This window comes from Pinus tabuliformis, chromosome 9, assembly GCF_031772625.1.
Source record: "Pinus tabuliformis cultivar Carrire ecotype Pingquan chromosome 9, CPIR1, whole genome shotgun sequence".
NCBI classification, from domain to species: Eukaryota; Viridiplantae; Streptophyta; class Pinopsida; order Pinales; family Pinaceae; genus Pinus; species Pinus tabuliformis.
The window spans coordinates 1,294,001,047-1,294,073,135 of NC_142307.1; the positions used below are offsets into that span (position 1 = coordinate 1,294,001,047).

Consider the following 72,089-nt stretch of genomic DNA (forward strand, 5'->3'; position numbering starts at 1 on the left):
CGGACCAAAAAGAAATTGGACATTCTACCATTAGAAGCACATGATAACGTTACAGATTGTTATCATCATTCCAATATAATTTTTAGTACAAAAGATGGAGCTAAAAAAGACTAGAGATGTAGAAATTTATCACTGTAAGAGTAATAATGAAAACATGATTAACTCAAATATATAAACAAGATTGAAAAAAATATTATATGTTATGAAAATGAAAAAAAATATTTTAATGTCATATTATCAACATCTTGTACCGTTTGAGTGGACCTAATGGTTAAGTGCATGTGTTTTCTCCTAAAAGGTCACGAGTTTAAAATCAGAAGACTGTAAAATATGTATGCTTTCGTAGATTTAGCAGTCAAATCGCTGAGCGGATATGGATCCCACAAACAAAGAGGTCACACACCAATTTGGTGTCTAGCTTCCCATGACCTTAAAATTAGATTAAAAAATTCTAAAAATCAAATAAATAAAAAAACAGCCCTAATAAGAAACAAACATTATAATCTAAAACATTTTATGGACACGACATAGGTGGACGAGCAGAATCTTCTTCATAGCTAAATTCTTATGTACGGTGGTAGATGTCACAAATGATGCTGCTTAAATTCTTATGTACGGTGGTAGATGTCACATATGATGCTGCTTTCATCTATTGACAAAATTCGTTTTAGAAATGTAAGTTCAATCCCTTGGAGTGTGTGCCATATGTAAGAAATATGGACCAAAGATGGGACCCACCTATAACCAAAACACAATGATCATAGTCCAAGGAGTCCTCGAAGCATAAAAGGAGAGGTACACGAGAAATAATAAAAGCACAAGCTTTGAAATTATGACTAATTTCAATTTTCAAATACGAATTTCAGCAGCAAATAACAGTTGGGAAATGCAGACAAGCTCGCTTTCTGTCCTGTCATAGATTTCGTAAACATATCAAAAGACAGGAACAAGCATCATTAAAATAACCTAAGAAGAAAAACTGTGGGATATTTGATCGTGCCTCCTCATTTAACATCCCCCACTCATAGTTCCCGGTCGGAATGGCATCAACAAACAATTGGCTTTTTACAGGGAATTTCTGAACGTGCGTTTTTGTAGGACAAAATTTTGACGAGGTAGCATGGCTTTTAAACAGCAGCTATATGTAAACTTGGAGAGTTCAAGACATCATTTGACGCAAGAGGTACAGTGTAGCAAGCTGCATGTAGGCGTGTCTCTTGCTAAAATTGTTCAACAGAAAAATATAATATTTTGGGCACGCCCATTTATTGCATGCTTCCTTAAAAAGTCTTTCAAAACTTGTTACAGTATGAATTATAAAAGGGTTTTTAAACAATGCACAGCTTAGTCTCTCGAAATCCAAAATGCCTGTGTTCGATTTAGTAATAAAGCAAAAGGAAGCTGCTATTGTCAACACTTAATTTCATAAACTGCTGTTCTTACTAAAAATTTAATCCTTCTTCGTTTGTGCCTGTAAGTGACCCTAAGAAGAATAACAAGTCCAGTGAATTGTAATTTATATAACAATGCAGTATGAAAATATTTCAATTCAAGCAAATCTACCCAGCAAGTAGGAAAAAAATGGATTGTCTAAGCATGCCTCAAGTATAGAAATCCTCCCATCATAAGCATCCATTAACACTATTCAGTATGTTATCTGGGACCGAGCCTGTATGGATATTTAGAAGTACATGTGCTGAAACCCACCAAAGGGGACACACATCACCTGATTACAATAACATGGCCCTAAACCAGGTAAAAATGCAGACATAAACTATTTAACAACACTTGTTGGCACACTTCAAGTAGAATCATTAACTAAATTTACAGCATATAGGATACATCACTGTCTGGAGGAGTCAGCTGGTAATAAACGCTTAAGTGTTTGACATAATGTAAAGCACTAATTTGTTTAGTATCCCTATTATGAAAATTCTAGCTGGCAAAACGATGAGCAGTTAAATGACAAAGTTGACTATGACAAAAGTAGTACAATAAACTAGTTAAGCTACAATCATTCCAACCAATCCAATTGATTGTGATATTATGAGATTGTACCAGTGCTGTGACTTCTCAAAACAAAATGAACAGGATAATGGAAATCAATCCCCTTATTGCTACGTTTGTAACGATGACCTGCCCGTCAAATTTGATACCTAACTTGCTGAGCACATGCAAAATTTCCTAGACCCAGTTTGATGTGGCATAAAGCCATTTGGTCCTCATACTTATTCAAAACCTGGTTAAACATACCATACAAGACAAAAGAGGTTGCCACATCCAGGTATGTACGGTTCAATTCCAGAAGTGCACCAAAAGACTGTCATCTAACATTATTATTGATTCAGAATGACCTTACCCTCTGTGGAAATCCATCCTAACCATTATCACCTTGAGAACTGCATAACAGAATATCAAGAAGGCACTGACTTTCTCGCTGGGTTTCCCCAGCCAACATGAACTTCACAACCCTGAAATATTGTCCATAAGAACATATACTGAGATATTAAAAACAATACAATGAGGGATGATGGAATCGCTGCAAAACATTGCCATATAGTATAAGTAGCCCCACTATCTTGTAGTAGACCATAACTTAGTGCTAATGTATATTCCATCCATTCCTGTACTTCTGCCTGCAATTTCCTGTTAGCAAGGTGCTGCATAAACCAGGGATTTCAAAAACTTTTCTATAATCCAACCTTCCATATGAATAGCTAACAGGTGCAAGCAGGGCCAGGACCTCAGCGGCGCCGGGCTTGACCAAAACTTGATTCAGGCTGCTGCTGAAGATAAGGCTGGAAAAAGAAAATATAAGAATAAATTAGGGAAAGTAGAGACACATCTGTATAAACTGTATAAGACACAAAAATATATATACCAAAAAAAACTAAACTATTTAAATTTTACACTCATACACGAGCAAGGGGCTGCTGAAACTGTTCATGAAGATGGATATATGACATTGCAGGACCCGGACAAGCAAATTGTGAAGATTGCAAATACATAGCAGGTGAAGAATGTGCGCCCAAGTGACCAGGATGGAATGGTCTCACCATAGAATCTGGAGGACCATAACCCATTGTATTTGGTGGGGCCAATCCCCAAGTTCCATGGACATGAGGGGGGACTGGAGGAGGAGGTGGTTCCATATGAATCTGTGCCCTGTGTGGTGTCCCCAATTGGGGAAATTCAGTGTTATAATTAACAAGTGGAGTATACAACGCGTGCATACTGAATGGTCCCAAATTTAAACCAAAACCAGGATCAAATCTTTGGTTGTACCTGACAAAAAATAAGGGCATCAAATAACCAAATCAACAAGAAAGGCAAACATTTTCAAAGAAGATATGACAGTCAGAAAACTGAACAACGTCCTAGAAGTTGTAACAATTCCCTATTCACCTGTCATAACTTCGGTCATAATCAGGATCCTTACGATCCTTCTCACGATCTCGAAAAATGGCAACTCTGCTATTGTTAGAATTTACTCTACCAGGAGGAGACTCCATTTGTCCATTCAAATTGTTTATTCCACCAAGTCCAGAGGAACAATCCATTAATGCTTTTGCATCATTATTTTGGAGTGGGTCCGTTGTAAGTTTTCCATCAGGACTCGAAATTCTAATGGAATAGCATTGCTCATTATCGAATGAAGCCAACTCATCTTCGACAGATGTTTCTATGAAGTCTGCAGAGCTATTGCAGTTGAAGATCCGAGCACGTGCTTTAATATACTCTTCCTTCCTTTCCTCTACACTTTTAGCAAAATTGGACTCCGATGAATTGTTAAGACTCCCCCTACCACCTACTTGAGAACCTTTCTGTGACCTCTGCATAATTTCAAACCTAACAACATTAGTCTTCTCATCGCGAGGTAGATTTACAGGAATGTCAGCCAACCGAATCACTGGATACCCACTTTGAGATGTTTTCCGAGCAATGATGCGAGAACCAGATCCATCTGTTGTGTGGCAATCAATCACCACCATTGATTGCAGACCATAATGCTGAGCAACACGATGGGCAACAAGTCTGAGATAGGAAGTTGGCAACTGTTCAAAATCAAGCTGTTGTTGGCCAGGATTTTGAATAAATTTTTCAACCTGTTGCTCCATTCGTAAAACTGGAACAGACAGCATTTGTAATAAGCTTTAGACTTCACACAAAAAGAAGCTGATGAGACTGCATGTTCAAAAATGATCTTACTGATAATGTTAACAATTGAATAATAACTAATGAAACATTGATGTTTTTCCTAGCTGAGATGGTAAGCATATCCATAATGATGGAACACATACAAAGAGTTATCTAACAGACAGCTTACCTTAGCCATAAAAATACAGAAGGGTGCATTCCACAACATCAAGTTAGCATATTGCAAGATTTTGTTATGCATAGAGCATTCTGCAAGAATAGTGACATGCATAACATTCTTCACCAAAATAAATTTGAACAGGTGTTATCCCAATGAAATCTGGCCGACCAAAACTCTCCTATCATCTAACAATGACAATCCAGCTAAAGAAACATCACATGGAAATTCTATTTGGAGGCCTTTAAAGTTTAAACAGTCTCTGATTTCCTACCTTCCCCAAGCAAACAACCTTCTTCAGCAAATAACCAAAGTTCCAACAAGTGAATGTCTGTGCTTGAATACAGCCTCACTGAATCTCCTTTGCATCCTGAGAAAAGAGAGGGATCATCTCACTCACAACTACTTCACCACACCCTCATCTGCTCAATCACACTATTTTCCTAGTTGAGCCCCTACTTTTTAGATATCTTCTTTGGCTTCTCCAAAGCTACTTCTGCCTAAGAGGGTCTAGGTCTTTATGGTTCCTCTTTAGCTCAGCTGTAGAAGCTGATAACATTTGAGAAGTGATAGCAATGGCTTGATTGAACGTTTGGTTATAACCTGCCTATGAAAAGACACTCCTTTGAAACCTGACAAATCTCCAAAAGGTTAAGCAGCACACCTTTCTGATAACCATAAAAGCTATGTTCCACCGAGTTTCAGAAGGGGGGGCGCAGGTGCAGGGAGACGCACAGTGGGGAGACATGTGGGAGCACCCCCAAATTTTAGAAATTCAGGGGGGACAGGGAGACGTCGGGATCCCTAGGATAGGGGTCACTGTCTCTAAAATTATAAAAATACAAATACAAAAATAATAATCATAAAATCCCAACAATAACACTCATCCCATGCAAATTCATCATCGTGCAATCCAGTGCAAATGCTATAATCTTGCCAATGCTGAAATTTTGAAAACTGTTAAGTCTACTGAATTCTGAATGGGATGTGAAATTGTACTCTCCCTATGAAGTCTGATGAGGTTGGAACCACTCCCAAACATCATGACACATCCTCCAAGTCCTATCCCTTATTATTTCTATCTTTGTGGGTTGATAGACAAAAAAATTGCGGGTTGATAGGTGCTCAGAAGTCCCCCACACTGGGGAAACATTTCCCCATGTGTTTCCCCCAAAGGGGGATGTGGGGAAACATTTCCCCAGGCATCCCCCATCCTCAGATCTTGGAAAGCGTGGGGGTCATGCCCCCCACCATAGGGGACACGTCCCTGTCGAACACTGCATAAAAGAGCACTGTTTTGACTTGAGCCAGAGTGAAACATGTTAGTGTTTGTAGTGCATACACGTATTTCCATGAGGGTGTCTGCTTATGGAAATCGTCATTAAAAGTATCCTATGCTTTTTCAGAAGTTCACTTTATTAATTAATTAATAAAGTGAACATTCTTTTATTAAGGCAATTTTTAATTAATAAAGTGACTAAAGTGAATCAATAATTTAATTTAAAGAGTCATTGACCTCACAGTTAGATCTCGACAGTTGAAGATTAGGTTTTTGGCTCATGTCAAAGTTATAAAAGAAAGAGAGGACACAGGACAAAGACACACCGAACATTCATTTCACAAGTCGTGAAGTCATGTGAGTGAAAGGAGAAAATCAGAGATCTGATTTCCAGCCATTGGCAAGAATTTCGGCAGTATTTAGCAGGACAGGCAGCCAACTAGCAGCAAGGACAGGAGCAGCCAGACAGCCCAGAAGAGCAGTCTGTACTGCAATCCATATGGATTCCATACTGTTGTATGGATTCCGTGACATCATATGGATTTGAGGGCAGGCTGCCTAGATTTCCATTCAAACTGTAATTTCAGGTTTGTTGTTTGTTTGATTATTCTCAGTCATTTTTCCCTGTGAGGAAGCTCTTCTAAGTTCTGAAAATAATTTTGAATGATGAACTGATCTAAAAGGGCAGAAATATTTATGTACCGTGTGTGATTGCTTTTCTCGTTTTCCACTGCACGCAAAAGTCAATATTGCCAGTAAAGTAACTAGATCTGATCTGTTTGCTTAGATCGTTGGTTTTAGGATATTTTAACAGAAGGAGCTATATTCAAATGACAATGAATAACTGATCGGAAGTTATAATAGCCTGTCAAGATCAATCTTTAGGGATAATAGCTAAAGCCAGCACCGCATAATTTCAATTGGCTCCACAAATACTGGTTAAATACATTGCACTAGGCATTTATGCCATTGTCTCTGCTTTTGGAGGCCAGTGTCAGCCCCAAAATTGCATGTTTAATATGAGCATCCTCTGTCATGCGTTGCAACATCTGTCCCTGCCTGAACAGTAGCCTCCCCTCAGGCTAGTTTAATTTTCAAACATGAACTTAGTTAATATAGCATGTTGATGTGTGTCTCAGTCACACGTCACATATAGTATTTTGCAGCCTGTAGTTTGTAATCGGATGGATACATAGTATATTCACACGAATCATGCTTTAAAACACCAAATCACAATTCTAACTTACATTGGCAATGAGATGATCCAATTCGAACCTGGGTGAGTTTTAATCACATTGACCAAGTTTGACTTGGTTGAAATTGTTGCCCTTTCGTTTAATGACAGTTTTTGGGAAGATGCTGAAAAGATTAATGTTGAGACTTCAAAGTAACTTCATTTCATTTTTAGATTCTATTTAAATTTTAAACTTTATACAAAATCAATGTTTAACAATGACTTTGATCTTTCAGGATTGCTGCTGATGAACAACCCACTATGGGTTATATTTATGAGTTGATAGATCTCACCAAAGAGCCAATTGAAAGAAGATATATGAATGTCGAGGCAGAGTATATGCCTCTTTGAGATGTGCTATTGATGAATGTTCAGAAGACAATTGCATTCTCCTTTATATGCTACTGGGTAACCCAGCATAATTTTATGATATGACCAAATTTAGTTAGTATGGGAAAGTTGTTAGAGGATTTATGACATGCATTGAAAGGTGCATCCCCAATCAAGAAACCCAAAGTCACATCCTTGCCCAGCTACAAGATTATTGGACACCTTCAAAATTGTTTGCCTATACCAGTGCTATACGAGATCTTAAGAGATTTGTCATTGAAATCTAAGATTAGACATACAAGTGCTTGAGATTCTGTTGAGAATATTCATCCCAAGAAGCGCAACCGACTGACACAAAAGCACTTAAATAACCTTGCTTTTGTCCATTACAATATTTGGCTTCATAACAGACTACTCGGTAAAACATTGAAAAAAGCAAGACTTAGCTCAGTTTATTCAAGGCTTAATCATTTGAATTTGAAAGAGTAATTTGAAGTTCAAAACCCCAAATTTAATTCACATTTCATCATATCATAATGATGACAGGTTCAGATCATTCAGTTATTGCCCTGAACATGGACGACACAGAGCTAGTAGTAGATCAGGATCCTACATCTACTTGGCTTCAATCGGAGGAGGCTCCTCCTTTTAGCGTTCACAACTCGGAGAAACTTGAGGGTAAAGTAGCCGAAGACATGGGAGAATCTGCTTCTTAGCTTTTTTACTATTTAATATCAGACTTCAGTGTTACTATCTAGTTAGCTTTTATCAGCAGAAGCTTCCAGCTCTCAGTTCAGAGTCGTCTGGACACTTATTATGGATGAGATACCTATTTATCCATGAAATGTTGGACATCTATTGATATTGGGCATTGTATGAACATGGCTTTATTGAATATCAACGAAAAATACTTTTTTAATTCAATATATAAGTATATCTTTATTTTTTTGTAGCTGTAGATTTTTCCCTTTGGTACATATTTTTAAATAATTATAATCTATTTGCTTGTATCATTAAATCCTTATCAAGCTTCATGTAGCCCAGTTGAATCCCACCAGCTAAAAGAAGCATCTTCTATCTAGTTTTGAAATTGAAAGCTGTCTGAAAGGTCAAAACAGTAATCGTTAGCACTAGTCATAATTTTAGAAGCCTTATAAGCTGTCTTGAAAGTTAAAACTGTAATCTTAAGCACTGGTCATGATTTTAGAGCCTTGTACATATTTCCATACATAATTTAAGGTATTATTTTCCTATTCTCATTGGTGATAAATATCCTGTGACTAAAATGAAAAAAAATGCCCATAGACAAAAGACTTGTGTGCGACATGAATTTACCATAACTCAATAGTTTGAGATAAACAAAGTTTAAATTTTGTAGACTTACTATGCAAAACGCAAATGCTGAATGTGAAAATCCCCATTGGCAGCACAGGGTTACTCCTAGCTTGCTGTCATGACTCTACATAGAAACTACTATTGACAAAGCATATGTAATGGAATAAATAAATATCACAAGATCAAAATGATAAAAAGTGCAAACCTAAGTTGCCATGGATACACAAACTGGGAATCAGGTACAGCTACAGAATTTTTCAAAACAGTTGACACAAGTATGTCAGGGGCATAGTTTTAAGAACTATGCACCGGGTTTCGAACCAGCCACCTATCTAACCGTGTTCGAACCAGAACTGGATCAAACCGGATTGAACCAGATTCAATAAACTGGAATTGGAAAAAATACATAAAATAATTAATTTTAATGAAAAAAATAATTTTTAAGATTACAAACCATGATTCCAAACCATTAGAGACAAAATATGGAAAGTATTCTCATCTATATATATTATATAAGATTGCATATATCAAAATGGCACTGAATGCAATACATATCAATGATATCATTGACAAAATACATAACCAATGAGGCTCTAAATGGCCTCTAGAGTCCCAAAACAATGCTACAATGAGGCTCTAAATGGCCTCTTGAGTCCAAAAACAATGCTACAACTCAAGCTACTAGGCCACTAGCCTACTACAAATCACTGATCGACATGATCACTCATCAAACTCATCACCACTACTACACATGGGATCATCACTAGGAGCTACATAAACATCATCTAGCTCAGAGTTTGAGGACTCCTCAAACTCCTCTCCAACCTCAATAGCAGTACTAGTAGTAGCATGAGCAACATCACTAGGCCTAGCAGAACTAGAAGCACGAGTTCATCAAGCTGCACAACTATTGCTTCCCTCACGAGTCACCATGTGCCATGCTTGGTCTTGCTGGTTTACTTCCTTCAGCTCTTGGTTCAACTATCAGATTTGCATTTAGATCAACACCCGTCTCCTATGTCACAAGGTTCGCCGGACTTGAACCTTCAGGTTCGAAATTCGGTGAATCTCAAAAAAAAAAAAAAAAAAAATCGTTTAGGTTCATCGAACCTAAAGGCGAACCTCATTCGAATTCGAACCCCATGTGAACCGAATCGAATTCGAACCTCAACGTGAACCTAAAGGCGAATTTTATCGACTTTGAAAAAAAAATTGGGATTCGATCTGAGGGTTTGTGGGTTTTATTTAACTGTTTAGCAAAAAAAACCATGGGCGTACAATGGTTAGAACTTAGCCCGTGGGCCGTAGCCGTGAGGATCAATCTGAGTGTGACTCGAGTCTCATGCATCTTGCAAACTGGAAACTTGAGTCGTGACTGCGAGCTGCGTGAGTCACGCTGCCGCCTGCGTGCTGGGTCTTGCGTGCTGTGTGCTGCGTGAGTCGTGCTGCGTGCTGCGTCTTACATCCTGGAGTGAAGCACTGAGACATGAGCAAAAGAACAATGTGGGATGCAACTTACCCTAGTTCCACAGGCTGCAAACAAATGTCATACTCTGATATTCAAACCCTGCAAAAATCCTTGCAATTATTTATGCAACATAAATAACCAATTCGTCACCAAAGCCCAATTTTGCATTTTCCAGTGCTTCATCAATCCAATTTCTGTTGAGCCCAATTGGAAGTTTTTCATTTAATATTATTCTGACAGAATTGTCTTATTCGAAATGCATCTTGGGTGTGAAACTAATTCTTGACAGTGAGATTGAGGTGCTTCAAAGCATTGACTAAAGATCTTTAAATGGTGAAAATATTTTCCAGGGGTAGGAAGATTCATTAGCAATTTTGATGACCCCAAGAAATCTCCATATATAAATGGCAAACAACCTGAGAACCTGAGATTGTATAGTAGATTGTTTTCTAACATTTGCTAGATTGGTATGTCATTGGATGACTGAAGGATCCTCTTTCCCTCATTTTCCCTCCAAATCTCATCTTCCAAATTCTAAAATAATGACGGGAAAAGAGGGTCCACCTGTTCTTCACACAGTGGGAATATTACATCAAGAACAGAAAACAAAACATCCCTTGTAGCATTGAGAAGCAAAGTTTGTGTCCATCCCGATTTCTTATCAGAACATTTTGAAACCTCTTTATGAAATTTTTGATTCGTCTTTTCATCGGTGACTCTCCTATCTGAGTGAATGAGAGGGAGGCATAATATTACCTTCTCTCTGTTCATCAATTGTTACCATACAAGCACCTGCCATTTTTGCTTGTGCATCCCTATGTGACCACTCAGAGCTCTGGAAAGGCAGAATCAAACACTATATTGTTTACAAGATTGTGTCAATTCACATTTACCTACCTTGAAATTTGGTAAATGTTCTTTTTCATAAATTGTCTTCAAACACTATATTTCCATTTTTCATTTGCAAACTACTATTGTATATGTTTACATTTATCTAGATGTTAGAATGATTACATTATTCATGTATGTTTACTAATAAGAATTTGTATTCATGTGTTTATGGACTGATTTTGAAATTTTTATAATTTTGTTATATATATATATATATATATATATATATATATTGAAAAATATGTATAGTCGAACCTAATGTTGAACCTCATACGAACCTGATCAGAAAATTCGAATTCAAATCGAACCTAATCATTGTCGAACTCGAATTCGAACCCGAACCATGTGACGCAGCCCGTCTCCCCTAGACAACTCCAAACTAGCTCCAAGATGACAAAGAACCTCCAAACTTGTTGCTCCAAAACTCAATGTTGTTGCAAAATTGTCCCAGCTCTCATATGCACACAAACACTAGAAATCAAATGTGAGGGGCAAATAGGAGCTTAGACATCCTTTTATAAGCTTAGGGGAGCATATTTAGAAGGGAACCTACGATGGTTTGCTAAAAAAACACCTCCAAAAACCACCTGGGAGTCCCATCAACATGCCCAACCATGTGGCTTCCTAACCGGCCGTTTTTTTACAAAAATCAGCCGATCATGTACAAAACTGGCCAAACCAGCCGGTTTGGCATCAAAATCGGCCATTTGGTACACAATCGATCCTGACCAACATACCAATCAGATTTGTTGGTCCAATTTGATATCTCAGGGAACTAACCCGCTGGTTTGACATTTTTGGTTCGACCAAACCGGTTTTTAAAACTAGGGTCAGGGGTACATATATCAAATTTTGTATATAGAATAATAAATTGAAGGAAAGAGAGTGATCCAGATTGGATCATTATCTTATTTATCATCCATCTTGAAGCTTTTAGAGTGGAAAATAGCAGAGGAATCAGCTCAGAGGACCATTTTTACCAGTGGGACCCAGTTTGGCAAATTGGGGTCTAAAACATTTTAAGAGCAATTTGAAGCGTAAAACAACATTTCTTAAGGGTAAAACTTTGTTGGTTAACTGTTGCACCTTTTTGCACTATTCTACACATAGATACATTTCCAACAAAGCAAGAATTGCCTCAATCAGAGTCCATATGCAAAAGTTATGTCACTCAGAAGTTGACCTTCTAGTTTTGACCACCATAATTCAAGTGGATGCCACATCAACCCCCATTATTCATGGAAAAGGGGTGAGCCATGTGTTCATAATAAAGATAACTCTAGAAGAGTCAATAATGTAACTATTGTTAAGAGTTCAAGGTGTCAAACTTAACCACTAGTAGGCTATCAAGTTGTGTTATAACCAAGCCACTAGGAGGAAAAGGATCTCCATTCTATTCGAGTGCATTTGTTCCTTAGATGAGCAGAGTAAACGAGAGTAGACAATCAGAAAGCAAACAGAGAGGGCTTGGGCACTGTAGCAAACCATGGGCTACAAGTCTCACTTCTTTGTACTTGCCTACTAGCCTAGATCCATCTACTAGCCTACTAACCTAGAATCTACTAGGCTAGATCCATCTTAACTCTGAATCTATGAAGCATCAAGAGGGATCAAATCTCCCGAGGTGCAAAACTCTCCCTCTCGACTCTCGATAGATCCGAAGTTAAAAAGAATCTACATTGATTTAATTTCTATAAATAAATTGTAAAGTTAAAATGATATAATTTTCATATTTAAATATATGATATGGACAAAATTATTATAGTAATTTTAAAAAATTCCCCACCAAAACACAAAACAACAATTACAAATTTTGATTTTTCACCCAACGGCACCAAAGGACACATTTACCTGGAGTCTTTCCCCTTTAAATAGGCTATATTCCACATAAATACCATGGGTTCTCATAAACCTCGAGCTCAAAACTATCGATAACTTGACTGAGGCAAGTGTACCTGAACTAACCAACAAAAATTAATAAAAATTATAACTACAATTATTTTTTAATTTGACTGAGTCAACATAATTTATAATTATAATTTTATTTTATCGTACATGGGTTGTCAAAACCCGAAGTCTAAAAATCATTGGTAATTTGACCGAGACAAAATGTTTACATAACATTACAACATCTCTTCCATACTAGGATGGAGAGGTTTGTCAAAACCCGAAACCTAAAAATCATTGGTAATTTGACCGAGTCAAAATGTTTACATAACATTACAACATCTCTTCCATACTGGGTTAGAGAGCACCTCTCCGCACAAAGAAGAACCCAAAAAGGATCAACCCACTTCGAGAGTCGTGAAGCATTCACAATCCCTATTCAAAATGGAAGCGAAGGTCGACATCACATTGTATCAAAGTGAGACTGACACTCAAAAGTTAAATCATTGGTTGAAGCAATTAGAAGTTTATTTTAGTGTTCATCATATAGAGGAGGAATGGAATATTTTGTTTGCTCGATTGAAATTAAAGGGCCATACCCTGACCTGATGGGAAAGCCACACGAAAACCTTGAGGTTGGATGGAGATCCTCCAATGACAAAGTGAGAGGATTTCAAAATCCTCTTAAGGTCACAATTTTACCTCGTTGGGTATGTAGAGGACTAGTGTATCTGGTGGCATTACTTCAGGCAAAAGCAAGGGCATATTGATCAAGAGTACACCACAGAGTTTAGAAATATAGCCATAATGTTGGGTATCTCCCCAAAGAACCGATATGTACTACTCAAGTATTTGGGTGGTCTACACAACAATCTATTTAAACCTAGATCAACGAATGAGGCTTGTGTATAGGCGCAGTACCTAGGGAACATAGGCTAGAAGAAAGGGCAATATAGTGGGTCGAAGCAAAAGGAGCACCAGGACACTTCTAAGGAGGGGAAAAAGTGGAAATGGGGAACAGATAAATAGATAGCAGCCACAGCACACTAGTGCAAAGATACCAACAACCACCGTAACATAGATGATCATACAAAGAAGCATTAGAAGTTGTATCGAGAGCTTAACCTAAAGAACAGAAACATAACGAACAAAAAAAACCATATAACCAAGTTGAAAGCGACTCAAACATGGATGAGAAGATCGTTCGTACATCATTGCAGAAGAAGGTGAAACTGAGTAGCTTTCAGCAACAAGAAGAGAACAAAAAAATCAGACTCTTCCATATAAAGATATAGGCCAAGAAATCAAAGACTAATGCTCTGTTTGACTCAAGATCGCAAGTGAATCTCATTAAAACAAAGTCGTTCAACAAATTGGGATTCGAAGTTCGTGATCATACAAGCCCATATCCATTAGGACGGGTAAATAAGGATGCGGAAACAAAGGTAACCAAAGAGTGTAAAATTAGATTTGCAAGAAGTAGACATAGTTCCCCTTATATGTGGAGTGGTGTTTAGAAGTCCCTATATGTACATGTGAGATGTGATCTTCATGTTGTAACAACCACACATGGTTGCTATTGCTATTTGCAATGAAGAGGACGAGGCTGACATGTTCGCCCTGACGCAGGGCCAGATTATAGGACTCGTTTAGCGTGCTCATTAGGGTTTCTCCTTCATAGCCCTGCTATGCTCAAAGTTCTGCCCGCTAAACCAGCGTGTTAGTGAAATTAAGTGTGTTAGTTAAACAACGAAGGTTCAACCACACCAACAGACTGATAGAAATGCACTCAGCGGCTCCGACACAAGGGGGGGGAGAGAGAGAGTCAATCATATATCAAGAGAAAGAGAGAGAGAGAGAGTCAATCATATTTCAAGAGATCAAGAGAGAGAGAGAATCAATCATATATCAAGAGATCGAGAGAGAGAGAGAGAGAGAGAGTCAATCATATATCAAAAAAGAGAGGGAGAGAGAGAGAGAATCATATCTCAAGAGAGAGAGAGAGATTCAATCATATATCAAGAGAGAGAGAGAGGGAGTCAATCATATATCGGGAACGAGAGAGAAAGATCGAGAGAGAGAGAGAGAGTCAATCATATATCAAGAGAGAGAGAGAGAGAGAGAAAGTCAATCATATATCGAGATCGAGAGACACTCATTCATTGAAATTGTGGGTATAATGAACACTTATCTCTTATGGGCACCTTAGTCCAGGACAAGGACTCTCCACCCCACCATAGAAACCACAGCCAAGTCTACTTTCAGTTGTCACCCCCAAGCCAGATTCGAAACACTGAGGGGCTTGTTTCAAGTATTAAAAACACCAATTGTCAACTGAAACAGGGACTCCAAAGGATCTCCTCCCTCCACCCCCCAGCCACTCAGCAGTTAAATAAAACCTAGGGAATCCAAAGACTAGCAGCTTCCACCCCAAGAAATGCCAAGGGAATCCAGAAAGTAAATCTTCACCATTTAAATAAATACACAGTGGTTCCACCCACTAGGGAAATCGAAAACCCAATATAATCCAACAGCAAGAAAGTTTAAGAGGTTCTTCCTCCAAGAATCCAAGGACACAATCCTCCACCCACACCACTAAGGGAATCCAGAGAAACCCTTCTCTACCCTCTAGCTTTACAGAGACTCCAAAGGCATTGCTACTCACTAAGGAGAAACCATATGTATAACAATATTTCCAACTGAATTCATCTCAATGTCTTTTTCTTCTGTAGTTTTTTCTTTTTATTGCTCCTCCCCCTTCCTGCATTTGTTTCTTCTTGTTTGTTTGATTGCTTCCAATGAAGTCGAGCTCCATGTCCTCTTCGCTGCTACTACCCCTTGATTTTGAATTGGCTTCCTCTTACCTGTTGTTTACTTTTTTGCAAAGGAGTTGAATTCCTATCCTTACTGTCAATCCTCATAAATTATGTCTTGTCTTCCTTGTGAGTGTTCCCAAAGGCAACATGGCCCTGCGTACTTCTGCTTGCAGCCCAATTTAATCCCTGGTCAATTCATTAAAGATCACCAATCAGCCTTTAATGGCTATCCCAAAAAAAGTTCAAATTTATGCACAAGAAACCCATGGATATCCCAAGCAAGCCACCTCCTCAACTCTAGAATCTGTATCCCTTGACTCAATCCCCTTTTAAATTTTATTTCTGTAAAAATATTTACCATGCATTTTTATGAGAGAACCATGGTTGGGGTTGTCACACATGCGGAGATTCAAGCAATACTGCCTCACCAAGGATGGAAAATCCTTCACCATCAACACACACAAGGGAAAGTCCAAAATCTCAGTAGTAAGTGCCAACCAAGCCAAGAAACTAATCAGTTCCATCAAGAAATATGTTTTATTGTTTTTAAGAGAAAATCAATTTGTTGAAGAGTCAACAAGAGCAAAGTAATCCTTTAAGGGTTGTACTAAGAAACAAAAATAGCAACTAGAAGAGTTGTTAGAGGCCTACAAGGATCTGTTCCAAGAGCCTAAAGGGATACCACCCAAGAGGGAAGGGGAACACGAGACCCAGCTATTGCCAAACTCCCCATTGCCGAAACAATGGGTTGTACAAGCGATCTGTTATTGAAACAAAGAGCAACAACTACCAAAATAGGGTGTAATTCAACCAAGTACTTCACCATGTGGGTCACCCATCATCATTGTGCCAAAGAAGGATGGGACTTCGCAAATGTGTTACAACGCGCTAAACAAAATTACACTCAAGAACCCCTTACCCAAGATAGCTAGAAGACCACCTTCAAAACCAAGTAAGGTTTGTATGAGTTGTTAGTCATGTTGTTTGGCCTATGCAATGCACTAGCTACATTTATGAGGTTAATGAATGATATATTGTGCCCTTTTTATAAATTAATTTCTTATTGTCTATTTGGATGATATATTGGTGTACAGTCCTACTTGGGAGGAGCACATATCACATTTGATGCGGGTGCTAGTGACATTAAAGAAGCACCAGCTACTAGCAAATCTCAAAAAATGTGAGTTTTCATAGCAAACTTCGGTGTATATGGGGTATGTGATAAGTGGAATAAACCTAAAGATAGATCTTGCCAAGATGGAGGCCATCATAGATTAGTCGATGCCTACTAATGTTTCTGAGGTCAAGAGTTTCATTTGGTTAGTATAGTACCTAAGGAAATTCATAGTCTCATTTTCAGTAGTAGTAGCACCACTCCACACCATAACAGCAAGTGGCAAGAGTTTCCAGTGGGGAAAGGGTCAACAGAGGGCCTTTGAGGAGTTAAAGAAGAAAATCAATCAAGCACCAATTCTAGCATTATCAAACTTACAACAACCCTTTGAAGTGGAGATAGATGCAAGTGGGTATGTTATGGGAGCAATCTTGATTTTGGGAGGAAGGCTTGTATGTTACCATTCTGAATTATTTCATGGTGCAACTCTCAACTACACTACCTACAACAAGGAGCTTTATGCCCTGGTGCAAGTTGTGAAGAAGTAGAAACACTATCTAATGGGAAAGAAGACAGTATTCCACATAGATCACCATCCACTATAATATCTGCAAGCCCAAAGTAAGTTACAGCAAACCAAGCATTACAAGTGGACGGGGTTTCTACAACAGCTTCATTTAATGATCAAGTACAAGAAGGGAAACACAAACAACTTGGTTGCAATGCTTTCAAGACCACTCACATCAAAGATCACAACTTTGGGAACTTTGATGCACATGGAGCCATTCACCCATGATGCATAAAAAGAGGCATATTGTGAGGATGAGGACTTCAAGCTCATTTTCCAAATGGGTTTTCTCCCCAAAGGGTTTCCCGGGTTATATCTTATGTTAATTCGTGGTTTGTGAGTTTTATTTCATTGTTCTCTATTTTTTGCATAATTATAATTTGTATGCATACGCCATAAATCTAAGGAGAAATTAACCCTCATAGTGTAGATTTAAAATTTTTAAGCATAATTTTATCAAATCCATTCTGACAAACTATCCAGTGGACTATCCACGATAGTTTACGAATCAAAGGAACTAAAATTAAAGTAAATCAACAATGTTTAGATTGAAATCATTCCACTGATCACCATTCATCAAATAGACAGTCAATTCAACATTGACCATTAACATTCCTTCCCTTTTGAGAGAGGATGTTGAAATCAGTGCCAACATATACCCAAAATCGAGGTACATCTCCAAATTGGCTTGGGATACAGCAAGGTATGCGAAGGTGCTGCAAGGTACGATTGAAGTAAACAAAACAAGTTTGTTTTCAATACATGGTTATCCTGTGAGCATTGGATGTTTCCAGCACATGGATCTGAGCAAAGGTAATAGGCTTGGGGTACAACAAAGTATTGGAAGGTGTTTCAAGGTACGACAAGGTACACATTGTAATATTCCCACTTGGAAATGACCCAAAAATACCATTGTGTTTACTGAGTTTATGGAGCTTCCTCAACGAGATTTTTTGTCAAACAATTAATGCCACAATGTTTAGTTTCACTTTTCAAATTTCAACTTCAAATAAATTAACATAGTGATCAAATCTTGTCAATATAATGCTTCAGAATAGTATAGATTGATGTGTAATGCACCCAGAAATATAAATAGTGTTGATACAAGTTTGTGAAGCAAGGTTCATGACCATAATTAGTCTTTACATTAAAAGTTGAAAAGAGAACAAAAATGAGTAACAAGATATAGGAACCTAGTGCACAATTCAGCAAGCAATCTTCTCTTTGACATTCGAATTCTATTGTGAGTTCAAGAGTGTACTCTATAAGTAGTTAACTCCAGCGAACATAGATATATGTCCTCTGTTATAGCCACAAAATTAAGCCCAGGTACTCCTTCACAATCATATTCCTTCACGATCCTATTCCTCAACTTCCGCTCCTCGGTCTCCAAAATCTCCTTTGGAACCCAAATTACTTCTCCCTCTTTGTCCAATGGTGGGAGCTTAGTAGAAGTGACTACATGCTTCCCGAGGCCTTTTTGAGGCACGAAATATGGAAGACATTGTGAATTTTACATCCTTCGAAAAGCACAAGCTCATAGGCCACTTCCCCAACTCGTCTCACGATTTTATGTCCCGTAGAACCTGGGTTTCAATTTTTTTGCCCCCTTTGTCTTGAGTGATGATTTCTTGTGGGGTTGAAGACGAAGGTATACCATGTCTCCCACTTCAAAATTGCGCTATATCATGTGCCTGTTGCATATAATTTTGTTGGTTTTGTGCCATTTGCAAGTTATCCTTAAGGACTTGTAGGATATCCTAACTCTCTTGAATCCATTCTTTAGCCAAAGGGGCACAGTTATCCCCAAATACACGATCTACAGATGTTGGGGCACCATATATGTAGAACTTTTTGACGAGCATCATACCAATAGAGATGTGGAAAGTGGTGTTGTAGCAGTGTTCCCCTATATGCAACTACTTTACCCATGCCTTTTGTTGGCCAGATACATAGTTCTTAAGATGGATCTCTAGCCACTTGTTGACTAACTCGATCTATCCATCTGTCTTGAGGTGGTAACTAGTGCTTTGTGTCAGCTCAGTCCCCACCAGTTTGAATAACTCCTGCCAGAAGTTGCCCATAAATCTATTGTCTATGTCACTCATGATGGTCTTTGGCAACCCATGCAATCGGAAGACCTCCCAGAAGAACAACTTGATCACTTGTGTTGTTGAATATTTAGATGGTATGGCAAAGAAGTGTGCGAACTTCCTAAGTCGGTCCACCACTACATATATGTAGTCCTTACACTGTGCCTAAGGTAACCCAATGATAAAATCCATGGAAATGCTTTCCCCTTTCTGCACAGGGATAGGGGGTGGTTATAAACTTATAGTAATCATGTCAGATGAGTATGTTCAGCTTTATTCTACTGGCAAATGCTGCACTCCTTCACGAACCTCAACATGTCCATCTTGAGGCCCTTCCAAGTGAACCTCTCCCTAATCTGCCTATAGGTTTTTATGTTCTCTTGGTGTCCTGCCAAAGGTGAGCTAAGAGTTGCCTGCATAATCTTCTTCTTGAGCTGTGATTATGGCACCAAATAGATTTGGTTCTTGTAGTAAATGATGTCGTCCACGACCTGGTATTTGTCATCATGTATCAATTTGTCCAGAATCTCGCAAGCGAATTTGTTTTTGGAATATTCTACAAGCAGCAATGACTTCCAATCATTTCTTATCTCCATGAGTGAGAGAGTGGGTGGCATCCTTGAAAGGGCATCTGACACAACATTTTTTTTCCCTTTGACCTACTCGATCTCAAAGTCATAGGTCTGCAATTTGTTGATCCATTTATGTTGTCTCTCACTCATCTCCTTCTGCTCCATGTGGAACCTCAAGCTATTATGATATGTCTTCACTTTGAACCTGTTCCCCACAAGATATTGTCTGAACTTGGTCAATGCATGCATGATGGTCAACATCTCTGTCATAAATTGAATAATGTTGCTCAAAATCTCTAAGTTTGTGGCTCTAAAACGTTATGGAATGGTTATCTTGCGTCAAAACAACTCCTATTCCAGTCCCCAAAGCGGCACACTCCAATAAAAATGGCTGGGTGAAATCTGGTAGTGCAAGCACGGGGCATGAACTCATCACTTGCTTCATCTTCTCAAATGTTTCATGTGCTTTGTCAATCCAACAAAAAGCCCTTTTTTGGTGAGATTTGTAAGAGGTGTCGCCACTGTGAGAACCCCTTAACAAACTTTCTATACTATGTGCAAAGGCCAAGAAAGCTTTTAAGTTCAATTACATTTTTCAAGGTGGGCCACTTGACGATTGCCCTGATCTTCTCTTGGTGGACTTGAGCCCCATCATTCCCAATCACATGCCCTAAGTAAAGCATCTTTGTCATGTCAAACTCACACTTGGACTATTTTGCATATAGTTCTTGTTCTTCCATAATCATCAATACCTCATCCAAGTGCACTAGATGGTCCTCCCAAGTCTTACTACAGATAAGTATATCATCAAAGAAAACCAGCAAGTACTTCCACAACTGTTTGTTGAACACATGGTTCATGCATGATTGAAAAGTTGTAGGGGCATTGGTTAGCCCAAATGGCATAACCAAGAACTCATAGTGCCTATAATGGCACCTGAACCGTGTCTTAGGGTTGTCCTTCTCCCGAACCCGAATCTGATGGTAGCCTAAATGAAGATCTATTTTTTGAAAAATATTTGGTTCCTTTCATTTCATCCATCAACTCATCTATCCTAGGGATAGGATACCGGTTTTTTATTGTCCTCTTGTTAAGAGCTCGATAATCAATACACATCCACAAGGTACTGTCCTCCTTAGCCATCACCATTGAAGAAACGAAAGGACTAGAACTAGGCCAAATGTGACCCAACCTCAAAAACTCCTTAATGGTCTTCTCAATTTCATCTTTGTAAACCTTGGAATGTCGACCAGAGTTGGTAATGACAACCTGCACTCCTTCCTCCAACTCTATAACATGTGCAAAACCTTTGTCTAGTGGTCTACCTAGAGGAATGTCAGAAATTAAAAATTAAAAATAAATAAATAATTGGTGTTTACAGAGCAATACCTAAACTTCATCTAGATGTTATCGCGGTTGATCCAGTTGTTTGTTGTATGTAATGAAGCACTCGACTACCCACTCAATGTCACCCCACCTCAACATGGCCACCATGTTGTTAGATGATACTATCTTCGATGGATATTGATGCATGGCCCTCAAAACAACCTTCCTGTCATCCGCTGGATCTATAAACTCCATCTTCGTATTCCGGTGATATGTCATATACTTCCCAATGTAATAGAGCCACTAAAATCCTAGCACCACATTGGTGTCTAGCACATCCACCACAAAGAAATCATTTGCCACTATGCAATTCCCCATTGTTGGATTTAGGTTGGGAATGTAACTACTGCAATGCATCTGATGGCCACCTATTATGGCTACTACAAAGCCATAACACTCCTCTGTTGGAATTTCTCGCTGCATCTATGAAGTTATAGGAAGCCCCACCATCAATCAACAATGTCACCTTGTGCCCTGCCAGAACTCCTTTGGCTTTGAACATGTGATACCTGGAGAATCCTAACATGGATGCAATAATAGGGGCTTTGCCTCCAACCTATGAAGTCTCAACCCCAACTGTCTGGTGTCCCTGCTCCCGAGCCTATTCCAGTTTTGGCTCATCCTCATTGTCATTGATGTCACTCACTGAATATACCTCAATATAATGGGCCTTACCCAACTTGTCCCTCCCTGCACACATGTGCCCCAGTGCCCAAGGCTCTTGACAGTTGAACAAAGCTTCTTCTTTCTCAACTCCTTCCAAGTCTCTTCATCCAACTTCGATTTCCTGGTCCACTCCTTCTGAAAAGGTTTGACTTCTTTGCTCTTCTGGGGGAAGGAAGACTTAGGAGTGAATCTGCTCTTAGGAACAACATTTTGCATGCCCCTAGCTCTGTTAATTGCATCTCGTATAGTGGTTGGTTGATACCCCTTAACCCAACCACATAGAGGCTCAAATAGCCCCTCCACAAATAACATCAACAACCGAGCTTCTAATAGTTTGTGACATGTTGTAGCCGCTGCAACACCCTCCAAAATTTTGGCTTGCACTTAAATTCCGAAGCCTTCCTTGGTCTTTCCCTTTATGGTTGCAAACACTTGAGTTCATTTCATGAGCTTTCTTTCTAAGAGTCTTTTTACCCCTTTTGCTTGTTTGATCAAATGTCGTCTTTGGGCATGTTTGATTGTGTTACCATGCTTGCAGTCCTTTTTTGGTGATTTCAAAGGTTGGTCTTTGTGTATCCGAGTTGTCATAGCTATGTAAACATATGTCGCACTCATACACAAAGTTTTAAGCACTATCGCACAAGTGTCATCACGGTCATCCTAAGTGTTGCACTCGTCGCTTTTCGTTCTAGGACAGTCTCACAAAGGGTAATGCTTTGTCTTGTTGTTCCAGTGGTCTATGTTGTGTCATCGAAGTATGCTAAGTGTGTGATCACAAGTTCAAGTTCCTCACAAGCTCACTTTCCTCCCGCACTTAGCCATTTCTCCGAAAATCCTTCTGATCGAGCAACTCACTTTCACCAACCCTGACTGAACTACGCATTGCGCAGTCTCAGCCCTCAGTGATGCAACTTTGCTACCTGGAACTACACAGTCACTGTCCCTCGGGGCAGTTGCACTGCGCAATTCCAGAGCTGGGCCAGAATCGCGTAGTAACTCCTCCCAACTCGACCTGAACTGTGCATTTTGCAAGATCGGTCATCAAGCTTCTTCCCTGCCTGTTGGAACCCTGCAATGCGCAAAGGAACAAGCCTGCCCTGCCTCCCAGACTGCACAGAAGTGTCTCCCCAATGTCCTCCCTCAATTGGGACTCACTGATCTCAAGAACTGCGCAGACCTGTCCTCCCAAGCCCCTCTGCTATCGAGTCCTCCCTTGCCTCTGAAAACTACGCAAACCTGCCTCCTAAGGTCCCATATTGCATCAACCACTAACTGTCTCAACTACACAATCTTGTCTCCCAATGGCTTCTACACATTTTTCCCAATAGTAAGGACTGTGCTCAGGAGTTCCTCAGCCAAGCCTGAGTTGCACTCCGTGAAACCTCAGTGACCAACCTCCCTCCCTATCACCTAGAACTACACAATGCACAGTTACTGGGCCCCCTTTCCCAACCTATCACTTGTCCCGAGCCTAGTCCATGGATAACAATGTAGCATCGTAAGCTGGGGAGTTTTTTGGATATGATGTCGTCCCGTCATGAGTGAATTGCAAGAACAAGTACATTGTTAGATCATAGCGAAACAATGAAGAAGGAGAAGAAGGAGCAAACATGCTAGAAGACTCACTTACAGCTGGACGGACGAAGGAGCTTATCAAGAACAAGCAAAGGGAACACATGCATGAAACCACCTCTCAAGACCGAAGATCCTTGAAGACCCTGCATCATCAAACTATGCGGAGGAGAAGAGAAAGCACATCCAAGAACACATCTATCACTCAATACCGACAACAACTTGACATTGCCACCTCAACAAGCTAGTCCACATCAACAATGTCATGTCAAGTCATGTCATAAGTTGTCAAATGCCACATCACTATTATGAGCCATGTATATTGTAAATCAAATGTAATGTAAAGTGGAAGTCCAATGGACACACATGAATATGAAGAGTCATGTCAGTTGAAAAGTCATAGGAAGTTGAACAATCATGAGGGTAGTCAAAGAGTCACAAGGGTCAAGCATCACCCCTTGGTTATATATACCCCCTCATTGTATGAGCAAAGGACTTTTCACCTTGGCTCCTCCCACAAAGCATAGAGAGTTTTAGTCAGTTCTTTGAGGAGCAAGGAGTGGCTCCAATGTCCCACTACTAGGGCTAGTGATGTATGATGTGAATATGTGTCTTGGAACTTTTGCTTAATACAAAAGCCTTTTTAGGCTAGCACTTTTCCATGCATGACTTATGGATGTTTGTAAGACTATTCTGTGAGCATTTATATTTCATGTTTGTTTCACATGTACTAAGTTGAACTATTTCGGTTGTTTTAGTGTTTATCTTGTTGGGAATGTGCTGCAATACTCATCATTGTTGTCTCATCCTTGTGGACTACTCTGCATGATACTAGACAAACCTTTCCCACTCATCGGTTATAACGTTGTCACATCCGTTGTGGACTATTCCACTGGATGGTAGACGAGTCTTTCCATGTTCTTTGGTTTTAACAACTGACGCCTCTGTTGTGGACTATTCTGTTGGATGTTGGACAGTTCTTCTAGTTCACGTGTGTCTCTTCCTGGGTGGTACTATTACCTCTCACTTAGAGGCTCACTTTTCTCCTCCCTTTTACAGTAAAAGCACCTAGACACAATCACGTTGCACACTCACTAGGCACACTCACCTTGCTTTTTGAAGGTACCATTGCAACACTCTCTTGTGCTGAAAGCTAGAGCCGAAGCAAATCTCTAAGTATTTGGCAACTAGGCCATCATACTAGATGGGACTCCTACACCAAACGGTGTGAAGTCTAATTGGGACCTCATATCGGGGAGATCCCCTAAATGTTGGCGAATCCAGCGCCGTCAACATGATCATAACTACTAATCTCATGAACTCTAATATGTATGCCTTCGCACTGCCTATCTGCCTGAGTTGGTCCAACTCTCAGAAATGAATGTCCAAATCCTTTCGGTCAAAGCGTTATATGAGCCTCTGAGTGAACTCAGTGTTTGAGGTTATGTTGGCGTGACCCATGGTCACTAACCCATGATACCACCACTCATGGGCGTCCCGTCCAAATGTAATGTCGCCAACTTAATGGCTTCGACCTTGGTCATCTGATATAACTGAAGGTATGTGTCCAACTTTTGGACCCATGATCTGGCTTAGCACTTTGATGACCAATCAAAACAAGGAATAGTCACCTTTCCCAATGTTTTTTGTAGCTCTTGATTCTGCCTCAAAACCCTCTGAGTTGCCTTACGTTTGCTTTTTAAATGGAGGTGGCAGAAGTTAGTGAAACTCATAACAACCTGGAACTCATGTCCCAACGTTTTATACTCCTCCAAATACTCTGCATAAGGGATCCACTGACTCATTAGCTCTGTCTGGTCTTTTGTCATCTCATATAGGAACTGAGGCATGTTGGGTCTAGGTGCTCTGCTGTATAAGCGTGAATGGCTCTACATGGTAATAGGGGCATGGCTACCCTTTGCACTGTTAGACCCTTCTCCATTAACAAGTTCCTTCTCAATGGAAGTTACTTTATTAGCTATCCTGCTCATTAGATCCACCATTTCCTTTTGGCCCTTAGCCAAATCATTCAATGCACTAAGCAAGTTGTTGAATGCTTGAGTTTCCTTGTCCCCCATGTCCAGCCCTTCTTCTTCAGGTGTCACTTCTACCTCCTTCCCCTTCTATAGGGATTTCTTCTTCCTCTCCTCTTTCATGAAGACTCTTTCTTCTCAAGAATGGGAGTAAGCTCTCTGACCTTGTATTGTCTTTTGCAAGTGACATGTGTGGTCCACTTTAATATTCCCACTTGGAAAGGACCCAAAAATACCACTGTGTTTTCCAGTGATGCGAAAATCGCAATTTCCAAATTTCAACGATAAAATCGTGCGATAATTACAAGGTTTTTTCGGCGATTTTTATGAAAAATCGCGATTTTTTTAAATAACTGTGATTTTTTCCAAAAAATTGTGATTCGATGTGAATTTATCACGGGCCATGCGGACAACGGTTTTATAAGACCAAAAACATGATTTTTGGAAAATCATTTGCACAGACAACGGCAGCGAAGGGGTTTTGGAATGACCTAGCAAAGAAAGCTTGGTCGTTTGGGAGCTGAATCCGCTGATTGGAGGAGAAAAGCGGATTGAGAGCTAAGGAGGAGACAAATTTTCTCTATCAAACCGGTATGGACACCAAAATTTTGTGTTTTGTAACTTTATTTTGGTTTTTTTTATGTTTTTGGTTGGGTTTGGAATCTGGATAACCCATTGTTTATCAAAAGAATTCAATGGGTTATCAAATATTTTTGAATTGATTTTAATCTTGATGGGGTTTTTGATTTTTCATTTTGTTTGTTAAAAACTTAAATTGTCAAAAATTCCATGTGTTTTGTCAAAAATTGTAAGTTTGTAACTTGTAAATTGTAATCCTTATTTTGCCATAGGTTTACCATTCAACTTCAAAGTTCAAAGTCAAACTTCATCTTACAAATTTAAAACTCAAGAATCCAAAGATCAACCAAGTTACAAACATGCCAAAGAAATTGGACCCTCTGTCGGAATTTGGTGAACCTGATGGAGGGTTTGAATAATAAACTTGTCTTGCAAGTTGTGTGGGCAGCATATGTCAAGGGGGGTTTACAAATTGAAGTATCACCTTGCACAAATCCCTGGATTTGATGTAGGGCCTTGCATAAATACAAATCCTAAAATCATCTAAAAAGCCACGAGATCATTGGAAAATTTAGAGCACAATAGAGAGGCCAAAGCAGAAATGAAGAAGCAATTAACAAAGGTTGTGTTAGGCTCAAGTGAACAAAGAAGTGGCACTCGTTCTACTTCAGTATCAATATCTACAACCAACCTGGTAGCTACTTCATCATTTTTTGTTCCTAGAACCACGCCTGGTTCACAACCATCTGTCACTTCAATGCTTAAAAAAACTGAGAAAGAACAAGCTGACAAGTTGTTGGCCAAATTTTTCCTTTGGAGTGATATTCCTTTTAGCGTTGCAAGGAATAATCCATTTTTCCAGCCTATTGTTGATGTTATTGCAACTGTTGGCCCAAGGTACAAAATCCCTTCTTATGATGACTTTAAAGGCCAAATTCTTCAAAATGAAAAAGTTGACTACACCAAAAATTGGAGGAGTTTAGGGCATCATGGGCACAAACAAGATGCATTGTGATGTCAGATGGTTGGACCGACCAAAAGGGGAGAACCCTTATAAACTTGGTTAGTTGTCCCAAGGAGACTATGTTTATGAAATCTGTTGATGCATCTTCACATATCAAAGATGCAAAAATTTTATGTGATTCGCTCGATGTGTTTATTTTGGAGGTGGGTGCAAAACATGTTGTCTAAGTCATAACGGACAATGCTGCAAATTATGTTGTTGCTAGCAAGATGCTTATGGAGAAGTAGCCTACTTTATTTTAGACACCTTGTGTTGCACATTGTATTGATTTGATGTTGGAGGACATAGGAAAAATTTCATTTATCAAAGATATTGTTGAGTCATCAAAAAGCATTACAAAATTTATATATAATCATACATCTGTGCTTAACTTGATGAGAAAATTCATCAACAACAAAGAGTTGATGCGCCCCGCCATTACACGATTTGCCACCGATTTCATATCTCTTCAATCCCTCTTGAATTCTATGTGGGATGTGAAGAGAATGTTTCTTTCAGAGGAGTGGCATGCTTTGACAATGAGTCGCAAACCAGAGGGAGAGGCCATATGCAGACTAGTTTCATACCAGGAAGACTTCTAGGCGGGAGTGCAAGAGGTGTGCACCATTACTGAACCTTAGGTAAAGGTTTTTCGATTAGTTGATGGTGAGAAGCCCACAATTGGCTATTTGTATGAGGCCATGGACAGGGTGAAAGAATCCATTCGATCCTACTATGATGATAAGGGAGATTAGGGGTTTCAGAGACAACTCCTCCTATGGGAAGTGATTGATAAACGATGGAACAACACACTCCATCGTCCCATTCATGCTGCAGGGATCTACCTGAACCCTGCGTTTTCTTACCCATTTGGGTTCGTATTTGATGTTGAGATCATGGATGGATTCTTATCCTGTGTTTAGAGGATGGTACGATCTCTAGCAGAACATACAAAAATCTCCAAAGAAATTGAGACATACAGGATGGTAGGTGGCACATTTGGCTTTGACATGGCTGTGACTGATAGGACGACTAAAATGCCAGGTATCTTTTAGTTTGTTTCAAATTTAATTGTCTCTTCAAGTTCATAACTTCATACTTTGTTTCAACTTTCAAATTTCATTTTTTTTCTTATGTTTATTTAAAATTTTATTTGTAATTTTGTTGTAGATGCATGGTGGAGAATGTATGGTGCTAGGGTACCCCTTCTGCAAAATCTTGCCATTCGAATCCTCTGCCAAACATGTAGCTCCTCAAGATGCGAGCGCAATTGGAGTATATTTGAAAAAATACACAACAAGAAGCACAAGAGGTTAACACTTACAATATTGCAAATTTCCAAATAATTTTTTGAATTCATTAAACAATATTTCTTTTATAATTATTATTTCATGATCTTTGTACAGGTTGGAGTCCCAACGACTTAATGACATGATCTACGTCTTACTACAATCTTCGATTGTGGGTGAGGCAACTTGAGAGGATACTTGATATGGAAGCCATCTCATTGGATGGGATTGACAGCACTATTGCATGGAGGGTTGAGGCCGAGAGGCCTCTCATGGAGTCTGTTGATGATTGGTTAGAGCAAGAGGTAGTGGAGGAGGAGGAGGAGGAGGTGACACCACCTACCCGGGCTACCCCTGCCACCAGTAGAGGAAGTGATCTACCTCCTATAGCTCCTAGTTCTTCAGCTTCTAGAGCACAGCAAATTCCATTGCCAACTCCACCGGCATCTACATCTAGAGGGAAAGGGAAAGCTATTGCATTTTCTCGCAAGAGGGGCAGAGAAAATCAGTAGTATTAGACTTTAGTTATTTGGTTCATTTCATTGTATATGACATTATGACTCATGAGATACATTATTATATTTTTTGTTGATATTTTGAGGCTGAGTTGGGAGTCATGAGTCAGGACTTACTATTCAGGACATGATTCATTGTTATGTGTGATGTAGCACTAGAAATGATATTAAACATCTTATATATTAGTTATTTTATCATATTTATGTGTCAATGTATTTATTTTATGTTGTAGATGCTTTAAATATTAATTAAACAAAATAATAATAATAATAATAATTGTATATTAGATTTTTTCCCGATTTTTTCCCCTCGCTGATAATATCCTAATAACGATTACTGCAACATTGGTGTTTTCTGAGTTTATGGAGCTTCCTCGGTGAGATCCCACAACATCCATTTAATAAAATGCACAGTACACACGTGCATGGGACATACAAAATACCACTGTGTTTTCTGAGTTTATGGAGCTTCCTCGGTGAGATACAACAGCCAGTTCCAATTTGAACTAGTAACCATCCCACCAAACCCACCCACGCAAAAATTTGGCCAAAAATGAATAAAAGGAAAAACACAGTGCCCCGCCAAACCCTTAGTTATCATTACATAATGACACTTCCCTTATTTGCCTCAGACATCTCTCATTAATCATTTGTGAGCATTTGGAGATTCAGGGGCTGCAGTGAAGAGCTTATTTGGAATGAGCTTGGCGCTGATTTGCCACAGTTTGTGGGTTGCTTTCGGTGGATTTGGCATCCACGTCATCTACAAGCGTGATGTTTTTCAGATTCTAAAGGCCATTCAGATCCTCTATGCTTTTGTATTTGTTTCAGATATTTGTCGCACTTGATCCCATTTTGTTATATTTGCTCTCACATGATATATACATTGGAAAATGTTGAATATTAGGTGTCTAATGGTTTGGATTTAGATTGAAAACAGATGTACATGATTTTTTTTCTAAATTAAAATGTGTATTTTATGTATTTTTAGTTTTATTGGTTCTTCATCCTGATTTTCTAACCGGCTCCAATCCAATCCCAATTGCAACCCCAGCCAATTCCAGTCTAGCCCCAGTTGTGAACCTCAACCGATTCCAGTTCTGGTTCCAATTCCAATAACATTGGATTGTGCATGCCTTGAACAATCCTCCTTAGAATTCTTGAATTGCTCAAACCATAGTCACAAGATTCAAATACAAAAATCAATTCAATTACAGTTTGGTACAGATGGATTCAGTTACAGTTTGGTACAGATGAATTCAATATTTATATCCCAATAAAAATAAAAATAAAAATTATGTAATGAGAAATCCCAATATACCTTCAATATGGAAGTATACATCTCAGAGATGTGAAAACATAAATTTTGTTTCAAACTTTTTGAAGAACCAACCCAGAGAATACACAAGATAATAGAAAAAATATCTATTCCTTGAAATTTAGCAATTTAGTTTTTATATTTATAGGGTTTTTAAACTTCTTTTATTTTTTGGATTTTTGCATTGTTCTTTGGTCAACCACATATCAAGGACACAAAGCATATTATCAAAGATACTCAAAAGAACATTGATTGTGTCATATCCATACTGTATGGAAAATTCAACAAATTTCATACCACAACACAGCCAAAAATCTTGCTACTATGACTCAAGCTGTACACATCTAGAAATAATCCATTTGAAATTTCAAAAATAATAAGCTCCTATTCTTCAACTAATCCATTGATTTTGCCATATCTACAACAAAATGGATTGTCAATACATGAATCAATGTAAAATTGAAATTAAAGTCTTACAATGAAAAAGCTCATGCAAGTCTTTTACCCAATCCATTGAGCTTAAGCCTAGTTACCAAATTCACTAAAAATTTTGGGTTAGAATCCACCAAATTCAGTTGCAAAATCACCCCATTTGAATAACAGTACAATAAGCATGCACCATTGGCCATATCAAACTATTATCCAAATCTTGTTACTATGACTCAAGCTGTACACATCTAGAAATAATCCATTTGAAATTTCAAAAATAATAAGCTCCTATTCTTCCACTAATCCATTGATTTTTCCATATCTACAACAAAAGAGATTGTCAATACATGAATCATGTAAAATTGAAATTAAAGTCTTACAATGAAAAAGCTCATGCAAGTCTTTTACCCAATCCATTGAGCTTAAGCCTAGTTACCAAATTCACTAAAAATTTTGGGTTAGAATCCACCAAATTCAGTTGAAAAATCACCCCATTTGAATAACAGTACAATAAGCATGCACCATTGGCCATATCAAACTATTATCCATATCAATATGAATCCACTTTAATATACAACAAAATCAGGGCTGGCTATAAACCCTCAAAATATGCATGAGTTAAAAAATTAGCATTCTCTCAAAATTATTTCATGTTTTTCACGTTTGTTGCTCATGTGTAGGTTGTGTGACCTATGCTACCAAATCCACTAACCCTGTGTGTAGGATCCACAGATCTGATTCATATCCAAAGAAGATCCCCTATAGAAGGAAACAAATCATTGGACATAAAACAAATCCTAAATCTTCTAGTGCTTTTTTGACCCACTGATTCCCAAAAGCTCTAAATTTTAATGAAAATTCCTAACGCTTTAAAACCTATAGGCTAAGACCCTAAATGCCATTCTTGGTCAAAGTCTGTCCTATCCTTATATCAAGATCTGCTCTCAAAGTCTGATCTATCCTTATGTCAAGATCTACTCTCAAGGTCTAATCTATCAAGACCAGTTCGCAAGTTCTATTCTATCAAGATCAGCTCTAGGTTGATCTATTATTATGGTCAAGGTTTGAAGCAAGGTCTGATCTATCCTTTGCTGCTACGTTGTTGCTCACTTCACTCACATTGTTATATAGTCTTGCCATTCTCTTTTTTGGTTATAAGTTATAACTTATAGTTCTACCGTTGTGATTCCTGAATGGTTTCATTCCTAACACTGTTTTTTAATATTATTTTGTATTTGTTGTTTCCCCATCGTATTGGGATCCTGGCTTTTCAAGAATATACAAATCTGTATCTGGATCCAAATTTGGATCTGTATCTATATCCCAGTAACTTAAGTTGCCACTTGTCAACAACATGTATATAATAACATCGAAAGGTTGAAAACCATGGCGCATCACACTACTTGCTCAAACCCTGAAAATTGCAAATCTCTCATTGGACAGAAATCATGAAGCACAATTTAGTTTCTTAAAAAAAACATTGGTTTACCATTGCTGAAATTGTTTGAGAATAGGGACAAGAATTATTCCTAAACCCTGAAACCACAATTGTAGACTCCAAGTCAAGGCCAAGCATCAAATACCACAAGAGGACAAGATGTGCCAACTATGTCATTTGTAAGAGATTGAGACAGAGGAGCATTTTGTTTTTCAATGCCCTATCTACTGTGGGATACAAGGACAATTCTGCTAACTCTTCCATGCTCAAGACAACCCCTTGACCAAACACTGCTCAGATGATCACATCCTGTCTTCCAATCCTACCCGCATATATGAACATCAGAGAGACAACAGCTAGCAGCACCATCCCGGTAGAGCCTAAGATCCGAGAGACCCCAAAAGGTTTCCTACACCCCTCTGACAACACCTCTGCAGAATCAAAGGTTCAAATCCCAATACAAGGCTCCCCTTTTCGACAGGCAAACCTCTGCTCCCAAACAATTGCAGCAGGCTGCTACTCTTAGAGGGTGAGACACTCCACAAGATCAGCTCTTCTTTTATTACTTCAGGACAACCCTCTATCACAAGTTTCTTCCTTTGGCCTCAAGATGGCAAGAGAGATAGATATTTAGAGATGGTCACCTCCCAGGGAGGTAGTGCCCCACCTCTAACCCCACAGCAATCTTCAGCAAACATATTTAGTGAACACTGAAGCACATCCCTCTTCCTTGTGTCTTCCTCTAACGCATCCCTGGTTCCTATGTCACAGGGTTCGCCGGACTTGAACCTTTAGGTTCGAAATTCGGGGAATCTCAAAAAAAAAAAAAAAAAAAAATTCGTTCAGGTTCGCCGAAACTAAAGGTTGAACCTGAAGGCGAACCTCATTCGAATTCGAACCCCATGTGAACCGAATCGAATTCGAACCTCAACGCGAACTTGAAGGCAAATTTTATCGAATTTGAAAAAAAAAATTGGGATTCGATCTGAGGGTTCGTGGGTTTTATTTAACTGTTTAGCAAAAAAACCATGGGCGCACAATGGTTAGAACTTAGCCCGTGGGCCGTAGCCGTGAGGATCGATCTGAGTGTGACTCGAGTCTCGTGCATCTTGCAAACTGGAAACTTGAGTCGTGATGCTGCGTGCTGCGTGAGTCGTGCTGCCGCCTGCGTGCTGTGTGCTGCGTGAGTTGTGCTGCATGCTACGTCTTGCATCCTGGAGTGAAGCACTGAGACTTGAGCAAAAGAACGATGTGGGATGCAACTTACCCTAGTTCCACAGGCTGCAAACAAATGTCATACTCTGATATTCGAACCCTGCAAAAATCCTTGCAATTATTTATGCAGCATAAATGACCAATTAGTCACCAAAGCCCAATTTTGCATTTTCCAGTGCTTCATCAATCCAATTTCTGTTGAGCCCAATAGGGAGTTTTTCATTTAATATTATTCTGACAGAATTGTCTTATTCGAAATGCATCTTGGGTGTGAAACTAATTCTTGACAGTGAGATTGAGGTGCTTCAAAGCATTGACTAAAGATCTTTAAATGGTGAAAATATTTTCCAGCGGTAGGAAGATTCATTAGCAATTTTGATGACCCCAAGAAATCTCCATATATAAATGGCAAACAACCTGAGAACCTGAGATTGTATAGTAGGTTGTTTTCTAACATTTGCTAGATTGGTATGTCATTGGATGACTGAAGGATCCTCTTTCCCTCATTTTCCCTCCAAATCTCATCTTCCAAATTCTAAAATAATGACGGGAAAAGAGGGTCCACCTGTTCTTCACACAGTTGGAATATTACATCAAGAACAGAAAACAAAACATCCCTTGTAGCATTGAGAAGCAAAGTTTGTGTCCATCCCGGTTTCTTATCAGAACATTTTAGAAACCTCTTTATGAAATTTTTTATTCGTCTTTTCATCGGTGACTCTCCTATCTGAGTGAATGAGAGGGAGGCAATATTACCTTCTCTCTGTTCATCAATTGTTACCATACAAGCACCTGCCATTTTTGCTTGTGCATCCCTATGTGACCACTCAGAGCTCTGGAAAGGCAGAATCAAACACTATATTGTTTACAAGATTGTATCAATTCACATTTACCTACCTTGAAATTTGGTAAATGTTCTTTTTCATAAATTGTCTTCAAACACTATATTTCATTTTTTCATTTGCAAACTACTATTGTATATGTTTACATTTATCTAGATGTTAGAATGATTACATTATTCATGTATGTTTACTAATAAGAATTTGTATTCATGTGATTTTGAAATTTTTATAATTTTGTTACATATATATATATATATATATATATATATATATATATTGAAAATATGTATAGTCGAACCTAATGTCGAACCCCATACGAACCTGATCAGAAAATTCGAATTCGAAACCTAATCGTTGTCGAACTCGAATTCGAACCCGAACCATGTGACATAGCCTGGTTCATGTGCCACTTCAGTCTTCACATCAGCATTTTCCCTTATTTTTCAGATTGATTTTAGATCTTAGGTTATTTCTTCTTTCTATCCCCTTTTTCTATGTATGAGATGTTATTTATGCTCCCACTATGCACTGATACAATTGTACTTAACAGTCCCATTGACCTATTTGTGGTCAATTGTTGGACATTAATAAAATGATCTCTATCTTATCTTATCTGGAATTAAATCAACACCATTGCACAATGAAATTTCTCTAGGATTAAAATTCTGATTGTGATTTGTGAACCCCTCCTGTGTGAAGCACATGCCTCAATCACCTGCAATATGTATTTTTCTATGCCGTGTCATTAACCAGTACTAATTTATAGATAGTCACGGTTGCATGTTTACTCTCGCGAATAGATTTATATAACCGAATGTCATATCGTGTTCACTAAGAAACCCTATATTTATAGATAGCTTTCCCTGTATGTTTTTCAAAATAATGACTATAATTTTTTCCATGCTGTATTTTTTAATTTTTCCCATACAATTTTTTTCTCTATCAAACCATATCTATATTTGAATTCCAATGCAAATTGGTAAGTGTGGCCTAAGTCACCTGGTTTATGTTCTTGTCCATGTTCAACAACCATTAAGTTCGAAAAAATAACAATGAGAAACAAAGTGAAAGAATTCAATGTTAATTTCGAGGAAGCTTATAGCCCTGAATTCGAAAATTCAAACAGATTTAATTCAATTCAAATTTGAATTTGAATCAACTTGAATTTATATGCCAAACTCGAAAAGAATTATTCCGCCAACAACTAAATTCATCATATTATATATTTAAAGAATCAAATGCAATGAAAGAGGTGAGTAAGACTATGGCATAAGATTACAAGATGACCTTGTAGTCTGGTCAAAGAATCACATACCATTTATACAAGTTTAAACAAATTTAATTGAATTCTAGTAAAAGAATCACATGCCAATTTTGCCTGACTAATTTTATTTATCACGTGTCAAACCACCAAAATTTCAAATTAGAGAGGTTAAGGCAGCAACAAGTTCAGGCATGTAATAGTTCAGTTGTAGTTGTCACCTACTTGACTAAAAGCATTTACTCACCCAATAATAACAAAACTCGACTTCAATAATGATCATTGATGTCACTATGGTAACGTAACACAAATGATAGCCTTTCGAAGTCCTAATGGTAATGAAAATAATCCCGGGAGTAGTTTCTAGAATCCTATTGGTCCCAAAAGAAAACTTACTGGTGACCGTTAAGATCCCACCAGTTGCCGTAACAACTTTCGAAATTTTTTTGAAGACGTCAACGGCTGTTTCTTTTCAGCAACTTTCACAAACCAAAACTAAGCATGTATGTGTCAATGGATTTCATGATTCTATTGGATTTATATTTTGTGCACTTGATAAGACACTATTCAAACTTAGGCGCATTCTGCCACGTTAATGGGAAAATTTCGAATTTATTTTTATGCGGATGCAACTTAATTTATATTTATATTGATAAAAGAATAATTCAAGTTTTGCTGGTGAGAAACAGGAACTTGTGCTACTTTAGCATGTATATAATGTGCTTGGATGTTAATTTGGAATCTCTTATACTCCAGCACTGTAGGCAATATCATACATATTCCCGCGCTACTGTCCCGCCAGTGCATCTTACTTCGTTTGCAGCGCTGGGAGAGTCCACATGCAACCGACACTAGAAAAAAGACAAGAAAGATGGATAGTATGTGAATCTATGATTTTCATTATTCCAACAAGGCATGTAAAGTATTCACATTATATCGACTGGCATCGTCCAATTGGTGCACAGACAGGCACCAGCTGTGGATAAGCGCGTGGTGGGTAAAGTCCAAGTTCTCGCGCTTTCATATTTAGAAATTGTTTCAAAAATCGAGCACCGAAGTTAATTGCCCCTTACGCCAATGGACAGGAAACTAATGAAAAGCCAGATACCCACAATCATATGATAAGTTATGCCTGAAGAAGACGGTCTTTTTTTTTTACAGATAAAAGTTAAAGAAGAAGTTTGGGCACAACCATTGCACGTCGGAGTGACGGAACCCATAGGGCTTACGCATTAAAGGAAAGAAACAATTAAACTAAAACACTTTGTATGCGAGGAAATGAGAATTCCATGGGTTGATACGCTCCAAAGCCCGCCTATTTACAAACAATTGCGAAGCCCCCATATGGGTTTACATGTCTGCTTTCAAAAAATTGAAAGAAAAATACAACAAACCCTGAGTAAAATGGGATAACTTACTTGTTAATCGCTCCCGAGGATTCTGAAGAGCGTCCCTAAGGAAATGGTCGACTTGATTTATAGCCTCGGCCAGATCCCCGCCACCGTCGAGCGAAGAACCTCGTGCCTTCTCTTCCTGCATTTCAACCTCTCGACCCGGTAACAGCAATTTGCCCATGCTCTCTTCGAGGCCTGCCAGTTCCCATGACTGGGGAGGCGAGGCCCCTCCTTCCATCTCCTTCGCAGGCTCCGCACCCATTTCAGCAGCAGAAACCTTTAATTCAACATCGATATAGATGATGATCGAATACAGTACATGAGTGTATAAACATTTAATGGTGATAGGGCCAGGGACGAAACCCCAACCTCGGCCTGCCTGCACCTCAAAGGGTTACTGATCTTCTTCTTCTTGTTATGCTCGCTACTCCTCCTGTGTGCCCCATTTTCTTCCCCTCATCCCAAGGAAAGACGACGAAGCCACCCAAAAGCGAGAAGCTAAACCCTTCTCTTCCTCCACTCATAGATATGGGCTAAACTCAGATTTGTAAATTAGAGCCACACGGTGCTATTCAACATATTCTCATCCTGTGATATACATATATTATAATGATTAATGCATTCTTTTCAAAGGGGAAGGAAGCTTCATTCGCTATCCCGGTGGAAAGCATGTGCTTTACCTTTACCTTTAGGTGATTCTTACTTTTTAAGCAACGTACTACTTCTAAGGGATCACCTATTCTTACTTCTAAGGGATCACTAATTCTATTCCTAACATGGAGGATTAAATATTTTTTTAATCTTTATACGGGAAAGAAGGAGGTGGGAGTGGCTTTAAAGAAATTTTTCTTCTTCTAAGAGATCACTTATTCTATCCATAAATGGAGGATTAAACATTTTTTAATCTTTATATCCATAACAGGGAGGATTAAATATTTTTTAATCTTTATAGGGGAAAGAAGGAGGTGAGAGTGCCTTAAATCTTTTTTTTAAAATTTCCTTTTTGAAATTTTAGATTATTATACCATCAAAATCATAAAATCAAAAATAATTATGTTGTATTTTTTAATTGTAAAGTTATTTGGTTTTGTAATTAAGTGTTACATGTTAGGGTTGGTAAGAGTGGGTGAATTTTCTATAATTCTAGTAGTAATTTCTACTTGGGACAGTAACTAATCCTACTAAAGGCATACGCTCTTATGAGCGGTTTTCAAATTGTTAGAGAAATGTAAATCAATTTTTTGATTATTTATGGATAATCATTAGTTATGATTAAGGCTATGAATGGGAGGACGGTACATGTGAATAACATCTTAGTCATGGTGATTTCTCACACAAATGAGGAAGTTGTTTCATTTGAATCGATCACCTACTATCATGTGAGGCATGAGAATAACTAAGAAGCATATTCATGGGCCAAATTGGCCTCTTCCCTCTATTCAAGTGTCCTCATTATAAATGGGGAGAGAACCCTTTGTCAATTTCCTAATGGTGATTAATATGTGTCATTCTAAGTTTATTGTTCACATGAAATTTCACATAACATTTCCTCCTCTTAGCTTTGGTTAATGAAGGCAACAAAACACTCTTCCATTGGTATTAAGGGATATGATAATGGGATTAGGGAACATTTGTGATGGAGAATTAAATGTGTCAGCTCCTCAGGTACACAATTATAGGCAATCAGTGTAAAATGTGGGTAATTCCCTGTTTAAATTTGGAATTAATTGAAATGTAGTTAAGAGGTTTAAGAATGTAGAATCTTTGATTTAGACTAGGCTCGCATGCCTCTTTATTCTCTCACTTTTTCTTTTGAAGTATAAAATTCAATTAGAGTTCTCCATGTGCAGGTTTATGTTTAACAATAATAGAGAATAAAGGAGTTGTGGAGTTCAAACATGTTCTTAGGAAGCATCAGGAGTTCATTCACCCACATAGGACATCATTGTTCTCAATTGCAACCAACTTGTATGAAAATGAGCATAAGTGTGTGTCTCAACTTGTCATTACTATGAATCTTCTAGCACATCAAAAGTTGAGGATTGATACATTAAAAGTTGAATGTAGCATGTTGTGAAACGTTGTCCTAACTTTACACAAAGATGTCCTCTCATCTATAACTAATAGTAAAGATATAGTTCACTCTTCATTTGTTGATTTGAAGGAAGAAGAGATAGTATATTAGTTAAAATAGCCAATGGATGTTAAACATGTAGAAAATCTGTGATAGGTTAACCCGATAATGCAATATAAATCAAAGCAGGATACTATAACCTACTTCTACTATCAATTTGCGGAGCTTAAAGATCGAGCTGAACAATATAGCCAGAAGAAGAAGAAGAATCAATGACACAATACACATGAAAATACTTTGGGGAAAGCCTCAGCTAAAAACCCCACACTATTGTATTATCATACATGGTGGAAATACATAGGAATTATACAAAGCCTTAGCTCTCACAGCTAGCCAACTCTCAGTACAATCCTCACAGATGCTCACAGGCAATCTTGGCTTCTCTCCAGCCTTCCTCTTTGCCCTCCAAGCTCCTATTTCCTTGTGTTGTTCCTTGTGGATGATTAGCCTTCCAAAACTGTGCAATCCTCAAGGATGAATCCTTGACTGCATGCATGAGTTTTCTCCATGAGAAAACACATGCAACTGATAGTACACTGTCCTTGAACATTAATCTCAACTGGGTCTTTCTCATAATAGACATGCATGAGTTTCTGATGAGGGAATCTTCAGTTAACTGGAGTAGCACTAGTTGAGTGCATTAATGCATCAACTCACTATTAACTCACTATTAGTTCCTCAAACAGTTTGGAACTAATTTAACTAGACTTAACTCAGTAAACTGAGTTAACTAATTACAACTCAAATATAACTCAATCTTATCTGCTTAATTTAAGGGATAACTCTTGCATGACTTCAGAAAGACTTCTAACTTGAATTTCTCCAACTAATTAATTATTTCCAAGTAGTTGTTAAGACTAAATTCGATTTTAATTCACAATTTAATTCAAGGACAAATTAAACTAGAATATTCTTGTTTCCATATTTCAACACTCCCTCTCAACAAGAAAGGGATTATCTGCCACCCCGATCCTGTATCTATGGAACTCGAATTTACACTTTAACAATGTCTTTGTCAAATGTCAACATCTTGCTCACTTGTTGAAATATACTGCAACAACATGATCCTCTCGACCTGTGAAAAGCCACAGGCAACAAATCTTGCCTTATGCTTCTCCACACTACCATTAGCAGCTTGCTTTACCTTGTAAAGCCAACGGGAACTCACAACTGACTTGTTCTCCAGTCTCGGAACCACGTCCCAAACATTGTTACGAACTATGGAGTCATACTCCTCCACCATAGCATCAACCCAAATCGGCTACTGCACTGCTTCCTCAAAGGAAGATGGCTTGGTCTCAACACATTCCCTAGCAAGGGCCATGTATCCAGTGTACCTCTCAGGTGACCTCCTCTGTCTGCACTGAGAAGATGGTGCTCCCACATTCTCTCTCGCATCCTCCAACAATCTGTCAGCTTCTCTTGTGCGCTTCCATCCATCTTTGGAAGACTCTGCTTGAGTGGATGTCTCCACTCCTGGAACCTCTGCATGCGGCTACTCCGCATCAGTCTAAGGCTCCTCCTCCTTAGGAATCAACAGTTCCTCCATAGCTTGTAGTTGGAGCTCCCGCTCAAGGGAAACTCACATGGCCTTCTGCTCATCAAACTTGAGATCTTTGCGATCCATTGTCCTCTGACTAGTAGGCAAGTACACCCAATAGTTGTGAGGTGTATCAGTGTACCCCAAAAATATTCCCAACTTTGTTGTCGGCTCAAGCTTCTTTCCTGCATCCTTTGTCACATGGCAATATACCGATGAGCCAAAGATCCTGAAGTGACCCACATCTGGTCTCTTACCGCAAAAAGCTTCCTTTGGTGTCTTCATCCCAAGTATGCGATGCGAGCTTCTATTCTGCAAATAGATCGTTGTGTTGCATGCCTCAACCCACAAGTGAAGTGGTAGGCCTTGGTCATGCAGCATTGCCCGTGCTTCCCCTGCAATAGTAATGTTCTTCCTCTTGGCCACCCCATTCTGCTATGGGTTATGAGGTGTCGTTAACTCTCGTTTAATTCCTTCCACTGCACAAAAGTCCTTCAACTCTTGAGAGACATATTCTCCACCGTTGTCGCTTCTAAAGGCCTTGATCTTCTTCCCTGACTCTTTCTCGACCAAAGCTTTGAACTCACAAAACTTTTTGAAGGTTTGGTCCTTCTTCTGCACGAAATAAATCCAGCATTTATGAGAATAATCATCAATGAAAATCACATAATACATTTTCTTCGTTGTGGATGCCGTCGAGAATGGTCCACACAAATCAGTATGAACTCACTCTAAGATAGCCTCTGCTCGACTGTCTCGATCATGAAAGGAAGACTTGGTGTACTTTCCCAAGGTACAACCTTTGCATGTGTCAACTTGCTCAAGTTTACATTTGGGAAGTCCTGTAGATATCTACTGCATTATCTTCAAAGCCCCATGATGCAAATGGCCCAGCCGCCTATGCCACAACTCGCCAATGTCTTGGCTTTGCACCAATTTTGCATTCGTACTCAATGTTGCACAATCATCTACCTCTAGTTTATATAGATTCTTCACCTGAATCCCTATCCTCTTGGTCTGACCCGTGGCTATGTGTCTTAGGAATGCCTTTCCTCTACTGAAGACAACATCGTAGCCTTTGTCCTCCAACATCACAATCGATACCAAGTTCTTCTTCATTCTAGGCACATACATCACATCTGTCAAGGTGAGAGGAGCTCCATGCTCCCTCTGAAAAGAAACCGTGCCCACTCCTGAAACACTATACCTTTCGTCGTCACCCATCTCTATGCGCATCTTGAGGTCTTTCCCCTCCAAGGCATTGAATAAATTTTTGTCACCGGTCATGTGGAATGAGGCTCCACTGTCAAGATACCAGACACAACCCATCATTGATGACAACATGCATGCGATGAGGGTAAAGTCCATTTCTAACTAAGAGGCTAATGCCCCACCTTCCGATCCTTCCGAGGATCCCTTCTTGGACTTATTCGATGGGCAATTAGTCGCATAATGTCCCATCTTGTGACAATTAAAGCATCTTACTTTAGATATGTCACCCTTCTTCCCTCCATGAGAAGAATTCGATTTGAAATGGGAAGCCTTCCCCTTCCCTTTCCTTGCCTTACTTGCTAAGGCCAGATTTTCTTCATCATCATTCTTGGATGAAGAACCATCTCGTGTGCTCCTCCTGATCTCCTCCTGCATAAGATCTGACCACAGTCGTTCCCAATCCGACAGTTTCTCTCTTCCATTCACAGAGTCCTGGTAGCTATTCCAACTCTTTGGAAGTCCAAGGAGAGCGAGGCTCACCATATCGTCATCGAAAGTAGTTATTCCCACATTGCCAAGCTCATCTCTACAGGTGGTGAGCTTGTTCAGATATGTGGAAATAGTATTGCCCTTCTCCATCTTGACTCTTCGAAGCTTATCCTTGAGCGCCAATTTCCTCTGGTCGCTACTATTTTGGTATAGGTCCTTCAATGTCTTCCACATTGAAAATGGAGTATCCTTCCCATGGAGACTCGAGACAATATGGTCTCACTCAAGGATGATCCATCTCACCTTCGCCACACACTTCTTACACTCAACCAACTCTTCTGCATTAATTGAAGCTAGCTTTGGGATTTCTTGATAAATGACTTCCTTCAAGCCATTGTCTTCTAATACAACCTCCATTCTATCTTTCCATGTTATGTAATTCGAGCTACCTTCCAAGGCATACTCGAGTCTCAAGCCATAGAACGCCATTGGCAAACCTTGAAGTATGATATGAATTCGATTTGCACCTACAAGCCCGAACTTCAAACTTCGAATTGTCTTCTCAATATACTGTTCACAGCTCTGATACCATGTAGAAAATCTATGATAGGTTAACCCGATAATGCAATATAAATCAAAATAGAATACTATAACCTACTTCTACTATCAATTTGCGGAAGCTTAAAGATCGAGCTGAACAATATAACCAAAAGAAGAAGAATCAATGGCACAATACACATGAAAATACTTTGGGGAAAGCCTCAGCTAAAAACCCCACACTATTGTATTATCATACATGGTGGAAATACATAGGAATTATACAAAGCCTTAGCTCTCACAGCTAGCCAGCTCTCAGTACAATCCTCAAAGATGCTTACAGGCAATCTTGGCTTCTCTCCAGCCTTCCTCTCTGCCCTCCAAGCTCCTATTTCCTCGCGTTGTTCCTTGTGGATGATTAGCCTTCCAAAACTGTGCAATCCTCAAGGATGAATCCTTGACTGCATGCATGAGTTTTCTCCATGAGAAAACACATGCAACTGATAGTACACTATCCTTGAACATTAATCTCAACTGGGTCTTTCTCATAATAGACATGCATGAGTTTCTGATGAGGGAATCCTCAGTTAATTGGAGTAGCACTAGTTGAGTGCATTAATGCATCAACTGACTGTTAACTCACTATTAGTTCCTCAAGCAGTTTGGAACTAATTTAACTGGACTTAACTCAGTAAACTGAGTTAACTACTTACAACTCAAATATAACTCAATCTTATCTCCTTAATTTAAGGGATAACTCTGGCATGACTTCAGAAAGACTTCTAACTTGAATTTCTCCAACTAATTAATTTAAAATAAATTAATTAATTATTTCCAAGTAGCTGTTAAAACTAAATTCGATTTTAATTCACAATTTAATTCAAGGACAAATTAAATTGGAATATTCTTGTTGCCATATTTCAACAAAACAACAATGGTCTCTTCCTCTAGGTGATGGCTAAGGTGGAGCCAATAGCTTGCATGTCTTTTTTTGACAACTTTGTTTCTTAAAATCAATATTTATCAGATCTTGTTCATTAAATGGCTAAGTTTAGAGGAACCGGAATGTTTTTTTGTAATATGTAGAAAAGTATGATCCATACAAGTAGCGAGTCATCTCTTCAAGCCTGAAATAATGTAAGCAGAGTTATGTCCTATGATGCTACCATTTAACTACACCTTTTAAATAGATTAATATTTCAATATTCTAGTTTAAAATAAATGAAAAAGTGTTACGTGCCCCATATACTGTCATGTATGACCCTTTTTGTTGTTTTCATCTACAATCTTGCCATATGATAACCTTACTTGAAGCATTGATTCGTTGTGGCACATTACTCACATATTTTTAATCTTAAATTTTGAGAGGACCGACTTCTCTTGTATTACATCATTCCCAAGTTCCATTAATAATTACAAACATGTATGTTCTTTCAACGATGGATTTAAATATCGGGCTTATTTGCTTAAGCCAAATTCTTATAAGGTTCAAGATTAGAGTTGGCTTATTAGAAAAGTCAAGAAGTGTATTCGTTTCTAGTGCAACCATTGGTTATCAAGGGGAGGTCGATTGACATCAATAAAGGCGATGTTAGAGGCTATACCAATTTACTAGTATTTCCCTTAAGGAGTCATGCATAAAATACAAAAAGTCTACTTCATTTTCTCTAGAGTGGTAAGGAGGGTCATGAAGGAATACACTCAACAAATTGGAAAACAACCTCAAAGCCAAAGGAGAAGGGTGCTCGAGGGCTCAAAAATATCCATCTTTTTAGTTCAACACTAGCAAGTAAATCCCTTTGGAACTTGATTACTAAGAAAAACCGTTGGAATCAGTTAATTTGTAATAAGTGTACGGTGTTGGATTCTATTCTTACTTGGATTAGAAGGACATATAAGAATCAGAAGAATGGATCATCTCACTAAAAAGCTTTGGCATTTTCCTTTATGAGGGTAAGAGATCATTTGGGATGGAAGGTTGGAAATTGAAAAGATGTGAGAGTATGTCTGGACACCATTATGGTGTGTGGAATTGAATTAAGAATATCCAATGATATTGTTGAGCTCTTGTGGAGACAATATATTAAAACCCCTAAAAATTGTAGTGATCCAAAGAGAATTGACATTTGGTCATAGGCTTGGGAGTCGAGTAGAGATTTAGGTTTGGAAGGAGATCAAAATAGGGAATGGGATTCCTTCACCAACGAATTGTGAATAACTCATATTAGACTTGGAGAAGCTCCATATAGTATTTTCTCACTGTGAAATGGGATGGATGGTTCTTATACAATGATAGCAAGTTTTCATACTTGTGAAAAACATCCCAAGAGTCGTTAATTTGGTGGTGGGAAAAATATGGAAGGTAAAGGTGCCTCTAAAGAACGAGATCTCTATTTGGTTGATTCTAATTTGGAGAAAAAGACACATCATTTATTTGTCCAACAAGTTTGGCTTGACATTAGTTGATGGATACATTGTATGGATTTGTGACAAGAATAAAATATAGCACTGTCTTCGGGACTAGTTCAATAGGGAAAATCCAAAGTCATTTAGAGCTCTACCATTTCCGATGTTATGGGGAGAGTGGTTTTCTTAGAATAGTAAGTTATTTGCAAATAAAGAATCTCCTTCCTCTAAAGTTTTATCTCGAGTAACAACACTTTCAACATTTTTATGAAGGATGCAACTCCTAAGTTACCACGTCAAATTGATGAACTCTTGATAGATAAAAGAAACAACTGGGGATTTTTTAATGGAGCATTTTAAGGGACCAATCAACATTTTGGCTTAGAGGGTGCATTATACATCTCAAATGCAAATTTTTACACCTTCAAAGCTAAATATGGCAAGGTCACAAAAAACCATACCAAGTTTATCGTGCTTAAAATCCTTTTAAAGCAAGCTTATGACAATGGCATGAGGGTACTCTATTTTTTTGGAGATCTCTCTCTAATAGTCAAATAGATATAAGGAAGGTAGTCGATTCACAACATTGATCTATGGGATTTAGCTGTAACACCCTCCTCCCATATCTACCCAAGCAACCGACCAGCGGGATAAACATGTGACGAGAGGCCACTATGATATGATTTGACCTCCTAAGTCACGTTAAGGAAGTGGAACCGATGGAAACACACCATACAGACATTAATTATTAGCTACATGACCCTCATGAACCAATCCAATACTTTAGACAACATGCCTTGGGGTCCCACTAAGCTTTTGGACAATTTAAGGCGCAATCGCTCCCATGTTCATGAGTGTGACCAACAACCCAAAGTCGCTCTCACAGCTTGCCTCCCAGCAACCAGAGACCAAAACTGTCAGTGCTATGCCAGCGACTCAGAGATTTGAGCTACTTTTTCAGCCCTAGAGCCCAGGTCAATGCCCATAATTGAACCATCTTTCCAGATCAGCAAAATAACATGGAAATGACAACACTAAAGAAAATACTTGTTCAAGACCTTGATTGGACCCCTACTAGTCATAACAAGCATTTCGTCAAACATATTGCAAATGTGTAATGTTAGGCCCCTATAATACTAGTGTATTCCCTTATTATTATTGTCATTATAGCCCCTTATTGTTATTGTTGTCCCTATGTTGTTATTATTGTGCTCCATAGAAGCCCACTATTATTATTGTTGTGCCCTTACATTATTATTGTTATGTCGGCTTTGACTATATTGTGATAATCAACTCAAACGGCATGACAAAGCTTCTAAAGAAAGAACAACGTGGCGTAATTACACAATTATGTTCGCTAGAGGTTCCCGCGTCGAAATCATCTATTTCTCCAGATCTCCAAAAAGTCTTGGACAATCATTCCAAGGTATTTGAGACTCCCAAAGGCCTCCCACCTATTTGTGATCGTGATCATGCTATTCATTTGATTCCAGGAAGTGTTCCTCCAAACATCGGGCCTTACAGATATCCCTATGCCCAAAAGAGTGAAATTGAACCTATGGTTGTAGAAATGTTAGAGGTTGGTATAATTCAACCTAGTCAAAGTTCTTTCTCTGCTCTAGTAGTATTGGTGCACGAGAAGAATGGATCATGGCGCATGTGTCTGGATTATAAGGAGCTCAACAAGCTCACTATTAAAGATAAAATTTCCCATTCTTGTCATTGATGAATTATTCGATGAATTGCATGGAGCAATTTACTTCACCAAGTTGGACCTTCGTTCAGGATGTCATCAAATCAAAATGAAGACTGAAGACATTCCGAAAACAACATTTAGAACTCATGAGGGTCATTATAAATTTTTGTTCATGCCTTTTGCCCTTACCAATGCACCTTCTACATTTCAAGGTTTAATGAACTCCATTTTCAAACCCTTCCTTAGAAAATTTTATGTTAGTATTTTTTGATGATATATTAATCTACAACAAGTCTTGGAAGGATCATGTTCAACATGTTGATAGAGTCCTCAAACTATTGGAGGAGAAACAATTATATGCAAAAACCTCCAAATGTTTCTTTGGAGTACAAGAGGTGGAATATTTGGGTCATATTGTATCTCATGAAGGTCTTAAGGCAGATCCTAGAAAAATTAAAGCCATTAAGGAATGGAAAATCCCCACATCCATAAAGCATCTGTGAGGATTTCTCGAGTTGACAAGGTATTATTGCAAGTTTGTTAAGAATCATGGGAGAATAGCAGCACCTCTAACAACATTACTGAAGAAAGATGCATTTTCTTGGACTCCAGAAGCAACGAAAACCTTTGAACATCTTAAAGAGGTAATGTGCCAAGCACCGGTCTTATCTACGCCAAACTTCACAAAAACCTTTATTGTGGAATGTGATGCCTCAAGAAATGGAATTGATGTTGTTTTAATGCAAGAAGAAAGACCCATTGCTTTCAAAAGTCATCCAATCAAAGGAAAGTATTTACACAAAGCTATTTATGAGAAGGAAATGTTGCCAATACTACGTGTACTTAAGAAATGGGGACCTTACCTAATGGGAAGACACTTCAAGGTAAAAACAGATCATGATAGTCTTAAATACTTTTTATAGAAAATATTATCTTCAGAAGAGCAGCAAAAATGGGTCACAAAGATGTTGGGTTATGACATTGAAATCATCTACAAAAAAGGGAAGAAAAATGTTGTTGCAAATGCACTCTCAAGAAATGATGAAGATGTAGAAGCATTGCTTTGCGCCATTTCTATTATCCAACCAGATTGGATAAATGAAGCAAGGGATGAATGGAAGAATGACGAAGAAGTGTGGGCACTCATTCAAAAGTTACAACAAGACCCCAATACATCTGATAGATTTAGCTGGAAAAAGGATTCGTTATGGTACAGAGATGCTTATACCTCTGTAAGAATTCCCAACTCAAACAAAAGATTCTTATGGAATTGCACACCTCTCCCTTAGGAAGGCACTCGGGATTTTAAAAAACTTACCACAGGGTTAAGAAGGAATTTTTCTGGGATGGCCTTAAATTTGATATTCAAAAGTTTGTGGCAGAATGTTTGGTTTGCCAACAAAATAAAGTTGAAACAATTAAGACCCCAAGTCTATTACAACCTTTATCCATTCCAAGTCAACATTGGTAGGAGGTTTCAATGGATTTTATCACAAGTTTACCCAAGTCCAAAGGAAAGAGTGTCATTATGGTGGTAGTTGAAAGACTTACCAAGTGTACACTTTTGTGAATTATCTCATCCCTTTAAACCCAGTACAGTTGCTATCGCATTTATGGAAACAATTCAAAATCTACATGGAAACCCAAAGATTATTGTAAGCGACAAAGATCCCATTTTCATTGGAAATTTTTGGACAAAATTATTTGCTTGTCTGGGTACTCAGTTAGCTCATAGCTCATCATATCATCCTCAATCTGATGGGCAAACTGAGATAGTGAACAAATGTTTGGAAGGATATCTTCGTTCCTTTGTATATGATAAATAGTCACAATGGGTCAAATGGTTGCCTCTAGCTTAATGGTGGTATAACACTTCCTTCGATATTGTAGAAAAAATTCACATCATATTTAAGAGAAAATTCTAAGGTTAAAGCAGTGGAAGATCACATCGAGCATCAACAACAAGTTCTCCAACTCTTAGAGGATAACCTCACTTTGGCACATAATAGAATGAAACAACAGGCAAATCAACATCGTAGTGAAAGAAGTTTTGATGTAGGTGACTAGGTATTTCTACGGCTACAACCATACAAACAAATGTCCCTCAAACAAGCTAAGAAGGATAATAAATTATCACCAAAGTATGATGGTCCGTACAAGGTGTTGCAAAAGATTGGTACTATGGCATACAAATTGGAGCTTCCTACAACTTCTCGAGTGCACCTAGTTTTCCATGTTTCATGCTTAGAAGGTTATAGGTGACAAGCTCCTAGTTCAAACAATATTGCCAGAACCTGACGAGGAAGGAAAAATCATATTGGAACCTGAAGCAGTCACAGAAACAAGAACTTGACAGCTACAAAATCGATCAATGTCAGAGTATCTCATCAAGTGGAAGAACTTACCCGCTAAAGATTCCACATGGGAGGATGAAAATTTTATACAGAAGCATCCATAACTACATAAGCATTGAGGACAACACTTTTCTGAAGGAGAGGGGCATGTTAGGCCCCTATAATACTAGTGTATTCCCTTATTATTATTGTCATTGTAATCCCTTATTGTTATTGTTGTGCCCATGTTGTCCCCATATTGTTATTATTGTACCCCATAGAAGCCCACTATTATTATTATTGTGCCCTTACATTATTATTGTTATGTCGGCTTTGAATATATTGTGACCCCTTAGACTCCTATATATAGAAAGGATGTCTTGTCATTTGTATCATCCAAGAATTGTTCATTTGTATAATGCAAAGGAGGTTTCCCCCTCGAAGAGGCTGATTTTGAAGTTGTTGCTCTATCTTTTCATCTATTTTGTGAGTTGGTTGCATAACATGCAATCTACATGTGTAATTAACAATTATGAGCATAGGAGTCTCATACTTAGTTGAGAATCGCTAAGAACCATTGATACCTCAACACATCAACTGTCATTCCATCCATTAGGTCATAGATACATTGATCATTTAATTACAAGTAAAAACATGAGGAAATCCATACATGGTGTTAGTGTCAGTGTCTTCACGCTGCCATCAGTGATCAAAATTCACTCTTTTGCATTCATATTAGGAGTCCAATTCTAAATGAGTTGCATTCCATTAGGTCATGGATCAACTAATGGTAGGCACATGTTAGTTTTTCCGTCATGACACATATCTCCTGACCTCTTTTCATGTGTGCTTCAGTCAATGGTTCAGGTTCAGGTTCATTTTCAGTTTATTTCATCAAATAGGCCTTAAGTCTTAGGGTTTCAGTTTCATTAGGTAATAGGGTTTCATCATGTCAAATTTTCAATAACCATTGACTAATAATGGTCAGAAGACACATGAGGATGACAATAATCATCAGGAAACTTTTAATTTCATAATTTGTAAACTTAATAAATTTTTCACCTCAAAACCAGTTTGAGGTGAAAACAGAGCATTGGTATTTATTTGTAAATTTCATGTAATTTCATCATTTCTCATATGTAATTAATAAGTCTCATGTTGCTCCTTGTCACCTACTGATATTTCCAAATACATGCCACTGCAAAAACAAAAGATCATCAAGCATTAGTTCACCTATTTTAATCAAAAAGTCAAGCATCCAAAAAATAGAGTATTTGAAAAAGCCAAAAGACATTATAAAGTGGGTTTTGGAGAGTGAAAAATCAAAAGTGCCCAAGCCATGTAAGGTCATTTCTTTCTCAAGTTAATTCATTGTTTGAGTTGAAGTTTATGAGCAAAATCGCTATTTTAAGGGGTTATTTAGCAAAGGGGGGAAATTGTTGTGTTTTTGGAGGACACTGCCTGGCGCTACGCACCAAAACTTGGCGCTATGCACCAAAACTTGGCGCTACACATAGGAGCGGCGCTACGCACCTGGGATTTTTCTCCTGTGTTATTTTGAACTGGCACTATGCACAGGAGCTACGCTACGCACCTGGGAAGTGCGCTACGCACCTGGCATTTGAGCTACAAATTGCATCAAATCACATCAAAACTCCCAAATTTCTCCATTTGCAAGTAAGTAACATCACTTTTCTTGCAGACAAGAATTGTTGCATAAGTTTTTGGGTTGTGTTGTCTCTCAAAACATCAAACCCTAATTGTCACTAAATTATCTCATATGTTGTAAAAATACACTCATTGCTGCTGTCCCATATCATTTTTACTGTTTCCCTAAAACTCATCCTCCCATACATAGTTCCCTCCCTAAACTTTTCCCTACATCCCAAACCCTATACCAATATATCCCAAACCCTATACTATTCACTAACCCTACTCACTCCCTTCATCCCTTTCCCATTCTTGTTCACCCTCACCTGCTTTCCTATTTAAAATCTCTTCATACTCATCTTACCTTCATTCACCAATCCACCACTCTTCAATCACCACAAAGAGAAACAACAATACAACAATGGAGATGGACAGTGAGTATGAAATGGAGGAAGAAACCCATAGTGACAGTTCCAGGGAGAGAGACACTTAGGGCAGAAGGCCTCATAAGGGAGGAAAACATATCAGAGAGGAGCCCACCAGTTTGAAGGAGCTGCAAGACTGCCCATTTTCCCTTTCTTGTTTCAGACATCAGTCATGTTTCAATTTTTGTGAAATGGTGGAAAAGGTAAAATCCCATCATGAATTAGCAAGATTGTTTGTGACACATTTGGATAACAATGAGGTACACCTTGCTGGAGTCACATTCACTTTGTCACCAGCTGTTATTTCAGAGGCTACATGTATTCCAAATGTGGGAGAAAAGTGGAACAAAGGTTAGTACATTGACAGGGAGTTCTATGAGCCTTACATTAAGGCTAAATATCATAACAAACTCAGCAGAGTATTCCCCTTTAAGTTCTTGGAGGACAGGTTTGCTCCATTGATGAAGATCATCATCAAGTACTTTACTTGTGAAGGCAGGTTCTCTCGACTATATTCTTACCACATTAGACTGTTGATGCATTTCACTAGGGTGAGAATGATGAATATCCCCTACTTCATATTTAGAAACATTGAGAAGATGGCACTCATTGTAAAGAAGAAATCATACCCCTAGCAGTTAACCATTATCTACCACTTCTCTGTGATTAAAATCATTGTTTTACATCAGCTGAACCTACTCAACATACCAAGGGAGACCTTCATTTCTCATGAAATGTTCAAAAGCCCTCGAGTCTATTCATTAGTGCCTCAAGAAGAAGGTGGACCTTCAGGACAAGAAAAGGTCCAAGAGACTGAAACTGTGGGAGTGCCAGTGTTTGTAACATATGAGAGAGCCACTAGGAAAATTTTTGCAGCTGCCATGCGAGTATTATCTCCACAAGGTGTGGAAGGGGTCTCGCCTTCATCTACAGGCTACAGGTAAATGCTATCTCCACAAGGAGTGGAAGGGGATTTGCCTTCATCTTCAGCTAAACAGGTACAGGTTGGGCAGCACAGCAAGGGCAAAGGTAAAGGCAAGAAAAAGATGCATGAGAAAGATCTTAATGATGAGGAAGAGAGAGATTTTGACCTTGTTGATCATGAGGAGACACAAGGAGTTGATGTCATTGATTTGGAAACTCAAGGTACAAAGATTACTAAAGACATGATCATCAAGGAGCAAGAGGCTTAGATTCAAACCTTGTCAGTCAATTTAGAGAGGGAAAGGTGGATTATCAATTATCTAGAGTAGGAAAACAAACAATTGACTGACAAGCAAGTCCTCATGGAGCTACAAATGATAAAAGAAGGCAGGCAAAAGATCAAGGAGGCCAATGTTCCATTAACCTCCATTGAGCAAGAGATCAAGAATGACCGGGAAACTTGGCTTGAAAGGGTCAATATACACCTTGAGGGGCTGCTTGAGCAGGCCAATAGAGACAAGAAGATGCTTCGTCACATGGCCTACCACTACATGACCTGGAATAAAATATGCAATATAAGGATGAGGAAGCTTAAGGCTAGGTTGAGGAAAGCCTTAAGGAGCGAAAAGGAGCATGAAAAGCCAAAAATATTGGTTGAGGCCTCACTAGCCCATCAAAGCAATTAATGAGGGTGCCTTGTGCCAAATCTAGGCAAGTTTTGGTGAGTTTTTGTCATTTTGAAAATTTGAAATTTTCCAACACAAAAAAATTGCATTAGGTGCGTAGTTCCACCGGCGCTATGCTTTTGACTGGAGGATTTTTTGGAGAAATGGTTTGCATATTTGATTTAACATGATGAGAACATCAATCCTTGAAAGTTTCAGCAATTTTGGAGCAAAACTTGGTCACCTAAAGGTAAAAAAACCATCAAAAAATGACCTCTCTGCCTCTTTTTGGACACACAGGAAGCAACCTTGGGAGATTCCACTTTTGAGGGGGGAAATGACATCCAAATGAAAAAATTCAAGATGTTCCAGAAACTAGACAGGAAGACCTTTCCAACAAGCTATCTTGGGCTCAATTTGGCTAAGGGGAAGGCCTCCAAAATCAGCTATGAAATGGCGCTACACACTTGGCAGATGGTGCTACGCATAGAACGAGTTTGCTCAAAAATCTAAATTTCGCCTAGTTTTTCTACAAGTTGACTTTTTATCTCATCTTGGATGAATTTATGACTGTAAATGATGCTTTGCTATGTAAATGTAATTGTAAAATGACCTTAGAGGGTAGATTCATCATTTTGAGGTGGTTTGAGGGTGAATGAATCAGTTTCCATGGTTTTAGAGGCAAGCTATTCCACTGCCTATATTCATGTTCTCAGTTTAGATATGGTTGAAACAATCCCTTATCTCTTGGATTCAACCCTTGATGGCTAGCATAGGCGGTTTTCATGTCTATATTATGTATTTTTTCAGTCATTAGCAAAGGTTGGACTCTCTTGGATGCTCTGAGCTACATTATACATCTTTACAGCAGTTTGGTGAGGAAATAAACTAGGATTTGCAGCTATTTTTGTGGGATACTTGTGGTAAAGTGTTTTTGCGTAGTTTCTTCTTCTGTTATTAGTTTTTATCATGTGTTATGTGTGCCACAATCTTATTCATTCTCCTAACTAAATGAAATCAAGATAGATAGGTAGAATACTTTGGTTACAATGTTGTGCCTTGGGAATCCATTTAGTTTTTGATGTTTTCTACTGTTTGAAGAGGACTCATGAGCTCTACATGCCCTCCTCAGCTCCTCACCAGTCTTAGACCTACCATCTCGCTCAATTTCAAGTGCTAAAACACCTACCTACCTCGCCCCATAGAACACCTTGCATTCCTGACTTGATTTCCCGGACCCAAAGCTGCCTGCTCCATTTGATCCAGCAACAAAATCAACAAAATCAATCAAAAACCCTAGAGCTACTATACCTAGCCTAAAATCCAAATTTGATTTAGTCATCTCGATTGAGATTAACAAGGAGAGAGCCCTTTCCCAACCTGGTAGGGCTAGCTACCAAGTTAAGCTTCATTTGTGGTTATCCTAAGATTGCTCCCTTCAGCCTAAGGTCAATCTAGGCTCTAACATAGTGGCGACCATACTGGGGAAATGTAGTTTTATGTTCCTCAGCAAAATGTATCAAGTTTAGATCTAATTGTTGATGGTGGATAATGATCAGACACCGAAAGGCTGAAATCATTCACCTGGTGACTCCAAATTAGTTTCGAGATCAGATCCAAGGACTCCACTGGAAGATGAGCCCGACCAGTAGAAACATGAAAGGACAATATGGAAAGATCAGGTATTCAAGTTGGAATTTCATCCAAGACATTATCTTCTTTGTTATAAATTATTTCTTCTCTTTTCCCAAGAATGTTAAGAAGGCTTTACAAAGTATATTGTATTCGAGAGAAGATCCTAGACCTGCATTTGACTCTTTCCCTTTGAAGATTGAGAATACAAAATGTTCGCATGCCTTTGATCTTGATCAAGACCCTTCTTCTAAATCTTATGATGATCGTCTTCAAACTGATGAGCCTCAAGAGACCAAGATTGATTCTACACCTTCTGTGCATATTCATATACCTTGTAAAATTCCAGATAGATACAAGCCTTTGATTTTACCTCCTATATCCCATGCTTTCCCTAAAAATTATTACCTATATCTACCAAGATTTGATGGTGAATGTGACAACATCATTGCTGAGAGACATGTAATGAATTTTGAGTATTTTCTTGACCTTTTCGATGAAGAGGATGTCAGTATTAGGCTTTTTGCTATTTCTTTGCAAGGCAAAGTCAAGAGTTGGTTCAAAACCTTGCCTAATGCGAGCATCTCAAATTTCCAGCAGTTTGTCAAAGTTTTCCTCGACAAGTGGGTGGTCAGACAAAACCCTTTCTTACTTCTAGAAGAATATAACCAGTTGAAAAGACTGCCAGGGGAGACAATGCAACAATTTTCTACCAGGTTTAACCAAGTCTATTTTTCGATGCCAGTTAATATAAGACCTCCTCCTAGATCCGCTCTCTTGCACTACCCGGAAGCCTTTGATCCGGAAATGGAGTTTCAGCTGAGAGAAAGGAACCTTGCAACACTTGAAGAGATGCAGAACAGTGTAGTAGATGTAGAGGCTAATTTGTTGATCAAAAGGGCAAAGTTGAAGGAAGAAGAGATGAAGAACATAGATCCAGAGGAATCGACATCTTTAGAGGTAAAGCTCGACATTTTGGTAAGTGCAGTGGAAGAGATGATGCAAAAGATCACCACAAGGAATGAGTATGATGTTCAAGACCATGGCTCACTGATTGAAGAAGAACAAGTGGCTGATCCAAAACATTTCCTTTCTTATCCCAGTTGTCATAGATATGATAATGATTGTTTTATAGATTGGCTTGGAGCAGGAAGATCTGTTGATCTGACATGTATGCTTGATGGTGTGTTTTATGCTGATGATTTTCCTAAGTTTGATCAGTATGATGATGATTATGTTCTCCAAACAGAAGCTAGTCTTGCAGACAAATCAACAGCTAGTTTGTGGAAGGAGGAAGTTCACTTTCAGCAGCTCGAATACAGTGATCAGCTGTTGCATATTAGCTATGGAAGTGAGGAGGAAAGTGCAGCTAATTTTGAAGTAAGTGAAGGATCTTTGCCTTTTTGTTTTACTTCGTTTCAGTTCATCAGACACAACTTTCATGCAATCAGAAATCAACCGTCAATAAGTTTGGATCTAGACCATCTAGAGGGTAATGAAATCCTTGTTCAAGACTTCTCATATCTAGATTTGCAGCCACCGAATGCCATTGAATGCCAGGTTGCAGATGAAGACTCAGAAGCTAGAACATATGATCAAATGATGCAAGATGATTCCGTACCGTTATGTTTTGAATCATTTCAGTTTTTGAAGGGAAATTTGCATAGTATATCTTCAAATGAGCAGCCTAAAGAAAATGGGTTGCAACAGTCCTTTCAAGTTTTTCACGATCCAATAGCTGATGTGTTGGATGATGTCTGCAGTCAAAGTCCTTCTCCATTAGCTAACTGTGAGCTTGAAACAAGTATTGATACAAATTTGATCCGACAGCCGGTTTCTTTGTCATTATCAGCAGGAGTCTTGTCACAAATCTCAGATGAAAGTTTGCATTCATGGTACGAGGAGAATAAAAGTAATCCATTGGATGAGCTGAGTCCCAGTGCACGTGAATTTCAATATCCATATGCAGTATTCTTGGAGTCAGATAGAGAATCCATATTATTCAATCTGGGACACTTTGGATCTGTTTACAAGTTTTCATGGGAGTTGCCTTTCAGTAGTTCTCTCTTGTGGTTCATAAACAAGCACTTAAGGAGAATTCAAATAGCAGCTAGAATGCTTACTTGGTTACATTGGTTGTTTCATTTCACTTGATCAGGTGATGAATGGAACAATTAGAGTAGGTTTTATTGAATAAGCTCCATTCTGAGCATTTTTTCCAGTTTGCTAGTTGTGTTTTAGTATTGAGACAGTTTCAAGTTAGTTTGTGTCTTTGAGTCATCAGTATTCAGTCATGCATTTCAATTTGAGTTTCTGAATCCATGCCCAATGGATAAGGCTACTAGGTCTACGGTGTCCTAGGCACCTCCAAGGAGCTACCATCCCCATTGGAGCCAATGTTAGTGTCAGTGTCTTCACATTGCAATCAGTGATCAAAATTCACTCTTTTGCATTCATATTAGGAGTCCCATTCTAAATGAGTTGCATTCCATTAGGTCATGGATCAACTAATGGTAGGCACATGTTAGTTTTTCCCTCATAACACATATCTATTGACCTCTTTTCATGTGTGCTTCAGTCAATGGTTCAGGTTCAGGTTCATTTTCAGTTTATTTCATCAAATAGGCCTTAGGTCTTAGGGTTTCAGTTTCATTAGGTAATAGGGTTTCATCATGTCAAATTTTCAGTAACCATTGACTAATAATGGTAAGAAGACACATGAGGATGACAATAATCATTAGGAAACTTTTAATTTCATAATTTGTAAACTTAATAAATTTTTCACCTCAAAACCAGTTTGAGGTGAAAACAGAGCATTGGTATTTATTTGTAAATTTCATGTAATTTCATCATTTCTCATATGTAATTAATAAGTCTCATGCTGCTCCTGGTCACCTGCTGATATTTCCAAATACATGCCACTGCAAAAACAAAAGATCATCAAGCATTAGTTCACCTATTTTAAGCAAAAAGTCAAGCATCCAAAAAACAGAGTATTTGAAAAAGCCAAAAGACATTATAAAGTGGGTTTTGGAGAGTGAAAAATCAAAAGTGCCCAAGCCATATAAAGGTCATTTCTTTCTCAAGTTAATTCATTGTTTGAGTTGAAGTTTATGAGCAAAATCACGATTTTAAGGGGTTATTGAGCAAAGGGAGGAAATTGTTGTGTTTTTGGAGGAAACTGCCTGGCGCTACGCACCAAAACTTGGCGCTATGCATAGGAGCGGTGCTACGCACCTGGGCTTTTTCTCCTGTGTTATTTTGAACTGGCGCTATGCACAGGAGCTGCGCTACGCACCTGAAGTGCGCTATCCACATGGCATTTGAGCTACAAATTGCATCAAATCGCATTAAAACTCCCAAATTTCTCCATTTACAAGTAAGTAACATCACTTTTCTTGCAGACAAGAATTGTTGCATAAGTTTTTGGGTTGTGTTGTCTCTCAAAACATCAAACCCTAATTGTCACTAAATTATCTCATATGTTGTAAAAATACACTCATTGCTGCTGTCCCATATCATTTTTACTGTTTCCCTAAAACTCATCCTCCCATACATAGTTCCCTCCCTAAACTTTTCCCTACATCCCAAACCCTATACCCATATATCCCAAACCCTACATATACCCTAAACCCTATACTATTCACTAACCCTACTCACTCCCTTCATCCCTTTCCCATTCTTGTTCACCCTCACCTGCATATTCAGAAACATTGAGAAGATGGAACTCATTGTAAAGAAGAAATCATACCCCCAACAATTAACCATTATCTACCACTTCTCTGTGATTAAAATCATTGTTTTACATCAGCTGAACCTATTCAACATACCATGGGAGACCTTCATTTCTCATGAAATGTTCAAAAGCTCTCGAGTCTTTTCATCAGTGCCTCAAGAAGAAGGTGGACCTTCAGGATAGGAAAAGGTCCAAGAGACTGAAACTGTGGGAGTGCCAGTGTTTGTGACATATGATAAAGGCACTAGGAAACTTTTTGCTGCTGCCAAGCGAGTATTATCTCCACAAGGTGTGGAAGGGGTCTCGCCTTCATCTATAGGCTACCGACAAATGCTATCTCCACAAGGAGTGGAAGGGGATTTGCCTTCATCTTCAGCTAAACAAGTAGAGGTTGGTTAGCACAACAAGGGCAAAGGTAAAGGCAAGAAAAAGATGCATGAGAAAGATCTTAGTGATAAGCAAGAGAGAGATTTTGACCTTGTTGATCATGAGGAGACACAAGGAGTTGATGTCATTGATTTGGAAACTCAAGGTACAAAGATTACTAAAGACATGATCATCAAGGAGCAAGAGGCTCAGATTCAAGCCTTGTCAGTGAATTTAGAGAGGGCAAAGTGGATCATCAATTATCTAGAGCAAGAAAACAAACAATTGATCGACAAGCAAGTCCTCATGGAGCTACAAATGATAAAAGAAGGCAGGCAAAAGATCAAGGAGGCCAATGTTCCATTAACCTACATTGAGCAAGAGATCGAGAATGACCGGGAAACTTGGCTTGAAAGTGTCAATATACACCTTGACTTCTTGAGAAGGCCAATAGAGACAAGAAGATGCTTCGTCACATGGCCTACCACTACATGACCCAGAATAAAATATGCAATATAAGGATGAGGAAGCTTAAGGCTAGGTTGAGGAAAGCCTTAAGGAGCAAAAAGGAGCATGACAAGCTAAAAATATTAGTTGAGGCCTCACTAGCCCATCAAAGCAATTAATGAGGGTGCCTTGTGCCAAATCTGGAAAGTTTTGGTGAGTTTTTGTCATTTTGATATTTTCCAACACAGAAAATTGACTGGAGGACTTTTTGAGAAATGTTTGCATATTTGGATTCATCTTGATGAGAACATTAATCCCTGAAAGTTTCAACAATTTTGGAGCAAAACTTGGTCACCTAAAGGTCAAAAAACCATCAAAAAATGACCTCTCTGCCTCTTTTTGGACACACAGGCAGCAACCTTGGGAGATTCCACTTGTGAGGAGGAAAATGACATCCAAATGAAAAAATTCAAGATGTTCCAGAAACTCGACAGGAAGAACTTTCCAACAAGCTATCTTGGGCTCAATTTGGCTAAGGGGAAGGCCTCCAAAATCAACTGTGAAGTGGCGCTACGCACGTGGCAAGTGGCGCTACGCATATAACCACTTTGCTCAAAAATCCAAATTTCACCTAGTTTTTCTACAAGTTGACTTTTTCTCTCATCTTGGATGAATTTATGACTGTAAATGATGCTTTTATATGTAAATGTAATTTTTAAATGACCTTAGAGGGTAGATTCATCATTTTGAGGTGGTTTGAGGGTGAATGAATCAATTTCCATGGTTTTAGAGGCAAGCTGTTCCACTGCCTATATTCTTGTTCTAGTTTAGATATGGTTGAAACAATCCCTTATCTCTTGGATTCCACCCCTGATGGCTAGCATAGGTGGTTTTCATGTCTATATTATGTATTTTTTCAATCATTAACAAAGGTTGGACTCTCTTGGATGCTTTGAGCTACATTGTATATCTTTACAGCAGTTTTGCAAGGAAATAAACCAGAATTTGCAGCTATTTTTGTGGGATACTTGTGATAAAGTGTTTTTTCATAGTTTCTTCTTATGTTATTAGTTTTCTCATGTGTTATGTGTGCCACAATCTTATTCATTCTTCTAACTAAATGAAATCAAGATATATAGGTAGAATACATTTGTTACAGTGTTGTGCCTTGGGAATCCATTTAGTTTTTGATGTTTTCTACTGTTTGAAGAGGACTCATGAGCTCTGCATGCCCTCCTCATCTCCTCACCAGTCTTAGACCTACCATCTCACTCAATTTCAAGTGCTAAAATACCTACCTACCTCGCCCCATAGAACACCCTGCATTCCTGACTTGATTTCCTGGACCCAAAGCTGCCTGCTCCATTTGATCCAGCAACAAAATCAACAAAATCAATCAAAAACCCTAGAGCTACTATACCTAGCCTAAAATCCAAATTTGATTCAGTCATCTCGATTGAGATTGACAAGGAGAGAGCCCTCTCCCGACTTGGTAGGGCTAGCTACCAGGTTAAGATTCATTTGTGGTTATCCTAAGATTGCCTCCCTTCAGACTGAGGTTGATCTAGGCTCTAACACATGGTTGATGTCATGAAACACATACATAAACGAAATAATAGGGACATAAATACTCATGAAACTACAACCATATAGACCATATACAATCCATCAAAATGTTCATAGAAATACAAGGAGAAATAACCTTTCATTAATGATGCAAAATCCAAACCCAATATGGGACTTCCACGTTCCACTCGACCGTAGAATGGTTGAGCCAAATCTCTCTTCAGCCATTCACCCCCATTCCATACTCCAAGCATGAATGTGGGATCTCATAGAACACATCAAGAAAAACTCATATAGGGCTTCAAGAGGCCATCCACCTCAACCCATCAAACAATGATTCCACCTCATGGTTGGACATCACCAAACCATCATTCGATCGGTCTCTATCCCAGCCATCTAGGGCTCCATAACGTTTGTTCCAACCAAGGATTGTGATAAAGGAAAGTGTTCCCTTTGCAGACAAAAGCAACCCCTCTAGCCCTAGAGTGGGTCTAGTCACAACAAAGACAAAACAACAATCAATTCCCTTAAATAGTCATCGTTGGAGGCCTACCTCAAACCGGTGGTTGATGAAGTTCCATTGCACTGTTCCAGCTTCCGTTTCTTTATCCTCAATGAGAAATCAACCTGAAACACCACAAGAAGACAATAGAGCACATAACCAAGAACAACAATGATCTATTTACTTATAAAGTCAAGAAATCGTAAGCTATCAAGTAAATTATACACAAGATATAAGAAATCATCATTGATTGTATTAAAATGAATCAAGAGCAAAGCTTACAACCAAGTCTTGACGTCGCAAGCCTTCTTAGAGGGTCCAACCAGTATGTTTCTTCAAGCATTCACTCTCAAGAATGGGTCTCCCAAATAGATGATATCTTCTCTCACTCACAAGCTCTAATACAAGGTTAAGGCACCCTAAAACCTCTTACCAAACTATTAGAAATCCCACACTTGTCACACTCACACCAAAGCTATCTACTTAGTTTCAAACCAAACTCAAAAGAACTAGCTAGCACTGCAGAACTAGGAAATCGAAGAGCTAAAAAAGCTAGCAGATTGATCCGAATTGGATCCACAGAAAGACTATCAAGAACCATGATTGAATCAGGTCGAATAAATCTCTAAGGAAATCCAAAATAGTATAAAAAACACCCTGAACCAGTGGCCATGGCAGCCGACGTGGAACGATGAGGACCTCGGCCAAAGCGCGCTTACCGAGGCGCATGGCGTCGGATCTGGAGGGCCCGGATCGGACGACTAAGATTGCGCCCGATGGAAAGAAGCGGAATCGATAGGGAATTAAGCTGCGTTCGAAAGGGATTTGGATTCCGTTTGACCGCCACGGTGGAGGAAGAATGCATCCACGGCGTAACTGAAGAAATGAACCGACGAAGCATGCTGGCACCAATTAGAGGAGGACAAGTGGCCACTCCCTGAGCGTTCATGATGATGCCTAACACGAGGAACTCCAAGCGTAGCTGCAGAAGGTGAATTGACACAGGCGGAAGAGGAATCGAACAGGCATAGGGATCGAATGGCTAAAGCCATGAACAGAGATAGTTGAATAAGTTAGAGTTGATTTGGAATTCGAATTAAGAAGAGTCCAAGCGACCAAGAAAGACAGTGAACAGTGAACCCGGAGAGGAGGACTGAACACGAAGAACAGTAAAGCCAAGCAGAAGAGACAGAGGGCCGAGCTAACCACAGGCACCGTCAAGCACCAGAGAGCTTGAAGATTCAAGCCTTCCCATAGAGGAATTTGTCCGAACTGAGAATCACATTTGGCTCTTTCCACTCTAGACCAAGGGTCATAGAGCTGGTAGGAGAAGAAGAGTCTGTGTACTCCAAGTGGCTTGGGGAATCTAAGAACCACCCTGCCAAGCAAAATCTGCTTCAGGAGAACTCATATTGAGTCCCTGTATTGTAATTTCTCTGCTGAAAGACACAATAAAAAAAGGCCACCATTGAAGCTGGACAGGAGACGTAGCCCTGGAGAATAGGGTGAACTCCTTATTAAAACTATTTGTGTCTTTGTAAGGCTTACTGTATTTCTCTGCTGTCTTTCCATTTCATTTTCTGTGTATTGGCATTCTGATCGATCCGTTGTTTCAATAACACAGAACACACACACACCAGCACATGAGTCTGTAATACCTTTAGTTTAATAAATCTTCAACTGATGGCACTCATAGGGTGAATATCAGATCAAGCGGTATCAGATCTCTAAGGTTGTAAGGTTAGACAAGCTTGTTTTGGTATAGCTGTGAATGCTCACAAGATCAAAGCTCAAATTAGGAGAAGGAGAGTTGGTGGAAACTAATCCTGAAATTGGGAGAGTCTATCCTCGGAAGACCACGACAGAAGAAAGTTCTATGGGGCCAGACCCTCAATTCATAGAGAGTTTCCTAGCTATGAAGTCCATGGTTGAAGAAATGTATCGAGACTTTAGAAAGAAAAAGGTGGAAGATGCATCAGGCTCTAAGCAAGAGAAAGAAGAAGATGAGTCTCACTTCCATGACAACTCCAAAGGAAAAGGGAAAGAGGAAAACTTTCTCACACCTCCTAATAGCCCTGTACATAATAAGAAAGCATCTTTGATTAAGTTAGATGTTAAATTTGATTTGCCTATATATGATGGAGAGCTAAATGCTGAAAAATTGGACAATTGGATTAGACAAATTGATGTGTATTGCAGGGTACAGAACATAAACTCAGACAAGAGTAAGATTCAGCTGGCAAGCCTACGCCTAGGAGGCACTACCTTGGTTTGGTGGGAAGGTAGAACCCAAGCTGATATGAAAAGCCATGGTAAGACCATCTCTGTCTAGAGTGACTTCGTTTCTGCAATCAGGAAACAATTTTATCCATTGGCCTACATGCAGCAGGCCATGATGAGTTGGCAAACTCTTCGGCAGCTGAATGGGTAAAGTGTACAAGGCTATACTCAAGAGTTCAGAAAGAGAGCATTGACATTGGGTATCTCACTAGACTCACTAGAGACTCTTTTGAAGTACAATGGTGGTCTACGCAGCTACATGAGGCATACCATCCTCATGTTTAATCGCACTAGTATAGATGAGGTGTCTGTACAAGTTACTCATCTAGAGGCTAGAGGAAAGAATGACAATCCAGAAGTTGGGGGACCATCCCAACCCACTGTAAGCAAGAGTAAGGAGAAAAGAAAATAGAAGTGGAAAGCAAGGAAGACTAACACTGCACAGAAAGCCAAAGCTTCATGTACTCATTGTAAAAAGGAGGGGCATGATGATGAGCATTGTTGGATTCTGCATCCAGAGCTGAGACCTGAGAAGTCCGAGGGCAAGAAGAAGAAGACAGCTGCAATTATTCAGAGAGATTTGGGGTCAGACTCGGGAGATGAAACAACCATAGTAGCCACAGGTATAAAAAGTAAGAATTCTGAAGCATCTACTAGTAATTCTGCTCAATTTGTTATTGATGGAAAAAATGAGAGAAAAGGACATGAGCTTTTCCATATTCGAGTTATTTCCAAAAATCAAAAGATTGATACTATGTTTGATAGTGGCTCTCAAGTAAATTTGATTTCTGAAGCAATTGTAAAGAAATTGGGATTAGCAACTACACCTCACAAGAAACCATACCCATTAGGATGGTTGAATGATAAAGCATAACTACAAGTGAATAGACAATGCAAACTCAAGTTTTCTTTTGGGTTAGCATTTGTAGATGAGGTTGAGTTAGACATAATTCCTTTGGATATATGTGGAATTGTTTTAGGAAGTCCTTACTTGTACGATAGAAAAGCTATTTTCTATAAAGCTGAGAACAAGTATCTACTGGTTAAATATGGAATCGAATACTTTGTAAGATCTCATAAGCTCAAGAATAATTATACTCTCATAAACTCAGGACAGATGAAAAGAATGATTAATTCATGCAAACAATTCTTACTGATGGTTGTAAATGAAAAGAAACCTGATAAAACCAAGAACAACAAGATGATATAGAAAAGGTTGTTTCAAAGTATGATGTCTTGTTTCAAGAACCTAAAGGTCTGCCACCCAGAAAGGGAATAGTACATGATATTATTTTGCAGCAAGATGTTCCATTGCCTAACATTGGGATGTATAGGTTATCTGCTTTAGAGAATGTTGAAATCAAGAAGCAAGTGCAGGAGTTGCTCGAGAAGGGCTTCATCAGGCCTAACACATCACCATGTGGGTCACCAATTGTTTTGGTGAGAAAGAAAGATGGCTCGTGGAGAATGTGCATTGATTACCGAGCATTGAATAAGATAACAATCAAGAATCGTTATCCCCTTCCTCGCATAGATGATCTCTTAGATCAATTAAAAGAAGCTGTTTATTTCACCAAGCTGGATTTGCACAGTGGATACCATCAGGTCAGAGTTGCAGAGCAAGATGCATGGAAGACTGCTTTCAAAACAAAGCAGGGATTGTATGAATGGCTAGTTATGCATTTTGGCTTAACTAATGCTCCTGCTACTTTCATGAGATTAATGAATGATGTACTCAGACCTTTTCTTGATGATTTTGTTATTGTGTATCTGGATGACATTCTGATTTTTAGTAAAACGTGGGAAGAACATTTAAAGCATGTTAAGCAGACATTAGATGTTTTGAAAAGAGAAAAACTTTATGTTAAACTCTCAAAATGTGAATTTGGCAAAACATATCTAAACTAATTGGGTCACATAGTATGTAATATTCCTAACCTAGAATATTCCTCAAACCCCAGCAAAAACTCCAACCAAATATGTGCAAATGATATAATAACCTAGAGGTGATAAAATAACAGTGGAACAACATATAATAATGTAAACCGGAAATATAAGCAGATACACAAGAAATGCAGCGAGAAATGCTAAGCCATTTTATTATACTAAGCAATAAATGAGTACAATAGGTGATTAGACAAATGGCACCTCGACTTGCACAAGGCAAGTGAAGAAATACTCTAAGAATAACAAGAATGGCCTCTCTGCGTGGATGTTATTGTTGTGCTACTGCTGCTACTAGAAAACAAATGATGATTTGGGGCTACTCCCCTCCTCGGAAAAAGCTGAAACTCTGGATTTGGGCTCTATTCAAGAAACCCATAAAGCTTTCCTGGAATGGCCTCACACTGATCTTCGTCCCAACTGCTAGGAAACTACCGTGCTGCTGGAAATCGAATGAGGATTTGGGGCTGCTCCCCTCATCAGAAAAGGCTAAAACTTTGGAATCAGACTCTACTCAAAAAACCCAGAAAAACCCAGAAAGCTTTTCTAAAATGGCCGACCCCCAAAAATCACCCCCTTGGAGTTCTGCGCAGTTCCTCAAAGACGCTGATAAAACTGTGGCTGAAATGCTGATGAAACTGTTGCTGAAATGCTAATGAATCTACTACTAGAATGCCAATGGGAATACCTTGCCCAAGCAGCCACTCGAAGTCCCCCGGGGCTAAGGGTGAGATCTCCGAATGGAGACACTCAATGCACTAAACAGTGCTGCAGACTAGCTAAACAGCCAGCGTGCTCTAAGTTGAAATGACAATCACAAATGCTCATAACCAGAATGATCCCAAATGAGAGGGTTCCTCTCTATTTTATAGCCTCTCCCTCTCACAATCCCTAGGCTCACTTTCTCCTACGTGATCCCCTTCTTGCCATGTGTTCCTTCCCTCAGCACAGTCCCTCCATGTGTCTGCGTGGGCCCCATTTTTGCGTCCCCCCTTTCGCCCCCTTGGTTCCCCCTTAAGTCACAACATTGTGATACCTAGGAAGTGACTTTTTATTCTAAGTGAGTTATGTTCCCCCTTCCTCACTTTTTATTTACAAATAACTATAGAAGGCAAAAATTGAACAAAATCGAATATTCCAATTAGTCATAGCTAATTAGGAATATTACAGTCTCCCCCATCAAAATATTGCTTGTCCTCAAGCAACTGAAGTGATGGATGTTGTAAGATCTCCTCACTCTCCCAAGTGGCATCCTCATCCGGCAAATTCTTGCACCTCACCAAGAATTCCCAGACCGTCCTGCTCCACAACCGTCTCTCCCTAGAGTCAATGATAGCCTCTGGTTGCAATACCAAATGCCCCTCATCATCCATGGGTGGTAGCTCATCCATCATGGTCACCTGCTGCCCCAATGCCTTCTTTAGGCATGATACATGAAAAATGTTACGAATCTTGCTACCTTGGGGCAGCTCCAACTCATATGCAACCTGTCCAATCCTACGTATCACCCTGTATGGCCCATAAAAGTGGGGCTTGAGCTTCTCAGCCCCCTTTTGCTTCAACGATGACTATCGGTATGGTTGTAATCGTAGGTAGACCATGTCCCCTACCTCGAACTGCCTCTCCACTCGACCCTTGTCGGCATACAGCTTCTATTGGTTTTGCGCTGTAGCCATGTTATCCTTGAGAGCTCGGAGGATATCCTGACTCTCTTGGATCCAAATCTTGGCTCTAGGAGCCCTGCTATCACTAAACATCACGTCGACAAAAGATAAAGGACGATACCCATATAAGGCATAGAATGGTGACATACCAATGGACATGTGATGCGAAGTATTGTAGCAGTACTCCCCCAGATGCAACCACTTCAGCCATGCTCGTTGCTGCCCACTGACATAGTTACGTAAGTAGCCCTCCAGCCACTTGTTAACTATCTCTGTCTGTCCGTCCATCTGTGGGTGATAGCTGGTACTCGGTGTCAACTCTGTCCCCACCAATCGGAAAAGCTCCTGCCAAAACCCACCCATGAAACGGCTGTCCCTGTCACTGACGATGGTCTTAGGAAGACCATGTAGCCTGAAGATCTCCCTGAAGAACAGCTCGACCACCTGCATTGCTGTATAGTGTGCGGATATGGCAAAGAAATGTGCATACTTCGTCAGTCGATCAATGACGACAAAGATACAATCCTTGCCCTGTACCATGGGCAACCCTGTGATGAAATCCATCGAAATACTCTCCCATTTCCCCTCCGGAATGGGAAGAGGCTGCAATAATCCTGCGGGATGGCTCATCTCTCCCTTGTTCCTCTGGCAAACATCGCACTCCCAGATGTGTTGGAGTACGTCCTCCTTGAGGCCCTTCCATGAGAACCTCTCCCTAATGGCCCTGTAGGTTTTGGTAAAACCCTGATGTCTTGCCAATGGGGAATCATGTGATGCCTGGAGTATCTACTTCTTGATCTGACACCCCTCAGTCAAGAAGATCTGGTCCCTGTAGTAGATGATCTCTTCGACCACCCTGTACCTATCATTTGCCACCTGCCCATCCAGAACCTCACATGCAAATCTACCCTTGGAGTACTCTACTAAGAGTCGAGCCCTCCAATCTGTATCCAAGCTCATAAGAGACAACGTGGCTGGTCTATGTGAAAGGGCATCTGCTACCACGTTGTTCTTACCTTTGACATACTCAATGTCAAAGTCATATGCTTGGATCTTACTGATCCACTTCTGCTGCCTCTCCTATAGCTGCTTCTGCTCCAAAAGAACTCGAGGCTGTTGTGATCAGTCCTCACCCTAAATCTGTTGCCTACCAAATACTGCAGGTACTTAGCCAATGCATGCATGATGGCCAGCATCTCCTTGTCGTATATGGAATACAACCTCTTGTGCGAAAGGAGCTTCCGGCTCTCAAATGCTATAGGGTGACCTCCCTACATCAATACTGCGTCGATCCCCTCTCCCGACACATCACACTCCAAAACAAATGGCTGCGTGAAATCTGGCAATGCAAGCAACTCCCAGATAGCTCGCTCAATCTCATCCTGATAGGCCTTGGGGTGCCTATAGGGGGTGGTAATCACGACCTGTATGCCCTGCTCAAGCTCAATGGTGTGCTCAAACCCTCGATCTGGTGGCTGTCCTGGTGGAATCTCCCCAAACACTATGGCATACCAATCAAGGATAGACTCTATCTCTGGGTGTACCGTCTGCCCTGTAGTTCCTACCTTTGATGCACGCAGCTCCACTGCCCACTCTATGTCTCCCTTTCGGAAGACTGCCTCCATCCAATGAGCCGAGATAGTCTAAGGCGGATATATGTGCTATCCCCATATCTTCTCATGCCTCCCTGTCTTCTCATCATCCCACTCCATCTCCAGGGTCTTCCAATCTATCGTGGCCTTCCCTAGAGTGATAAGCCACTGAACACCCAGTATCATGTTGGTGTCCAGAATATCGACCACGAAAAAGTGGTCAGTCAATGTGTAGGTGCCCATCATCACTGAAAGCTCTAGAACATAACGAGCACACGTCATGGTCTGATCCCCTGGGACCAGGACTAAGAACCCATCGCAGCTCTCTGTTTGTATACCTCTCCGCTCAACCATCTGGGCATCGATGAAGTTGTGGGTTGCCCCACTGTCAACCAAAACTAATACGCGCTGGCCACGTACTGTCCCTCGTACGCGTAGCGTTAGATACTTGGGAACTCCCCGCAACGCTGCAAGGGCCCCTCCGGTGGGTGCAAAAGATGCACCACCTACTGTTGTGGTGGAGGTGGCAAAGGTCCCTGTATGGCATGGCTATCTCCTGCCTCCACATCCTCCTCGTCATCATCTTCTCCACTGCTCTCGGAGAAGACCTCAATAAAATGTGCTTTACCAATAACACATCTATGTCCTGGTGCCCATGGCTCCTGACAAGTGAAGCACAACTGCTTCTTCTTCAGCTCCCTCCTGGCATCATCGTCAAGCTGTAGTCATCCTGGATTCCCCTTTGGAGGTGGAATCCTCACATCCTTCCCCTTAGACTGGAAAGTCTGTCTCTAGGGGTAAGGTGTCCTGGTCTTGGGTAAGACATCCTGTAAGTCCCAGGTCCTGCTGATAACGTCCTGGAGTGTAGCTGGTCTAGTGGATCGGACTAGACTCGAAGTGGCTCTGTTAACCCCTCAACATACATATAGACCCTCCGTGTCGTGGAGAGGTCTGGCACCATCATGGAGACCCTCAAGAAATCTGCAATGTAGGTCTCTGGGTTCCTTGTCTGTTTGAGCCTTGTCAGCTCAACGAAATGTTGATCTGGATCCCTCGATCAAATTGCTCCATCAGTCTCCTAGTAAACTCGGCATATGACGTCACTATGGAGTGCCCCAATGTAACCATCCCATGAAACCACCAATCCTGGGCCTCGCCATCCAAATGCAACGTTGCCACCTTGATGGCCTCTGCCTCCGACATCTAGTTAAGCTGGAAATAAATGCCCAACTTCTCCACCCAATACTTTGCCAAACTGTTTGATGAGCCATCAAACGTAGGTAAGTGGAATCTGCTCGCTGCATGGTGGGTGTCGCCATCATGGTAATGCTGGTACCCTCTGTGATGATCGCGGGGTCTGCTATCCTGCTGGAGCTGAACAAAATCTTTGAATGAGAGGGCTTCCCTGAACTCCTGCCCATAGGCCTGGTACTCTGCAAAATAATCACCCATATGCCCGGGCTCTGCCTCCTGCTGGGCTGCGGCCCCCGTGTCTGCTCCTAAGAAGGTGGGCATGGTAGAGCGTGTAGGGGCATGTGAGGCCCCTTGCTCCGCAACATCACGCTGCTCTGGCAAGTGATGGGATGCACCTGATCCCTCACCGATATGAAAAACTCGTGGGCTCTCCCGCTGTGTAGCCTCTATTGCCGTGAATCTCTGCCCCATCACCTCAATCTGCCTCGACAGATCCTGCACTGATTTGAGAATCATATCCGCAAATCTCTTCCTGTCCTCGTCTGCCATCTGCTCTGCATCCACTACTGGCTCTCTCTGTTCTGCGTCTACCACAGGAACACAATCTCCCTCTCTGTAGGTATTCTCCAACCTACGCCTAGTGTCTCTGTATCTCTGACCTCTGTAACAGATATAGGGTTTTTCCCCCGGTGTCATAGATTGCTAGCTCCACAGGCTGAGCCAGATCTATGCTCTGATACCACTGTAATATTCCTAACCCAGAATATTCCTCAAACCCTAGCAAAAACTCCAACCAAATATGTGCAAATGATATAATAACCCAGAAGTGATAAAATAACAGTGGAACAACATATAATAATGTAAACCGGAAATATAAGAAGATACACAAGAAATGCAGCGAGAAATGCTAAGCCATTTTATTATACTGAGCAATAAATGAGTACAAGAGGTGATTAGACAGATGGCACCTCGACTTGCACAAGGCAAGTGAAGAAATACTCTCAAAATGACAAGAATGGCCTCTCTGCGTGGATGCTGTTGTTGTGCTACTACTGTTGCTAGAAAACAAATGATGATTTGGGGCTGCTCCCCTCCTCAGAAAAAGCTGAAACTTTGGATTCGAGCTCTACTCAAGAAACCCAGGAAAACCCATAAAGCTTTCCTGGAATGGGCTCACACTGATCTGCGTCCTAGCTACTGGGAAATTGTCGTGCTACTGGAAATCGAATGAGGATTTGGAGCTACTCCCCTCCTTAGAAAAGGTTGAAAATCTGGAATCAAACTCTACTAAAAAAACCTAGAAAAACCAAGAAAGATTTTCTGAAATGGCTGACCCCCGAAAATCACCCCCTTGGGGTTCTGCGCAGTTCCTCAAAGACGCTGATGAAACTGTTGCTAAAATGCTAATGAAACTGTTGCTGAAATGCTGATGAATCTACTGCTGGAATGCCAATGGAAATACCTTGCCCGAGTAGGCACTCGAAGTCTCCCGGGGCTAAGGGTGAGATCTCCGAACAGAGACACTCAATGCACTAAACAGTGCTGCAGACTAGCTAAACAATCATCGTGCTCTAAGTTGAAATGACTATCATAAATGCTCATAACCAGAATGATCCCAAATGAGGGGGTTCCTCTCTATTTTATAGCCTCTGCCTCTCACAATCTCTAGGCTCACTTTCTCCTGCGTGATCCCCTTCTTGCCATGTGTTCCTTCCCTCCTGCACAGTCCCTCCATGTGTCTGCGTGGGCCCCATTTCTGCGTCCCACTTTGGCCCCCTTGGTTCCCCCTTAAGTCACAATGTTGTGCTACCTAGGAAGTGACTTTTTATTCTAAGTGAGTTATGTTCCCCCTTCCTCACTTTTTATTTACAAATAACTATAGAAGGCAAAAATCGAACAAAATCAAATATTCCAATTAGCCATAGCTAATTAGGAATATTACATAGTAAGGGGAGGTGAATTGAAAATAGATCTCTCTAAAGTGGCAGTCATTTTAAAATGGCCTAAACCCAGGTCTGCTACAGAAGTGAGAAGCTTCTTAGGAGCAGCACAATATTGGAGGAAGTTCATCTCTAACTTCTCAACGATTGCAGTTCCCTTACATGCTTTAACAAGATTGAATAAGGTGCTTCAGTGGGGAGGCAAACATCAGAAAGCCTTTGACACCTTTAAAGTGAAAATAAGTACATCACTTGTACTAGCACTGCCAGATTTGCAAATACCATTTGAGATCCAAACTGATGCTAGTGACTATGCCATGGGAGTAGTGTTGACACAACACGACAAACCCATATGTTATCATTCTGAGACTTT

General features: G+C 39.5%; 1 protein-coding gene across 1 annotated transcript; it reads right to left on the reverse strand.

Moving 5' to 3' along the window:
• Positions 1–2,240: 2,240 nt before the first annotated feature.
• Positions 2,241–37,430, reverse strand: LOC149153296 (uncharacterized). Its single transcript, XM_089438143.1, has 4 exons — positions 36,867–37,430; positions 3,406–4,126; positions 2,919–3,285; positions 2,241–2,798 (listed from the first exon to the last, which is right to left on the reverse strand). The coding sequence occupies exons 1-4, from the start codon at positions 37,102–37,104 to the stop codon at positions 2,745–2,747; spliced, it is 1,380 nt and encodes a 459-aa protein (XP_089294269.1). The 5' UTR covers positions 37,105–37,430; the 3' UTR covers positions 2,241–2,744.
• Positions 37,431–72,089: the final 34,659 nt, after the last annotated feature.

Excerpts from the sequence above, each read along its gene's own strand:
- LOC149153296 (XM_089438143.1), bottom strand. The coding sequence starts at position 37,104 with ATGGGTGCGGAGCCTGCGAAGGAGATGGAAGGAGGGGCCTCGCCTCCC. Across the intron at positions 4,127-36,866 it reads TCCTCGGGAGCGATTAACAA|TTTTACGAATGGAGCAACAG; the intron begins GTAAGTTATCCC and ends TGTCTGTTCCAG. Across the intron at positions 3,286-3,405 it reads TATGACCGAAGTTATGACAG|GTACAACCAAAGATTTGATC; the intron begins GTGAATAGGGAA and ends ATTTTTTGTCAG.